Genomic DNA, 67468 nt, shown 5'->3' on the forward strand with positions numbered 1-67468 from the left:
TTTTGAGACATGTATTGAGAAAGATATCGTGTTGTTCCTGTTGAGCTCATCAATGATATCTCAAATCGCCGTGTCGAGACTTTTTTTAAAATGATTTGATATACCGGTGTTGTGAATTTTTGACTTGGTTACATAATGCTAGACATGCTTGTGATTAAGGGATTTGTCTATTGTGGCGATGGGTTGGCTTAAGAACAACTATCAATGAAGTTTATCAATTACGCATGTTTATGTTCACGTGATGATGCATAGAGTTAAGTGCCCAATCGCAAGTCTTTTTGCATACTTTAGCCTTTTGCTTTTTGCGAGTCGTTTCCTAATTGATTTGATAAAATTGATATCTACTTACCTACTCTTAAGTACCTGTTGATGTAGGAACAAATCAACAATGGGATCCGATGCAATCACATCAATCCGTTTAGCCTAATTTCACCAAAAATTTTCCTTGCACTTATGAAACAATTTTATTAGTGCACCAACAAATTTCAATCCTAATCCAAAAATCCCTCTCTTTTTCTCTAACGCTTCATTGCACCTCTCGGTTGTACATTGCCTTTGCCTCCATCCCTCATCACCATCTCTCTCTCTCTCTCTCTCTATTCAATTTGCACAATACTGACCATTGCACACTTCCGTCACACCTTGGAGATCTTTTATCAAGCTAATCTAAGTTACTTGAGACTTGCATCAATAGTTGCCGGAAGGATATGATTACACCAAATTCAAAACATTCAGGACTTAATCGCATATTTCTAAATATTCAAAACTTAATTAGTGTTTTGGCTGAATGCTTTGTACTTTCGATGTATTCTTTCCTATAAAACCAAATGTTTCCAAGACACCAATTAAGCGAACTAAAAATAGGATGTCCCATGTCTCAAAAGTCCATAAAAATCAATCACTCTGAATGAAAAAATCAAAATCGCATTCAATAAAACCCAACAAGTATCTTGATGACACTCTTTTAACATCATGAGTAACTTCAACATCACTCGTTCGTGAAACAAAAACAAAAGGAAAAGAAAATCACCCTCGAATTTCGACTCTGGAGAAAATGTGACATCCGAGGCATAATAATGCAACACATCTCACCGTCGCGGGACCTCTCATATTTCACGTGAAAACCCTAACCCAAAATTCACATGGCGTCGAGTCATTTTCCCACAAAGATCACCCTCATCATGAGAAAGCAGACAAGCTCCACCCAGGGGCTCCCTTCTCTTTTTGGAGTTGCTGTCTCCCTCTCTCTCTCTCTCTCCCCTCCCCCCCCATTTTTTCTGATCTTGTAGGTGAGGATCGACGTCGCCGTTCAGGGGAAAAACATGGGGATGGATGGGGTGGTCCTGGTTGTGGTCCTGGTCGGTAGCCCGGAATCGATATCGCTTCGTTCCCACTACTCTCTTCGTCCTCCTAACCTCGTCCACATCTTTTTTCGCGTGTTTGGATCTAGCTGGGACGAGATTTTTTCTTCTTGTTGTGGCGATTGGAGTTGATTTTTTCTTTTTTCCTTTTCAGGACAGGACAGGAAGGAAGCCGGATTACCCACACAAAGGTTCGCTAGGCTGTCGCTACTCTGGCTATACAGGGCCACCCAGGGGATGTGGCCCTCTTGGGCTCTTGGGGTCCAGTCGTGCGGTCACGGTCGTCGCAGTTGGGGCTGCGATGTCGCGCCCATGTCACGATCATGCGGCGGTGCGGCATGATGCGTGCCCAATTGTCTGTGTATCCGTCGTGTTATGCATGTGATGATGATTGGAATTGCAACTTGCAAGGGTGTTCGATCCTGTGACTGTCGCGTGATGCTTTGATTTATCTAGAAAGCAGGACGTATGTTATCAATTTGATTGCGTGTTCGGTTGTAAAGATGTTAGGAAGCATGACATGAGTAAGGGATGGATGCTTATATCAGTAGATTTGGAATTTAGAGAAGTTGGGAAACTTACGAAGAATTTTTTGGTTGTACTTGATAATGAGGAGGAGGAGTACCAATGGTTGTGCTAATTGGATAGCATCGATGTTGATGACCATATGTGTCCTATAGATTTGGACATTGTCACACCACGTTAAAACTAGACCCCTTTGAATTAGAGGTCTCACATAGTCACATGTCCTATGTTTTTCGTTGTGACAAATGTATCGATTTTTGGCTAAATAAAATAAAAATAAAATTCAATTTGGCTAAAGAATTATGAAAATTGGGTTATTTCTCTTTATTCGAGAACATATCTTCCTCTAATGAACCATTCATGGAACTTTTTCTTACTGTTCTCACCAGCGAATACTGAGACTCGTTGCTCGGTTCATAATATGATTAAGTAATCTGGCTTTTGATATTTTTAATGTAGTCGAGCTATCAACTTCGCTTGATCCGAGCAATTAAAATTTCTAATCGTGAACTTCGTCATGGTGACTTCACTAGTGACATTAGCAGTCTTTAATGTTCAAAAATGTCGAAACTAATTACTTTGACTAACTGTGATTTAGTTCGGTCAAGTAAAAGGCAAAGGAAAATCCACGAAAAAGAAGAAGAAGGAACAAAAGAGAGAACAAAAATGCAGGGGCGAGAGAGAGAGAGCCCATTACTATTAGGCCGTGAAGAATGGGCTTTTCTCATGTCGATCGGCGTCGCGGAGCATGGAATTTCTCCGAGACTAAGACGGGCCAACGAGGACGCTGAGAGCCCACTGGGCCGTGAGAACCTGCAAATTCCGAGCCCACCCGTCGAAGATCAGTCTGCTCTGAGGGAAGCAGAACTCGTCTTCTTCCCCAAGGTCGTGGGTGTTGTTGTGGGGAAGTCGTGAATGTTGAGCTTGAGGATGATGAGCCATGCAGTGGGCCTTCCTTCTCCTCCTCCTCCTCCTCTGCACCTCAACGGCAATTCCTCTTCAACCGCAAGTGACTGCGTCGACATGGTTTGCTCCCTCTCTCTCTCTCTCTGTATCTCTCTGCGTGTGTTGTCTTGTAGAGTACCGTTTGGGCAAATGGAAGCTGATGTTTGGGTAATTTCGATTGCCAGGCGAAAACGAGTGTGGCGGGTTACAAGTGGCGTTTGGTGATAGCATACGACGGCACCCACTACGCAGGTCCCCGTTTCTTGCCTCCCAAGTGTCTGATGTTATGTCTCAGTGATAACGAGTGTCGAAATCTTGCTTATATTCGTGTTGTTCTCGCTGGCTAGCTGTTGGTTCCTCCTGTGCACCTCTTTTCATTGCGTGAGAAGCAATGATGCAAGGTTTTGGCTTTCTTCTTGCTTTGATCATAGTGAGTAATAATCTGGGGATAATATGGCGACGCACCTTTTTGTGTGTTTGATTTAGCTTTTCCCCTTTCCTTTTTGGCTGTCCCTTGATGTTGTTCAGGTATTGTTTGTTGGGGGAAAGAGTGATTGCGTGTTTTAAGCTGATATATGTTGTTTCACCATCCTGAATATTGGATCTTGTGCTAGCACACCCTGTTGAGCTCATTGTTAACTTTTACAAGACAGAATCAGCAGGAAAAATAGGAAGCTTCTAGGAACTAAAATGAGGATACCATTAGTTTCTTCATTTCTGCAAAACTCAAGCTTTTAAATAGTGTCGTTGATGACTTTTCCATGTTCTTTTCATTAGGTTGAAGGAGTCATCATCATATATTGTACATTTGGTGATAAAAAATCTCCGTGTGGGATATTTCATATTGCTGTGTGGAGTTAGTTTCATGTTTTAGATATTGATGTTAGAATGCATTCATCCCAACATCGTTAAATTCTGCACCCTGAGTACTATGCTTTTGGGGTTATCGAGAATCTAACGCAGGAAATTATGAGATTGTACGGGCTCATCATATTAACACCTAAACCATAAACTTTTAGCAATCTCTGGTATGGCTGTTTGGCTCATTAAGTAGATGTCCTTCAAGAGAACTCAACATTTGAATTCTTGCATTCTGTCTCTCCAACTTAAGAGAAAAACTCTATCTAAGAAAATATAAACATGACATGAAACTTAAATAAAAATGTAGCACAATTAGTTTAACAAATATCTAGAAGCAGATATAAACACAACATGAAACTTAAATAAGAATGTAACACAATTAATTTAACAAATATCTAGAAGCTTGATAGATATTCTACTACAATAACTCCAAGAAAGCTATGGCAAAACAACAAATTCCAAACTCCAGTAATGGAAAACATAGCTTAAAATTGCCAAAGTCCAAAGATATGTTGTCATTTCTTAAAAGGTAGTGAATAAGTGGGGAAAGAGAAAGCACTACCTAGGAAGCACGGACACTCTCTGGGAGCCTCTGTGTTGGTGTTTGACACCCTAACATGTGTTTGACACGCTCGGACACGTTTGGACATGCGATCAATAGGTGTTGGAAAATCTGACATGTGGTCAACTCTCTCGTCAAGCTCCGACATGCAAGTTTGGAATTTTAACATGCGATTTTGACACGCACAGGGTTTGAGGAATTCCTACAGCTTTTGTCACACGCCGCCATAAAAGTGGCGAGGTTGGTGTTCTTGAGGGAGGCGGAGAAGCGGGAGGTGGAGAACTCGTGGGAGTGATGGATGGGGAGCAGTGGTAGTACGGGTAGTTCTGGGAGCCTGCTGGGCTCGAGCAATAGGACATCTTCTTGGCCTTGTGGTTGGAGGGGCTTTAGATGTAGTAGAGGGGACCACGGTGGCGACGAGACAGCATCAATGCTCGTCACCTCTGAGTTCGACTTGGCGTAAATTGCGGAGAGGGAGGGGGTTTTGGGGCGTGTCTACAAATGAGGGTTGTCGAAGAAGGCAATGGATTGATTTTTCTTTTTTCTTTTTTATTCTTTTGGGAGGGAGGAGGGGGAGGGTGATTTCAAGAAAGGAAGTGACAGGTGGTGCTGGGGAAGAAATGAGAGAGTGAAATAAATGGGTTGGGCTAAAAAATGATATCGGGAAATTAAAGCACTAAATGTTGAATAATGATAATTTTGTCATTCTAGAAGATCATAGATTTATTAAAATAAGTTGACTCTAGTCTCTTGTTAGTCATTAGTTTTATCGATAACTTTTGTTAAAGTCGGAAACATGTCCCCAAACCTGGGGGCACATGTCCTACGAATATATCTTTCCAATTTTTTATGAATAGATTTATTGATGTTATTAGTGTTAATTCATTTTAGGCTATTTTTTATTATTTAATTATTTATGAATTTGAATCAAATTAATTTGATTTAAATAATCATAAAAATGATAATTTATCATGTATCTATAAAAAAATTCATTTAATACATAACTTATCCCAACATGTTGAAATTTTCTATTTTTGAGAAATGACGTGTTGTCATGTCGCACGTCGCGTGTCGGTGTCGTGCTACTTACAACACCATGAAAAACGATGCTGCTAATTGTGTTGAGCAGGCAAAGAGGAAGGCCATCGGCTGACGGTCTTTGTTATTTTGATCTCACCAGTCACTAGGAGAATCTGTTATTTTGATTAACATGCCCTAATCTGTCAATGTTGCCCTAAGAATTGGTCTCAAGCATATAAGGGTGTAGATACATGAGAAATTGGGCCTAACTTTAGTCAAATGTTGTTGAGAAAGCCTAATTTGAAGCCAAGCAATTTTGATCATGGTCAGTCCTTCAAGATCCCATAACATGACTCTCAATTTCTTGTCAATCCCAACTAGCATATAATTCTGAAGCTACTAGGGTTGTTTATGGCTAGTTGATTGTAGGATTGGACAGCCTTATGATAAGATCTCTAATTTTGGCCGACATGATAGCCCATGAGAACATGTCAGTCAGTTATATGCATTCTTACTTTACTATATCAATGAATGAACGTGATCTCTCCGCTGGTAATTCTTTCGCTTATAGTACTGTTCACTTTACTATCAGGCTGGCAATATCAGCAATCTCCACCCACCATACAATGTATCATGGAAAAAGCTTTGACTCGAATCACAAAGGTGGAAAGGGAGGATCTCCTTCTGGTTGGTGCAAGCAGAACAGATGCAGGAGTTCATGCCTGGGGTCAGGTCAGGCATTCTTGTGCTAATGAAGTTTAAACACGATCCACCCATCAAATGTCAAGGACAAACTTTCTGGTCATTGACTTTTCAGGTAGCACACTTTGTCACACCTTTTAATTATGACAGCTTGGATCACCTCCATGCTGCTCTTAATGGTCTTCTTCCATCTGATATCCGTGTAAGAGAGATTAGCCCTGCAGTGCCTGAATTTCATGCCAGATTTTCCGTGAGAAGCAAGATTTATCACTACAAAATATACAATGATACTGTCATGGACCCATTTCAGCGGTACTATGCTTATCACAGTGCTTACAAGCTAAACCCAGAAGCAATGAAAGAAGCCACTAAATATTTTATTGGAAGACATGATTTTTCTGCTTTTGCAAATGCATCACGCAATGATCGAGCACCCAATCCTGTCAAAAATATATTCAGTTTTGATGTCATTGAAAAGGTAATCTATAGTTATCTCATTCAGATTTCTGCTGAGCTGGTTGGGTATTAAATATCTGAGAAAGCATTTATATCTCTTTACAACTGCTTGTTGCTCTATTATGATTTCCTTTACCTTTTCATTTTCAGGATAGTTGTTAATCTGTGAATATTTTGTTAGGGACCTCTTTTACAGATAGAGGTTGAAGGTTCTGGATTTATGTATAGACAAGTGCGGAACATGGTAAATGAAAGTACTCCCTATTCTAGATTTAAATATTTTTGTCTAGTACATTCATTGTATAGCTGAATCTCTGAAACAGTTCAATTGCATTGAAGGACAATGATGTCCAACAATTTATAAAAGTAGAGAGTAGCTAAAATTAGTTTTGTTCATGGAGGTTGGGATTTGCAATTCTGACTCTGTTTTAATTGCATGTGAAGGCTGCTCTGCTTATACAAATCGGAAAGGAAGCAATACCTCCTGGTATTGTTCCCATGATTCTAGCATCTCGGGACCGGAAGGAGTTAGCCAAATATTCGTTGTCTGCCCCACCTCATGGGCTCTGTCTTATAGCTGTCAATTACATTGAAAAGCACATGCAGCTTCCGTTAGGTTGCCCTCCTAAGAGTTTGGGAAGGAGTCATACCATCAGCAAGTGCAAGCTTCCGTGCTACTAAAGGAGCCAGATTTTTTGTTCGATTTGCTGGTTGAAGTGGTGACAAGCAGACGGTGATTTTTGCTTCAAAATGAAAATTTGAGGTCTTGTCAGTTTGATGCCAGCTGTTGACAATTGAAAGCTAATCTCCTGTGGATATTTTGATATGTCCTTTGGTATGCTTGATTATGTACAGGTTTGACTCTGGCGGCTGATTTCCGACGTTGTGACCTTTTGCTAGTATTAACTTTGCTTCGCATTCAAGTTCCTTATTCATTGCTACTCGGGATTCTGAAAGCAAACAAGGTCAAGCGATGACTCCTGATTTATTCTACAATGCTGTTCTTGTAATTCAGAGAGGGAGGGAGAGTTTGATATTGTTGTCTGGATAAGAATGCCTTTTGATAATGTATCAGAATAGAGATATTCAGTTCATCAATATCATTGTGCATGGTGGTGGAGGAATGTGGTTCTCTTTTGATTAACTAAGACATGGAATCTCGACAGGCTTCATTGCATTCGTGGGGAATATGGTGGAATTGCCACAGGTGCGATCGCATGGTACTAGGATTTTGTAGTTTGTCTAAATTTAAATAGGTTTTGTGTGAGTGTGAAGAAGGTGGCCAAGGATGTCGAATGACTTAGTTCGTCTTTGGAAATGGGCTTTGGCTGCGAAAATTAAGCTATTTGACAAGAAAATTTCAAAGGCGTTTGAACCAAAGGCAGCTTTTGTAAAAAGCCTTTTAACTTAATGCAAATCCTACTAGCTTTGGCTTTGAGCAAATCTTCAATGGATTTTTGTTTTTCAACTTTCCTTTTGCTAAACTTTCTAAATTTCAATTTTGCTCTCAACATTTTACCGTGTAGTCTTGCGTGACATTGTAGTGACATTGTAGGTGAACCTAGATTGTCCACGAGTAACCAGTACGATTTGTCCTAATGGCCACCCTTCTCATATAGGAAGAGGAAATGGAGGGTTTAAATCCTTACCTTTTTAAGAGGGTTGGGAGGACGATTTTGTTTTGAGTGTGGGTTTGACTTCTGTATCCTACAAGGATGTAAGACAAAAGTCTAAGAATAAAAATTAAAGTAGGAGCAAAGTTGAACCGACCAAAAAAAAAAAAAAAAAAAAAAAACTATCCACAAGCTAGATTTTAAATTAGTGAGCCTCACTTGAGGGTTTTTTTGCAACCTTGGCATGGTGTCGTAGGGCCTTGAAACCTTAGGGTGGCTCATCCAAGGTCGTATGACCTTTGACGGCTCTACGCCTAAGGTAGGTATCTTGAGCCATGTGTCATGGGCCAATTGTTTGGGATCGAGATTGTGTAGCAACTTAGGCTCTTTTGGATCGTTTGGATCGTCGAGGCACCTAAGCCAAGTCTTAGGCAGATCAATTGCTCACTCGCTCACTCACCTGGATTTTAGAGAGAGAGTTTCTAGAGAAAGAAGCTTTGAGAGAATGGAAAAATGGTTGGATGATTACAATGAAGAGGAGGGCACCTCTTCTTATATTTGAGGCTCTTGGATTATAACCATTGATTGAGATTATGTCCGATGGATGAGATCGTACCTTCTAACCTACCAATTACCAACATTTATGTCAGGAGAGTTCTAGTTCCCAATGCAATTACCATCTTACCTGTCCCTAGGAACCTTCCGAAATTTTTAATTCCTCGATCATGCATGGTGCCTTGGTCGCGGCAACCTCGTGACTAGGACATTCTCTCCCACTCATTTGAGCGACATCCTCGGCGCTTTGGGCTTAGGGAGTGGTCTTCTTCTTGGCACGAGCTTGAGCTCTCTTTTTCATATTCCGCTTGGTCCTGCGACTCTTGATCGGTGGACAATACGGCTCCATTTTTGGCTCATTCCGCTTGGTCTTGTGACTCTAGATCGGTGGACAATACGGCTCCATTTTTGGCTCGGGCTTGGCACATGGCAAGTACTCTACTCGGGGAAGAGTGCTTGGATCAGCATGTCACTAGTTGGAGTAGAAGCGGCTTCTCCAAGGGTTGCAGCTTCGGTTGTGACTCGATCGTGCCCTTCTTGGCCTTTAGATCTTTTTCTAGGTGTTGGATTGCAGCAATGGTCTTGGTGTTTATCACCCCTTGATCATTGGGATCATCGTCGGACATTGCGGGTCCATGATGATGATACTTGGTCCTCATGTCGATTATAGACCTCACACTATGGAAGAATTGTATGCCCAAAATAAGAGAGAATTACTAATTTGGACATCCGCGTCAGGATTTGAGTCTACACCTTCAAGGGGAGATACCGATTTGGATGTCCATGTCAGGAGTTGAGCTTACACCTTTGAGGCCATTGGAGTTGACGATCTTGAAGGATTTCCTGGTTGGCTCTATGCGAAGTCCCAAGGTCTTAGCTATCTCAGTGGACATGAACATGTTGGAAGCATCCATGTTAACCAAGGCATATAGAGCTTGGCCATCGATCTCCGTGAAAAACATGTTCGTGTTTGGGTGGCTTCCTTCTTTTTGGGCAGCGAGGCTTGGACAACATTGAGATACTTCGCAGTTCCTAGCTGGATTTGCCTCCTCTTCTTTGGGCTCCTCCTCCTATGGTAATGAGAGCATTGATCTTGCCCTTCTTCGGGCACTTTTGACAATGTGAACCTTTGCAAATGAAGCAAGGAGATGGTGGGGTTGGTTGAACTTACTTGGAGTCCACTTGGGGTCAATCCTTTCAGAAGAACGGCTTGGATGTTCCTTCTCCCATGGCTTGGAGTGTCTCCACCTTCATCTCTGGAAGATCAATTTGACCACCAATCCCTTGCTCGGTTCTTTGATGGATCAACTTTGGTGAAGTTGACAAGAGAATTGGCCACGCTTAGCGCCCTAGTGAGACTCTTCATGTCCCGACGCTTGAGCTCGGTGAATTCCTTCACGTACTCTCTCGGATTGTCTCTCTTTGTTTGAGGCAATGGAGCTGGCTTCTTGTTGAGCAAACTTGGGGAAGAGGTAGTCTTGAAACTCCTTTAGGAATCATCCCATGTGTTCATGGATTAGCGCTGTGCTTGGTCTCGTTGCACCTATTGCGCCACTAAAGTATTGCGGTATCAGTTAGGAACATTGAAGTAGTTCTTACCTTCGTTGTCTAGTCTTGGATGCTGATAGCACCAAAGCAATCAACATGCAAAGTATTGCTCTATGCTCCGAACAGTTGGTGCTCCTTGATCTCTTGAAACGGATCTCCCTTCTTGCTCTAATATCACTTGTCACGGGCTAATCATTTAGGATCGACATTGTGCGGCGACTTAGAGCACCTAAGCCAAGCTTGCGCCTAAGCCAAGTCTTACTTGGATCGATCCTCACTTGCTTACTCGGATTTTAGAGAGAAAATTTCTAAAGAAAGTAGTTATGAGAGAATGGAACTTAGATTATGAAATGGTTGGATGATTACAATGAAGAGGACACCTTCTTATACTTGAGTCCCTCGAATTACATCCATTAATCGAGATTACATCCAGCGGACGATCGTACCTTCTAACCTACCAACTACCGACATTTATGCTAGGAGAGTTCTAGATCCTAGGGCAATTACCATTTCGCTTGTCCTTGGGAACCTTCCGGAATTTCTAGTGGAAACCATTTGACGTCTTCCTAAATCATGCACGGTCCTCGGTTGCGGGAACCTTGTGACCGTGACACCTGGCTATCAGGTGTGGCTAAGCCAGAGTTTCATTTTTCTCTTTAAATCATACCTATACCTAGGGATAAATGCTATCTGTATTTCATAAAAACCCTTAAGTTTTAAATCCTTAGCATTTACCTAATGGCAATTCCCCAAAACTCTCCCAAACTCACCCTAAGTTCTCCAACTTTCGGCATAAGCAATTAAGTTTTCAACTTTTTAAGTTTTTCAAGTGAATACGTTCTTAAGGTTTTTGGAAAGTTTCGATAATTATAGTAGCACCCACAATCCTTAATCCAAAATTCTAAGTATTTTTATGTAAATACTATCATTGTCCAATGAGAATTGCTGGGATAACCTTGGAAGCTGCATTTGCCACTTCTTTGGTATTTCCGGTGTTGCCGAAAGAGTTGACCAGTTGTCCAAATAATAGAGTCATGAGGGGCATGCTGATGCCACACCCAACCGCAGCAATAGAACCAGAGAGCATTAAAACATAGTCCACCGGATCAGCGAACGAGAAAAGCTTGTAAAACGGTACTCTAAAGGAAAAGTTCCTCTTAATCATTGGAATCACTTGAATCTTGTTTCTCTGTCTCCAGTGCCGGGGATCGACTTTTGAGCTCATCTATTAACTCTGTTCGTGAGTGTTCATCTCCATCTTTCTCATTATCCATCGTTGTCTAGGCAGAAAATGAAATCTTCCGCTATAATTCACCAATTAAAAAGCCTGAACAATAGAACTTTAGTAGAGTAACTGGTTATTCATATATGGAGGGAAAGGAAGGAGAACCTAATTCCAAAGCAGGTTCAAATATGGAATGGCAAAATTATGCATCAACTCATCGGCATGATGAACACCATAGCGCTGACACAAACTTTTTGGCCACACTGTGACATGACAACTGCTTCTTCTTTTATGTTTTCTTCTTGGGGTCCGTAATATTAGAGAACGTTTGCATCAGAAGTAACGAAATTCGTAAGCGAAAGTCTGACAGTTGCGTTAAGAAGTAGAATTTGACTGTAATCAATGATATAGTAGGACAAGCAGCAAACCAGAAAACCATTTGAGAGTTAACAGAGGGATGCTAGAAAAGGGGACTCATCAAGCAGAAAATAAGGAGGAAGCTGGTTTCATGACTCTCCCCTCATTTTTGTTGCACAATTTACAAGCAAGAGAAAGACAGAATGAACTTCAAAGGAGTAGTATATAGGCAGGACTTTTACAGAGAAGAGAATGTATACCATTAGCCAAAACTAGAGTTTTTATGGAGATGAAAGCAAGTTGTGAAAATGAAAGAAATTGAGGGGAAACATTACTAGATAAAACTAAGAAAAAAATATTGTCATGTAGGGCCGGTGAACCTTGCTACTTTGCCTTTTCCTGTGACTTTTTCTTAGTGGACTTAACACACGAGAGGGGATTTTGAAAGTTTATTGGAAAATTTTTGCACGCAGCCAGGTAGCCGACTAGGGTTTCAGGACAGTAAACATTTATAGAGTCAAAGAAGAACATTTGAAGACCATTTAAATGTTCTCAGAACTGAGGTTCTTAAAATTTTTTATTTCTCCAAAGTTTTTCTGCAGTTGCGTAGAAGGAGAAGTGCTTAAATTTTGTCAAACTGTTTTGATTAGTCTATTGCAATCCTATGATTGATATGCACGAAAACATATCCTTAATTATACCATGCTGTTAATTACTGACTTCATAGGATCGCCATGACATCGTGTATTCATAATTACTGCAGTTTTATGATTTGGCAATAGCAATTATCCAGGCAGGTCGTGTGAAGAAAGCAGTCATCCCTTTTTCAAGAATTCATTACCTAAGGCACAGTTCGAACCAAGTCAACAATCCAACTTCCATGACTTTGGATATTCAGATCTTGCAATAGATGTATAAGAATGTATTTTCCTTTTACCCTACACAATGAATTTGTGCATAATATAACCCAATAATGTCTCCGGCTCGTTCAAATAGCCAGATCATGCAAGGGAACTTCCAGAAGCACTACCAAAGGTCTGCCAATTCCCGTCGGCATACACACTCCAAAAAAGAGTGACAGCATTAGTATTCAAAGCCTGACGACCTCCACTTTTGGATTGGAGGAACAATACATGCTAACTTGAACGCCTTCCCCAGTCCATAATAAGTTCTGGCCCGTCTTGATCCTGTGTTGCTCTTTGTGGAGATATTGTTTGGTCCTTGCAACGGCATAAGTGGAGACACTCCATTAGGACCTGTGAATGACCAAGACTTAGAATGCAATCACGAACCATAATAATTCCTATGGTTGCCAATATTAGAGATAGTGATGAGACGCTAATAATCTGTAAACTTTATTTGGGAGAGATAGAAACAGTGCCCCTGATAATAATATTGACATTAGAATATATAAAAGCATCGAAAATCTAAAAGCTTTTACTTCTTCCTGTTCATAAAGCACTTTCTCATTAATGTAGAGTATTCAGCTTGGTCAGACAAATGATCATAACATCTACCTTTATCGACAAGGAATCACCGCAATATGACCTAATCCCCCACTGTACTTAGAAGATAAGCTACAATGAGCTGTTAGGTTTTACATAACTTAGTCCAGAGCTTAGAACACAGTCGTCTCAGTTCAATCTAGAGCATCCATGCCTTTCATCCAGAAGTAACTGTCTTGGGTCTTTGAGAACCGACCTAGATGTTAAGACTCAATACTCGGTGGTTTGTCCCCCAAGAGCCGATCGCCATGCTCACCAACCATTTTGACAAACCCCTGAAGAACAATGATGAAAAAATGAAGGTTCAGTCAGATCCATTCTGCATCTAGGGCTAGGGAAATTACAGTTTCATGTACTATATTTACAGAAACCGCACTCCCAATGACAAAAAACAAGAAGAACCACTCAAAACCTGGAGTAATTTCTTGATCAGTTTAGAAGCATTAACAAGCTCAGCAGAAGGGCCCGTATTTGTTCACTTGCTGCAGCATCTATTCCAATCTTGATGCTTCAAGTGAACTACACATACCAAGTAGGCTGATTTCTTTCTCATGATTGGGGGATGATTAAATCGTCTTCAATATTAGGTGACATTCCACTCCAGGGGATCCAATCAGTGAAGTTTACCAGGGGCAAATTCTTCTAATATGCACTGTGGGAAAATTATTACACTCTAGGTCTTTTCCTAATAGTCCACAACATCTTATGCCCACAAAATTCCATGGCTCAAAACTGGTTCTCCATTTAGGTGTTGTCTGGTGACATGAAGCTACACAGGTTAGATAGTTGCTAGGTGTCAACAGCTCCAAAAAGCTTGAGATGCATCTGATAAAGAAATGTAACACGTGATATACTAGCTTTCTTAGGCATAGTGACGCCAAATAGAATGAAAGCTGAATTAGGGATGTGGGGAGACATCTTCAGGCTCCTTATCTTCCGATAAATTTCTAAATATTCTTTAATACCACCCATAAAGTCTACCTAGCACTATCAGAGATGTGCTGAGAATCACTTGCAACTTTTAAACTATAGTCCTTCTTTTTCATTTCCAAGCTCATGGTTTTTAACAACCACACAATCTCCTCAAATTGAGGATGTGAAACATGATCTTTGAAAAATGTTGTTACTTTCCCATACAGCTCAATGAAGCTCCATCCAGGGAGCTTTTTCAAGCCAAGAGACCTCATTTGGGCCCATGACTCACCCACATTATCCCATCTATTCAATGATGCATAGCTATGCACCAGTTGCACGTAACATCCAGCATCAATAGGTTCCAACATGGACATCTCTCCAGCAATAATTTCACTAAGTTCTACATCGCCACTAACTCGAGAAGCATCAGTGAGTATGCCCAGCGCATGAAATGAAGGTCGAGGAAATGTTCTCTTGTAGAAGGCATATGCCTCATGCACCCTGCCAGCTCGAGATAGAAGATCAACTATGCAAGCGTGATGCTCAAGTCTAGGTACAATACCATAATCTTCAGTCATTGATTTAAATAAGCTGAGCCCTTGGTTGACAAGCCCAGTATGACTACAAGCAGAGAGTATGGAGAGGAAAATCACATCATTTGGCTGAAAACCTCTATGAAGAAACTCCGAATAAATTTTCAGTGCAGTTTCACCCTTCCCATGAGATCCATATCCTCCAATGATTGCTCCCCAGGAAACGAGATCATGTTGTGACATTCTATCAAAACATTTCTGAGCATTATCCAGGTCCCCACATTTAGCGTACATGTCCACTAAAGCAGTTTCAACCTCAATACATTGCTCAAAGCAACTTCTTAGGATGAAACTGTGGACCCATTTTCCCTGATGGAGTGCCCCCACTAAAGCACAAGCTTGGAGAAGAGATACAATAGTAATTGGATCAGGTAACTGAAGGGCCTCCCTCATAGCATGGAACATGGTGAATAACTCAGATAGCTGGCCTTTCTGAGCATAACCAACTAGAATCGCATTCCAAGAGACCAAATTCTTCTTCTCCATATTATCGAAAACAGCACGACTTTGCATTACATGATTACATTTTGCATACATTGTAACTAGTGAGTTCTGTGCAGCAAGCTCTACAGGAATTCTTCGCCGCAACACGTAACCGTGAATGGAGGTTCCCAAACTATAGGAACCCATATGTGCACAAGCTGCAAGGGTGCAAGCTATTGTGTCAGTGGAGGGAGTTTCACCGGATTCTAACATGGATTTGAAGACAAGTAGTGCCTTATCAGCATTATTATTCTGTACAAGTCCTGAAATCAATGCAGTCCATAGAACAAAATCCTTATCATGGGCCAGCTCAAATGTTCGAAATGCGCCATCCAGGTTACCACATTTTAAGTACATAATTACAAGAATAGATGCAATGTGAGCATCCACTTCGAGTCCAGCTCTTAAAATCTGCCCATGCACCGCCTTTCCCAAATAAAGATCACCATGTGCTGCCACTGCAGACAATAAAGAACCCAAAGTCTGCTGGCCTGGTTCCACACCTTCATCTTTCATTCTAGTCAAGAGATGCATTACTTCCTCAAAATTACCAATTCGAGCATATGCCGAGACCAAAGTATTCCACGAGACAATGTCCCTTTGATCCATAAGTTCTAACAAAGCCTTTGCATCATCAATGCTTCCGCATTTACCATAAGCATTTAAGAAAGAATTCAATAAGACTACATCCGACCCAAAACCATATACTAGTGCACAACAATGCAAAGATTGCACTCTTATAAGCTCCAAATCACCAGCAAGCACCTCCAACATTGTCACCGAGCTGGGCTCCACTCCTTCGTGACGCATATCATTCAACAGATCAATCGACGCATCTACATCACCTGCCTTGCAGTAACATCCAATTATGGCAGTCCAAGGAACGACGTTCCTCTCAGGCATTAAGTCGAACACCTTGCCAGCACTACGCACTTGCCCAGACTTCGCGTAGAACGTGATCAAAGAAGAGGCAATATAAGCATCCGAAGCAAACCCATGAACGATTAGGCACTGGTGAAACGAGAGGCCAAGTGGGTAGAGGTCCAGATGAGTGCAGGCCTTGAGGACGCTTGGGAATGTGTGAGGATCGGGAGGGACTCTGTTGATGCGCATGGAAGAGAAAGCGAGAAGGACGTCGCGATGAGCCCCTTGTGATGACAGACGATTGATGGTGGCGTTCAGCGAACGCGTCGAAGATGCGGCGGCGGGGGGCGGCGGCGGCGGCCTTGAGGGCGTCAAGCCTTTGCCCAGCAAAGGTCTGAGCTTGTTCATTCCACATAGACGGCTCTTCTTTCATTCAAACTCCTTCTCCGATCACTACTTGGCGACATGCGCGCGGTTTCTGAAGCTTAACGCTAATTAGCAATTGCTCCAACCTCGTACTCCATAGGACAAGTCCCATTCAAAGTCTTCAGCTTTGGACAATGCACCGTCATCTTCTTGGCAACGCGACACCGGGCTATTGCCTCAGCCCCTTTTCACAACGTTGTTAACCACTACAAAAATGATCCACGAGAAAAGGGTAAGAAGAAAGTTGAAATATAATCCTTCTCCAAATATGTAACTTTTGAGTCAGTAAGCAAAATTTAGATATATCTTGACAATAATAATAAATAATAATTACCCAATAAATTCAAAAGTTAAGATTTATCGTGTATTTATCACGAATATAGCAATTTGAAATTTTTTATTTTGAAGAATATTTATCACAAATATATTAATTTAGAATTTTTTGTGATATTAACCCTAAATAATAATTACATGCTAAATTCAAAAGTTAAAATTTATAATACATTTACAGTAGTCCGGTGCCTTGTTACCATAATTACGATCTATCCTCTGTTTGGATAAGTTCTTTCTTCCTCCTTTCCTGTCGTTGTCGTTTGTGATTGGCAACGGCTATTAGCAGCCAAGTTTGATGGTGGCAATGGTACTTGAACGTCAGTGGTGGCAAACCGCAGCAGTGGCAATGTCGACAAGGCAGCTAGTAGAACTCTTTCAACGAAAAAATTGGAAGTCATTGCAAGGAGAAGAAAAAGAAGGTAACATGAGATCATTTGGACCGTCCATTGAACAAGTGAAACACACCACCATCGTTTTTATTTACGAAGGCACTAGACTACGCCGACCTTTGGAAGTTTGAAAACTATATCAAATGAAAAAAAATGTTCAGAGACAATACTAAATTATGAGGTGAAGTTCAACGGACACCCGGGTCATCCCATAATCTTATAACATCCTGACTTTTTCTCACATCAAGAATCAATACTGAAATAATAAAATTCACTACTTTTTTTTTTTTCCAGTTTATATGATGAATGTAGTCTAATATGTCGGTTCTCTTTTGTTAAACATATTTGAGGTGAAAACTAAACCTTGGTTTTAAACTTCTTATGAAAACTAAATTTGAATCACATGATAGAGACAATAGAATGAAGAGTGGAATCCACATCGCTACGAGAACCAGACTGGTGCAGATTTCACTTTCTTAGCTTTCCATATATGGAAGAGAAAGCCGCGCCTAAAAATCATTTCTCTTGAAGCTCTCTCCGCTCAGTTGAACTCCGTCTGCCAGCGGTATTTACAGGAAATTCCACTCAGTGAAAGTGATCTGGACCAAATTTTAGCATAAAGGGGGAAAAATACAAGGGAGAGATTATCGCATGATTCTCACGACATCCTTCAAAGCAGTTCTTGGTCGGTACCCATTTCGATAGCCTATTGATCTTCTGTAGGTAAATCTATTTTTAGAGACCAAGCAGAAGATAATGTGTCTTGGGATGGAGGGACGTACAATCTCCCAAGCAACTCTTGCTCCATGAAGTTTATCAGCCTTAGCGTCCCCAAAAGAAAGTCATAGAGCTTTTGCTCCATAGCTTCGACAACTTGCTTTGGTAAAATAGACTCCTTTCTCATTTGGAAACACATCTTCAACGGGTGACCGAACAACTGCACTAGATATTATAAAGTCCCATCTCCACAGAAGCACGCATGCAATAGGACTAAAGGAGACTCACAGTTGTCCTCGGTTATATTACCAACATATTATACAGTTTGCTAATATTAATTGATAGATTCCTCCAGAATAACGCTTATCACCAATGTAATTGTCTCTTTAATATCAATATATTCACCAATGTACACAATAGGCAAAAAGAAAAATAAAAAAAGAACAAGAGGAGAAAAGGGAAATGCTATTGTTCAATAGGAAGCTAACAGCGTTGATTACCATCACACGTCCAAATCTACAATGATTCAAACCTTTTCCGCAGTTTCAGCCAAAAGAACTCTTATTTTTATTAAATAACCTGTAATGCAGCTTCTGGACCAAGCAATGATGACAGGCCAAATCTGTCAAGCATAAGTTTCTCATGATCCAACAACCTTTGATAATTTGTACGCCTTACCAACTAGGAATCGAGTCATCAGACTCAACTTCCTCCTGAATTTCTTCCCTACTTGCATTGATCAAGAGAGCACATTATTACTCTTGTTTGGAGCCACACCTTCATGAGCTTTAATCGGAGGCAACTTGGCTAGTACCCAAGAGGGCAAGCCATCCAGCCAAAGGCCTTGCCTGGTCTCTTTATGCCTGAAGTCGGGGGACTTTTCCTTAAGCTGTGAAAATGAAGGACCATGACAGAGGCTGGTAAGAAAACAAGCAGGGATCCTGGCTTAAAATAGTTACTTGTCATTTTGATGCCTCAGAAGTCAATGTATTACCTTGTTTGATCTGTTGTCCCACCACTTTTCTGGGTTTTCCAACAAGCTCTTCCAGGCATCATCACCTAAAACCAACAGAAGCTGTACATTATCAAAATTATGACACTCAAGTGTTCCATTTAGTAAGCACCTGTGCAAATACGTAGGTTCTCTAATTTCTTTCTCATCTTTATATTAAAGTTCTTTTGCCCGCTACAAACTAGATTCAAGAGTCTAGAGCTTTGAAAATCGTTCACTCACCATTTTGCTCGGTCATTGGATCACAACTTTAATTGTGATAGGTCTGGCAGGATTTTGATTCTTTTGAGTTCAAATTTAGGTTAGCTGTTTGTTTATTGATAGTCAACAGCACGGTTGCTCAATTACAGAGAAATGATCTTTCCTTTGACTGTCATATATGGTACAGGTAATTGTGGAGAGAGGAAAATTATGAAGGCAACTTAAAGTTGAACCCATCTTCAGGGTTGTCTTAGTAGGGAACTTGAAGAAGCAATTAGAGCCCTCAACTGAGAAGGGACAAAGATTTGATGGGTACGTCGATGTACCCCAGGAAGCTATCAAGCTTTATCAAAGCTCCTAGATTTTGATGTGAATTGCTCAAGTAAAACTTTCAGGAGGAATGAATTGGCTGCAGTATTCAAGTTAACAAATATCAGAAGTAGCTATTGATTGAAACAGTTGGAGCTATGGAGGATAAGAAGGTCCTTCAGGAAATAAGGGGGCAAATCCAGGTCCTGATGGTTTTACTTCTCAATTCTCTGCTGAAATTACATTGGAAACGAGATTTTTATCAATGGTTGAGATTTATCGAGGTTCCAAGAGGAGTATCTTGAGGGGGAGAGGAAGTTCACCCCTCAAAATCAATATTCCACCCCAGAAATTCAACCCTACATTGAATAATCCAAAAAAGAAAAAGAAAAAAACTCCTTTCTTTTTCATTTTGTAAAAAAAGGTCATCATCACACAAGACATGCCCAATTAAAGAAACTAGAGACTTTTCATTGCAAATAGACACGTTGAAAATACTTGAATAATTAAACTTAATCAAATCACACATAATTACACAGAGAGACTTATCAAAATGAAAACACAAAAGAAAAGATATTTTAATTAAGGGAGAAATTGAAAGAGTTGCAATAATCTAAAGAAACTGTAGAATCTTCTGAATTGCTAAAATATAACCTTAGGCATGCGCTGTGTGCCCAAACTAGCCATTAGAAAAACAATTTAGTTTGCACTTTTTTGGAGTACAAGTGATTCCTTACCAGGACAAAAAAGGTATGTCATTCAACAAACAGATCATTGCGATGCCAATGCGCTCCACCATCACATACAAAATGAGATCCATATATTCAAGCTCTGAACTTTAACTTCCACAACTGTCAATTCTCAAAAGTCTCGTCTACTTAATCTACTCCTCACAGAAACTGACATATCCCAGGTTAGGATGATAGAAAGTGTACCATGGGAAAAAGAACATTTTGCTATTATACAGAGCTTTCAACTCTGTTTAGGCCTTGCAGATGTACAGTCATATAGTGTCGGTTGGTTCACAGAAATCAGAACCTTATTTTCAGAGGAAATCACCGACTAAGAAAATTCTCCATGTTGTCCATCAAAGGCACCATTAGTTTCGAACAAGCATGCAACAATTAAGTAAGTTCACATAGATAACATCTGGGAATCATCATGTTATGTGAATGAAAAGCATACATACCACTGAAATAAACCATGACTAACCATTTTGCTCCTTTGCAATTTTAGCTCCACAAAATTGAGCGTCAATTTGAAGGCCTTCAATCTTTGGCAAAACCCACTTGGGTGCTTTACCAAGCCAGAGAGCAACAGCACCATCCTTCCGTTTAAAATCTGGGTACTTAGGACTCACCTGGAAAATGTTAGAAATCTGAATTAGATAGGTTGGAATAATCAAATGAAAGAAACAAGTCTCAGTGAACGGTCATCACCAATCCACGGTGCTTATTGTCACGGTTATCCCACCAGTCTGTCGGATTATCGATGAGGTCTTTCCATGGGCCTTCCTCATACTTTTGTGTAACTGAATGACAGTGACAATGACCATAGAAATTGAAAAGAATGAAACCCATAGTAGCCATGTAATAACTTGTATAAGAGGGAACGATGAGATTTGCTAATAGATCATGTCCTTTCTTTTCTGATTCTGGACATTTTTCATTCAGGTTAGTATCCATTTCATGGCTGACTTATTATGCAGAACAACTCTTGTTGACATTGTGGACCCTGCTAATTGTCTTGTTAGCTAAAACATTAACAACAGTTAAGCCTTTTCCCACTATGTAGGGTAGTAAACATGGGTCTTTTCAGATCATTTTGCTCATTTTTTGTTTGAAGTCTTCAATTAGATCTCAAATCAAAACATTAGGTAAAAGAAATCTTTCCTTTTCAGACAAAAAGGTTACTGACCATCACAATGATATCCACCTTTTGGAATCTTAATTTCACCATTCACAAGTGCTACCTAGAAGATCCTCCAACACATGAGGGTTTTCACCATCTAAAAGATTGTTCCTGAAGTTTAGGGACCTCAGCATATTCATATACCTTACATATTATAAATATCATAAGAGAGGGTGTATGGGCTCATCCCCCCCCCTCCCCTTCCCTTTCCTCCTCCTTCTCCTCTCCCCCTCTTTTTCTCTCCCTGCAAATAATAGGAGAATTGTATGTCTGTCTTAAGAGACGTAGTTGATGTACATTATAGGTATATTTCCTACAAAAGCTTTTTGGAAGGTCGTCTACATGGGTATAAGAGCCACGCACTAGTCCTTCCTACCCCAGCCTGACCAGGAGTGAACTTGGACTCAAAGGCATACACAATACCCAAATAAAGTAGGTAAAGGAACAGCAAAGAAGAAATGCAGCTCCACCAGATTTTCCACACAAAAATGCAAGTTATTTGCCTAAATCGGTCAATTGTCTGCGTCTATGCATGTGACTCATCATGTAATCACCAATTAGGCATCATTCCCCCAAAATTTGTCAGGGCACGTGTCTGAAGCTTAGTTTCACTAGAAGAATTAAGATAATGGGATGTTAATTGATGCAGATAGGTCTCCATAAATTAAACAAACATAGAACACCGAGAATTCAAGCAGAAATTACTGCTTAAGGGTCTCAGAATGGACTAGTGTGTTCCATGGGGTAAGCAAGAATAGTTGAAGACCACAGATCTAGGGCCATACCAGCACAACTACCAGTAGACTTTTCATTTCTATGCGAGACAGAGCTCTTTTTCAATTGAGAAGATCCTTCAACAAAGTTAATGCTGTGTACCATCACCTGGTAAAGCCAAAATATCAAAATCAGCTTCAATTAGTTAATTGTTGATTGAAAGTACAATTGTGGACACACTGAAGCCACAAGGAAAGAAACAGAAGTGAACCCATTTTCTCTTCATAACTTTCAGAGAAGTAAGAATAAAATTATCATCATCATTAGATATCAAAAGCAAGAGATACCCATATTGCCCCAAGCTACAATCAAGCTATATACAAGATATCTGCAAGTGTAACAGGTGTACATCAGGTTTAGGCTGTGCAGTGAACTAAATACCCAACGTATGAAACCTTGATTCCTCCACAGAAACGTGGGTGACTAAATCCTTAATAAGCATTATAATTTCCTTTACTTCACAAAAACAAAACAAAAAAATCACAAAAGAGATTTGCCGTATTCTTCTCCTTCAAACATTTGAAATCATATAAAGCTATGATTTAACCAGTAACTAGAAAAATCAAAACTGTATCTAAAGTTCCAAACTGCTCGATCTTGATTCTCAATTGTATTTGATTCATTCCTCACAATCGAAAATCAAATTCGAGCATATGATTCTGGCTCCTTCCCCACATGTTCATGTCAAATCATTTTGAAGATGGATCCAACAGAACCATATGGTTTGATACCTGAATTGTATGATTTCAACAGGTGGCAAAGCAATTCTATCAAGCACTATATCTCAAAACATTTATGCCTATAGAGAAGCAAAGCAATTCAAATACTTCAACACAGATTGAAAAGAAAATCTGCTGATGGAAAGACTTTTAAATGTACTAAAAAGATAAATAATTTGTTTCAACTCAAACCCCAAAAAGGGTAACACAACCAGAACACCTTACTCAAAGAGTTAAAGAGGAATCCACAATCCAAAGATGTCGTGCCTTCAAAATTACAGTTCAGAAAATTACCTGGACCTTGGTCTGACCCTGGTTAACATCCAATGGGGGTGGATTTGTGCTCAGTTGTCCAGCAATACAGACATGATCATTTTCTCTCAGATGTGAAGCCGCAACATGAGCCAAATCACCTTCAAATGTGATGGGAATCCTGTTAAGAAGACAGTTCGAAAGGATTTACAAAATGCTCCTGGTGGAACACTCGCAGCTGGCAACCCAACAACAGCATGTCTGCTCAGCATGAATCAAACCCAATACATCTTTGCACATAATTTATGAGTGGCCACGCATACTATCAAGATAAATTTAATCGTGGTTTACTACAAAAATGGATAAACTTCTAAATAAGAATACCGGAATAATTGCTACTTAATCCCGCAACCATTGAAATTCATGTCCAGAAACGACGAGAATGATCACACATTTTCGCTTTCTCTACATAAATTGAACTGCTTTCACTTCTGCACGCGCACATTCTTAGCTAGTATCTGAGAAGGGAGAAACCCAAAAACGAAGAACGGCCAAACGAACCAGAGCGACGGAGAGTCCGGAGACTCGTCGCGGGTGACGACGGTGCCCGCCCAGAGCTTGCCGTCGGGACCGTTCCGGGATTGAACCGGCAGGCGGATGCGACCGATCAGGGTCACGGAGTTGGCGACCTTGGCCTGAAACGGTATCTCGCTCGGCCTCGGCCAATCGACGGCGGCGGCGGAGGAGGAACCGGAACCACCACCATCTCTGGACGCTTTATCGGCGGACCTGGCCCCGGGGGTGGCAGCGGGCTTCCACGCCACGGCGGGCGAAGCGGCCGAGTGGCGCTCGAAAGAAGACGAGGAGCAGAGACGCAGCAGCGCCGGTACGGCGGCGCTGGACGGCGGCGACGAAGCAGCTCGCCGGAGCGATCGAGCGAGTGAACTCATTGCAGCTTCCACTCGAATTTGCCCGGAGGGAAAGACGATACCTTTATTTTACATAAAGAAAAATCAGGAAAATTGTTTTCACTTTCAAAACTACAAATCACTAATTAAAAAAAAAAATTGTTTTCAAGATTACTAATTTGCTAATCAGAAACCAATTTATCAAACAAGAATATGCTTATTAACATAGGATACAATACAATACAACTTGAAATGCATTTCAGAATTTATCTCGTTAAAAATATTAATTTTCATAAACTAAACTTGTCATAAGGGGAAATATTAACGTGAAACAAAAATTCATTTTCATTAACTCTAAAAATGAAAGCCAAGGATATTTTAAATTAGTGATAAAGTTTTTAGTCTATGCAATTAAATTCTATGAATTTCATCGAAAAATAGTAATTCAATCCTAAAAGTTTTAATTCGCATAATCAAATCGACCCTTTTTACGGATAAGTGTAATAAGACTTTCACATCTGTAATTTTCTCACGATTCAAGCGTTAATTCCCAACCTCATGACACTCCGACAAGAAATTTTGAATTTGAAAACACTAATTTACGGTCAAATCATCAACACGAACTATTAACATATCCTTAATCGATATGTTTCTCATACAATCAACCGAATTATTCAACGAAAAACCAACTTCCAACTCTCGATGAACCAATGAAACCATTCAACTACAAAAGAACAGATCTCAATCCTTCATCGGAAAATTCTTTTATCGTCCATTATTGTCCACTTTAGGCATCTGGATCAAGAAAGAGGTGACCTTATTAAGTACGTATACAATCGTACCAAAACCATATATATTGAGGAACAGCAGCCCAAAAGAAACAGTCCCTTTGACCAAATTTTACACAAATTTCACCCAGATGATGATGTAGCGGAATGCATGGCCACCAAGGAAGCATAGATACCACCCTCAATCTTGATCAAGGTCGCATGCTTCCCTTTCTCCGCAATCACCCCGTTCTTCACCACCGCTATCAAGTCCGCGCCTTTGATCGTGGACAACCGGTGCGCCACCACCACCGTGGTCCTGTCCACTGCGACCCTGTCCAGCGCGTCTTGCACCACGCGCTCGGACTCGGCATCGAGGGCGCTGGTGGCTTCGTCGAGGAGCAGAATCTTCGGAGCCTTCACCATGGCCCTCGCAATTGCCACCCGTTGCTTCTGTCCGCCTGAGAGCTGCACGCCTCGCTCGCCGACTGTCGTATCATAACCCTGCAGTATTTTTTCCATGGAGTTTGGGCAATGAGCTTTTTTCAGTGATACTTCATAATTCATTTGGACTAATAGTTCTGCTCCTACACTATCAGAAGCAATTTTGTCGATGTTCCATTTGGGAAAATTGTTCTACGAATCGAATCACAGAACGGCTTAACAACGTGGCGGACCTAAGATCGGCTAGTTTTCATCACCAGATGCTCAAGACAGGAATCGCAATAGGAGTCTCACATTTTGTAGGCTGCTGATGAAATTGTGAGCATTTGCAGTTTCAGCTGCGGTGACAATCTCTGCTTCAGTCGCGTTTCCTTCTTTTCCATAGGCGATGTTCGCTCGGATCGTGTCGTTGAACAGCGCAGGCTCCTGGCTCACTAGACCCATTTGCCGTCTCAGCCACTTCAGCTGCAGTAGCCTTATGTCTGTCCCGTCCAATGTGATCTGTCCTGAATCTGGATTGTAGAATCTCTGCAACAGCGAGATCACTGTTGACTTCCCGCTGCCGCTTTCCCCGACCAGTGCAACTGTCTGACGTTAGCATGTTCGGTGTATTCCTCATTAGAAGCTACACTATAGAGCTGTTAACAAAATTATGTAGGAGCACTTCGAATCCTAAAATGTGTCATACCTTTCCCGATTTGATCGCTAAGCAGAGATCTCGGAATATTTCCACGTCGGGTCTAGCGGGATATCTGAAGCTGACGTGTTCGAACTGGATATCTCCCTTGACATTTTCAAGTGTTGTTCCGGAATCGCTGCTTGCATCAATTTTTGATGTCTGGTCGAGGATGGCAAATACAGAAGCTGCAGAACTCTTTGCTTTACTAGAATCCGGGACAAGAGCAGTGGATTGAGACACTGACCATGCCGACATAAGAAGAGCGAAGAAAACCTGGTACAAGAATATTGACATTAGCATAAATCTGGCCTTAATTATCAAATCATGTGGTTAATCAAGTGATCATAGGATGAAGACGAAGTACACGAAAAACAGCAGCTGGTGTCGTCTTTCCATCATCAATTAGTCGTGCTCCGGCATAGAAACTGACGGCATATACGGAATACATCAAGAAGAACGATGTCCCGAACCCAATCCCACTTATCAGGCCCTGCTTTATTCCTGTTTTAATCGGGCCACGACATTTCTGCATGTACAGCTCCATGACCCTATCTTCTGCACAGAATGAAGCCACTGTCCTTATGCTTCCCACCGCGTCAGTCACGACTTTGCTCGCTTCCTCGTACAGTTTCTGTAACCAATTTTGAAATTGTTATTTACTATGAGGGACTGACTAAAATGTTTTGTCGGTTGTTGCAAAATGTGTATCTCCCATTATGTACAAACATTATGAAGTACGAGTGGTTGATCGAACCTTTGCATCAGTGCTAAATCCTTGCAGGAACTTCGCTTGGACATAGCCATTTGCCCCCATCACGGGCAGCAACGCAAGGATTATAAGAGCCAGTTGCCAGTTCGCTGCAAAAGCAATGGCTAAGCCAGCAACTGCCGTGGCAATGTCCTGAACGAGCAAACTTAGAGCATCTCCAACTAGACCACGGAAAGAAGCAGCATCCGAAGATAGTCTTGTGCCTATCACGCCGCTAGAGTGATCCCCTCTGTCAAACCAACTTATTTCCATGAAAACCACTTTCTCAAAGCACATGGACCGGACCCGCTGAATCAATTTACAGCCGGCGACCGCGAAGAAGTAGGACTTTAATGGGTGCACCAGCAGAGAGACAAGTGCAAGAACAACAAACATCAATGCCCAAAACTGCGAATCTTTGTGGAGTTTATGAGGCGGCTCATAGAAGGTTTTGATTATGTACGACAGCAGAATGCCAAAAATTGGCATTATCACCCCAGCGGCTATAGCGGCTATAGTGCCGAGAAGTAAGACAGGAATCTCCGGCTTGTTCAGCTGAGCCAGGCGATACAATGGAACATCTGGAAGTGATTCTGAAGGAGGAGAGCTGGAATCAGGTGGGACTGTCTCCAAAGCGCCTATCCCGCTTGGCACACCAAACAACGAAAATGAGTGGCGGGAACTGTTTCCAATGGAAGATGACCCCTGACTCATGGTTCGGAGGAAGGATATGCGCTGACTCGAATGTCTTCCTGAGTTCACTATTAGTTCTGGCCTGTCTTGATTGGGCGGTGCGCACTGTTCATTGTTGACTTCTTGTAACCGTATAAGCTGTGAATATGCTCCATCAGGGTCCTTGAGAAGCTCGGAATGCGGACCTGGCCATTGGGGAATAATTACAATGCAGTCATGAATAGCTGGTTGATACTTCGATTGCAGTATATGAAGGCATCAATGATATAAATGGTTATTCTAGAAGTAAAGTTTTCAGAAGTCTCTGGTAAAATGTAATTGCCAAGACTTAAAAATTATCAGAAATTCTAACCCTTCTCAACAATCCTTCCACGATGAATCACAGCAATCGCATCGGCATTCCTCACTGTACTTAAGCGATGAGCTACAATGATAGTTGTTCTGTTCACCATGATACTGTCCAGGGCCTCTTGCACGATCCTCTCGGATTCTGCATCGAGGGCACTTGTGGCTTCATCGAGGAGTAAAATTCTTGGGTCCTTGAGAATTGCTCTGGCAATTGCAATTCTCTGCTTTTGACCCCCTGACAGTTGAGCTCCATGCTCACCGACCATTGAATCTAGCCCCTGAACAGCAAGAGCTTGAAATGTCAAGGTTTAACAGGCTTGTTCCATCTTGTGAGAAGAAGTAGGAGAAGGAAATCATTATTTTTTAAGAAAATGGCAGTGAACCTGGGGTAGTTTCTCGATGAATTTAGCCGCATTGGCAAGTTTGGCAGAAGCCCATATTTCTTCGTCAGTTGCGCCGTCCTTTCCATAAGAGATGTTGTCTCGAATGCTTGAAGTGAACAATACAGGCTCTTGGCTCACAAGGCCAATCTTCTGCCTTATCCATTTCAGCTGGAACTCTTTCAGATTGATCCCATCAATAAGCACTTCACCAGCTTGGGGGTCATAAAACCTCTCGATCAAACTTATGACCGTCGATTTTCCACTCCCGCTTTCCCCGACAAATGCTGCATTAGTGCCATGCGGTATTGAGATAGAAAACCCGTTAAACACTTGTTCCTCAAGCCTCGCAGGGTAACTAAAGTACACATCCCTCAACTCGATGTCCCCCCGGATATCTTTCAAAATACGTCTGTCGGTGTCATATAAATCTATCAGCGGCTTTCTCTCAATCGCTTCAAACATCCGGAATGCAGCAGCTTGTCCTGCGGCAAATGCACTGAGGTATGGAGATGCCTGACCTAAAGACCTGAGAAGCAAAGCATAAGAAAATCAATCCATCTGGGATGAACAATTTGCCGCATCACATTCAAGATTCCAGGGCAAATAAGCAGTTGCATACATGGACCCCGTCAGCACTGCAAAAACGATGTTCAAGACATCTCCTCCCGAGTAACCTTTCTCGAGTACCATTTTTGCCCCGAACCATAGAGCCAGGGCATATGTGCAAAGAATGATGAACATAACCACCCCAAAGCCGAACCCCGTGGCTAAACCCTCTTGCACACCCGACTTATAAGCCTTAGTCAGTGATTTGTTATATTTAGCTACAGCCAGCTTCTCTCCAGTAAATGATGCAACCTGCAATGGTATTGCCATATTGGGACATAACTAATTATAGTCGTAGCAAGCTAATCGAAAAGAAGGAAAGTCCTACCCTACACATTTTGACTTACAGTTCTTATCGACCCGATTGTTTGTTCTACCACGGTTGCTGCAACTGAATAAGCTGTTTGTCCCCTTACAGCCAGTTTAGATATAATGATGGTCATAATCGCACCAGAGATGACGAGGGGCGGGATTGAAGACAACATGACTAGGGTGAGTAGCCATCCCTTGGCAAAAGCTATGACAAAACCTGCTATGAATGTTGCGATCAGCTGTATAAACTTTCCAACCTGAAGCAAAGTGTATCAGAATTAAGGGGACACTGTCAATTCCAAAGCCAACTGTTTAAGGCATTTAAAAATGCATTTGCCAAGGGAAAAGGAGAACAAGAACGAGCCGATGTTCGACTTGTTCTGCTACATCATTACCTTCTCACCCATGGCATCTTGAATCAGAATGGTGTCTCCGGACATCCTTCCAATTATTTCGCCGGTGTTAATTTCTTTATCGAAGAAGCCAATGTCTTGCCTCAAAATGGTTTTGAGATATAAGCTTCGTATCCGTGCAGCCTGTCTCTCTCCAGTTACCATCCAGCAGGCAACCTCTAATGATGACAAGTAAAAGTAAAGGCCCGTTAATTTAAGCATCATACAATCCTTAAAAAGCGCATGTTAAGGTTCACTGATGCAGGTAGGCCAATGCACTTACGCAAGAAAGACGCCACCCCTGACCCCAGAGCCAAGTAAATGAACTTCATACACACCTGTATAATTAGTCCTTGAGTTAGTCTCATCAAGATCGCTGACTTATAGCAAAACGTTAGCACGAGAGAGCACTGAGAGCTTTTCTTGGTAAAGAAGTAAAGAGCATAATAACAGTTTCTTCAAAATGAACTTCCAACAAAATTTTACGGAGATAAACTAGATGCCAAGGTAAAATTGCTATTTATCGTGACATTGAGCTTCACAGTCCAGACGCTGAGGGAAAGAATTTGTACAAAAGTACAAAGGCTAGGAAAGTACAAAGGCTAGGATAGAGTACCTCGGAAACACCATGCACTATGAGTTTGTTGCTTGCACTTGCTCCAAAAGAATCAACGAGTGATCCAAAGAGTAGTGTCATGAGAGGCATAGTGACCCCATTTCCAACAGAGCCGATCGTCCCTACTAACATTAATAGGTAATCGATGGAATCCGCGAACGAGAAAAGCTTGTGGTATGGCACTGTAAAGGGGCGCTCTTGTTTCCTGGAGCTCCTTTCGGCATCTTCCTGACCGCCATTTTCCTGAGCTGGCCCTCCCTCTGAAATCACCTCTAGTGAATAGCTTGTTGTCACAACAGCCTGTGTGATCTTTGCTTCGGCATCCACACTGCTTTCCTCAGCCATGTTGGCCACAACTGATGAACAAGAAGGTGTCGATCTCTTTCAGTGACAAGAACATCAGCTGTTTGCATGAGAATCTGTATGAAAACATACAAGGGTGTTCTCACCTGAATACAAAACTGGGTTTACCTTGAGATCTGCTGAAGTGAACTCTTCTCAGAAGCAAGATGGTACCAAATCAAGAACCAAGGAAGAGGGTCAAAACTTTAGAAGGATTGAGGTATAATTGGTCACCACTCGAGAATTGCTTTCTAGACAAAATGCAGTTTGATACAAGAAAACAGAGTATATCATGCACTTAGATCAGGACTGACACTGAGACAGTTAGTCGTGCCTGACTGAAAGTTCGGAGTGTATATGTCAGAGAATGAAGAGACTCAGAAATTCAAGAACAATTGAACTCAGAGGAAAAGGATCTCTAGAAGTTCAACAAGGATGTCAATAGTGTGCATTTCTGCTGCAGGAGAGTATCGCAGTACTCAACTCTTGCTTCTCTGGAACTTAGAGCGACTGAGAGAGAGAAACTACTTTAGCAATGCAACAAAACTAGACTCACCAGAGCATCTTGTGATGCTATCAGAAGTGTGATGTGAACTTTTGTAGCCGACGGTTGACATAGAGACATTGTGAAGCTATCACGGTGACAATGCATTTTGCTTTCTTAATTAATCTTTCACTTTCTTGGTGATCCCAGAAGCTGGTCCAAGCTTATGATATGATGGAGATGATGATGCTCGGAAAGCAAAGTATCTCAACGACAAAGATCTCAAAATCACATATATAATTCTTGAGTAAGTTCTAGATGAATTTTTGGGGAAACTGTTTGAGCTAAAGAGACAGCTTTCCTCTGTTCTCTGCTGAAGTTCAACCTTGTGAAGTGATGCGACGACGACTTGCCAACGAACGCATCATTTTCATTTACGTCTCGCTGGGTCATACGATAATAGCTATCTCTACCATCATGAACATTATTATACTTGAAATGATCTGCGACCAGGCGATGTTTATTGGCTGATGCCGGTTATATGCTACCGACTCCATCATTCAGAGAGACTCTTGTACTGTTGAAAACTACATACATTTGGACCTATGTTGGAACAAATATTATCTTCTTAAATTGGAATAAAAAAAGTGATTATGGCCATCATCAGCAACCCACAGAGATGGTCACGTCCTCTTTTAAAATCAAGATTCTCCTTCCCTCAGTCGAAGGAAGAAGAACAGGTGCTAACCATTTCTCCTTCCACTGGATCAAACCAAGAGCCAAGAAAACTATTCTGACTTCATTTTTTGCACGAAACTTATCTCATTTGTCACAAAGTATACCCTGTGCAGCTGCAACATCATCTGTTGTCCTTCGAAATCTTGCCTTGTAGACGGACGATATCATGAGTTAGATACACCGGCGATCTTTCTTAAGATTGTTTTGCCCTCTAGCCCAATTTGATATCTGTCGAAACAGCGTGTGGTACATGCTAACAGCAATCATCCTTCAGGAGTCAAGACAAGAGTGGACAGCTTGGAATTTCCTTTGCTTGTGATGATTTTATTCAGATTCGATGTTCTAGATTAAACTTCAAATCACAATCTGTATGCCGTCTTATGTGAAATATAAAATCGGTTAGGTGCAGAAGGAATCTGATATAAGCAAAAGGCCAAAGGACCACCTCTCTTCTGCATTTGTCCGTTGTATCGCGTATCCTTGTAGCTCCCATGCCCTATGCCTACTCCCAGCCAGCCTTCTAGAAACTGCACCGGAAGTCATTAACCTTGTATAAAAATGAATCCTCAATCTTTTCAATTGGTGCAATCAAACTATGGACTTTCAAAAGTTCATGTGGCTACCTAAGATGGTGCCACCTAGGTAAGATGGAGAGAGTTTGATCAAAACGACTTAGATTGTTTTTTTTTTTACGAAAAGAAATAGGGCCTTATTTGAAAAATTCATGATCTAACATACACAGACTTTAGGATTTCCATGCGATTTTCCGTTTTGCATAGATTGTGCTCCGTAGTTCAAATTAAAACCATTAGTTCATTGAGTTCTATATTCTTATATTTTATTAATCGAGTCACAAACCTTTTTAAAATAGGTGTAATCAAATCCTAATCTCACTGCCGATGACGTTTGAGCGTAATCACAAAATTAAGCATGATTTAGCCAAAATAAATGGGGGGTTTTCTAAATAGTCCAAGAGTTGCAAATATGAATTGAACGGATGAGCCGAAATTGAAGATTACTAGAATCTTGATTTGCGAAGACTCATGTGAGTAAAATATTGATTCTCATTTGTAATTCACCTCCACTTACACTCAAGTCATTGGCCCATTGAAAATTCCTTCCATCAATACCGTGCGGTTTGCCCATCTTTTGCATGAACGGACTATTCTTGAAAGTCGAGCAAGTCTCTCCACTCGCACTTCCATATATAGTGCCCACTCGGCGAGCTCGTCGACTCACCGGGATCAAACGCAACTCCGGGCGTTGCTCCCCAGTATCTCGAAGCCCGATGCGGGTTGCGACTGCATATGTACCTGCGTAGCTAGACGGAAGCATCGTAGGCACGAAATCATCGTTAATCTAAGCTGCGGAGAAAACTTAGTATAGCGCGAAGAACTGAAATTACATGAAGGAGCTCGAGAAGTCCTCTTGTTTGCTTTTATTTCGTTTGCTTTTTAAGTGTCGGCGGGAGGAAGTGGAGCCCCTCCTCTCGTACTAAGCAAGCACTGATTCCAAAGCCATGTGGCCAAAGCCGGCAGCAACGCATTTACATCAAAGCCCCTAGCAAAACATGTGGGTAAAAAAGGGGTACAGACAATGACACGAGTTACAACGGTAGAAAGGGTTCAAGAGGTCCGTAGTAGGCGCGGAACACCTCGACGGAATCCAAGTAAAATCCTATCGTCCAACCTCGTCTGTCCTAAGAAAATTCACCTACAAAAGTTTGCGCCCATGTCAAGTTCAAGGAAGATGTTACACGAGCTTCCAACACATTGATCGGCCGCCTCTAGACTTTGCAATCATGTTTAACATATGTCATTGATAAAGAGAAATTCGTAACATTTCTTATAGCGAATCATAAATATAACGTTTTTATTAGTCATGTCGAAATTTTGATGTCCAAATAGGACTAAAAGATCACACGAGGTGATATTATTCAACAAATTTGATATTTAAATATGTAATTCGTTGTTCTAATGAATAAGATGAAGAGCATCATGTGATGATGTCAAAAATGGGTTTTGAAAATGTCGGATGTGCGCGATACATGTTTGTCACGGACACATAATAGTGCCAACGTACGGTGAACAAAAAATTTACCGACTTTAATAAAGTTGCCTGGGAGAAGGAGAAGCCACTCTTCTTCACCGGCCCTCCTCGAGCGCCGGAAGAAGACGAAGACCCACCAGCCACCACCACCACCACCCATCGCGGCGATGACGACGATGAAGAAGCTCCGGTGGGCCATGGACGACGCCTTCTGGGACCTCGACGTCTCCACGCCCGTCACTCTGGACGGGCTGGCCCGACCCGTGCCCGGGAACCCGCTCCCCCTGGGCCTCTCCAGGGGGACCCGCCTCTCCCGGCCCAAGCAGATCGACTTCATGCAGCGCTTCATGACCGCTCCCTTCGTCCCCTCCTTCGCCGGCGACCCGGCTCGCGGCGGGTCCGGGCTTGCTCTCCAGAGGGTTCTCACCATCCCCTCTGGGGAGAACTGGTAATGTCTTTGTGTGTGTTGTCTTGTTTCAATTGCTGATGAACTGGAGCAAGGCTGGGTTCGTTTGTTGTCTCCTCGTTTTGTGGGGGCATATTTGGGTAGTGTTTGTGGTGAAAGTGAGCTTCTTTTAAGGAATTGCTAACTGGGAATCCTTGGTTGCTTTTGTAGCTCCATGTCTGACTTGATTATGTAATGAGTTGAGCTGCATTTCTGATGGGATCATAGGTTGCTTTTGGAAACAGATGTTAGTTTCCATGTGGTTCTTTTCTATGCCAGATACGAATTTCAAGTAGATTTTGTTCCTTTAGGTGATTTTATTTGGGGTCCTTCAAATATTGTGCTACACGCCTGAACCATGCATGAATCACTTTCTTTGTGCACCTAAGTTGATCCACTGATGTTTTGGATGCTGTAGTAAGAGTATGGTCATATTCTGTTTTGCACAAATTAGATGAGGAAAAAGATTCTAGCATCCGAACAGGTCAATAAGTAATCTAATTGCATGCCACCAATTTCGTAATTTTCTGGCAAGGTATCACCTGTGCTTCTTGTGTCGATCTCAATGGTGACTTGTTGCTTGGTGATGATTTTGGCAGTTAGATGTTTGTGTTGACTGATCTTTTGGAACTTAAAGCTCTGCAGGTTTGCTACTTTATTAGGTCAGTTCAATCTTCAGAAGTTTGTATCTTCTGTTAAAGAAAAGGGGCTATTGCAAGGGCAGGACTCGACTTGGTGGCGAGGCATCAGGGGGCATCTACGGGATAAATCTTTATACGCATTGAATTTTTGCTCAGAGATGCTGTTAACACCGGAAGATACACTGCTTGTTAGCTTAGATGAGTATGGTGACGGGAGGACTCCTCGCAGGAAGGCAGTTTTTCATCACAAGGCAAGTTTAATGAGCGACCTAGTCTTCTGTTTAGAGATTTCAGTTGTCAAATAGAACTCTCAATTATAAATGGAAATCATAATTTCATGGCTTGTGAGTGGTAGATCCATTCAAATTTTAAGGTAATGGGAAAGTGCCAAAATTATTGTCGAATGCATCAAATACAGTATGGGCAGAAAACAAGGCGATCTGAGTTTGTGCTACATTTTGTTTGCAGTTTCCACATCACAATTTGTTGGTAGAGGCATTCTCCCCGGGACTTTTTGTGAGTAAGGATGGGACTTTCTGGGACGTCCCGCTTTCAATTGCTTTTGATCTCGCGTCTATTGCTTCTGACTCTGGTACCAGTTATCATCTATCAATGCACCATAACTCGGGCTCATTGAGGCAGTATGAAGGTAATGAAACGATACCTACTCACGGAGTACCTGCCACACTTCTTCCTGGAACAGCCCTTAAAGGTGCCTTTTCATTCAAGAAGGACATTGATTTATGGAAAAGTAAAGCCCCAAAGTTGAAGCTAGTGCAACCATATGATGTGTTCCTCTCAAATCCCCACATTTCTGCATCAGGAATTGTTGGTGAGATACTGTCTTTAGCATGTTAAATCAGACTTATCTACTAATCTGTCCTTTCTTTATGTTCTGTTGGTTTGATCTTTTTCATATGCAAAAGAGGAGTGAGATTGATTACCTGCAATATCAAGTTGGTGTGGAGTGCACTTGTTTTCTCTAAAGAATTGTATCAGTTAGTGATGTTATGTTCTTTGGAAAAAAATGTTGGCATTCACCATATTATTCAAATCATTTGCTAGGTGACTGTGTACAAGCATTTTTCTTTTGGTTATTAGAAAGGTGACCCCTCCTTAAGTCTTCTTTTTACCTAAGTGGAGTCCCCATACTTCACATGCAGTTTAAAAACCATTTCAATCCAACTTCTGTCAGGCCTCAGGAGAGATGTTTCTAGCATGTTAAGTTGAGGTAGTTCTGTTTATCTTATGTCCATTCTCCATATTTTCATCCAATTATGGCAAGTTATGTGTGGAGCATAATCATGTCATATGTTAGATTTGGGACCAAATTAGTGTTTTGGGGCTATATCTTCTATCTGTTTATGATCAAGTTATCTTCTTTTTTTAGGTGATTTGAAGTAGTATTTTATTTCTTAAGACTTGGTTTTGTCCATTTCTGAACAGGTGCTGCTGTGACAGCCTCCTTCGGGGATAATGCAGTAAAGTCAGATGCAGCAGATATATCACAGGATCATAGTGGAATCTGCTTCAATGCTCCTGCAATAAAATCCGCCCTAAAAGGCGATGCTTTTGCTACTGTTGCATTTAGTGCTCAGCACGGCAACTTCCAGAGGCTTTTCCTAGATCTTACCCGTTTCCACGCCTGCCTAGATTTTCCTTCTGGTTCCAAGTTTCTAACTGGTGGTGTGCAATTAGCTCAAGATCTTCTAAATTCTCAAAGGCCAAACCTAGAGACACTCCAGGCGATTTGTCCTAATGCGACCCTTTCTCTTCAGCAGCAGGTACATGCATTCCTTATATGAACTATTTATCCATTAGTATGCAAAATAGCTGAAATTGGCCATGAAGAATTTTTGTTCTTCCAATTCTTCTGTCATCTTCTTTCCCATACCTTTTTCTCGTCATCCGTCGTCTTCTGCTTGGGAAAACCAGCACACTCGGTGTTTGGACACTTTGTCAGCAGCATAGAGGAGGAGCTTATTTTAACCAGATTCTTAATTTGTTCATTTAGTTAGGAGTGAATTTATTTTTAGATGTGCTGTATGAAGTCTTAAATGTGTATTGAAGGGGGCATAAGTCTGTACAAGAGGTAATTACTCTTACATTAGAGTGAATACTTGGGCAGAGGGGTTCCTTAGATCTGGTCCTGTTTCTGGAAAAATGAGGTATATAATTGTTCTTGGTCACAAGTAAAGTTCTTTCCAATGAGTTAGCTCAAGATAGTTCAAACAGAATGTTTGGAGGAACCTTGGTATAACAATCTTGAAGTATATAACCTAAGCACAGTCTCAACTCTTAATGAGAGAATTGTCGTCTATTGAAGCCACACTTTGCAACTTTACATTGTTTTGACGCCTTCTATTTGTAAATGTTTGTGGGAAGCTTTTATTACTGCCTTGAAGAAATCACCTAATAACAATCTCGACCACATAATGAGAGAGTTGTCGCTTTTTCTTGAAACCATGCTCGGTAACTTTATATTGTTTTTGACATCCTCTACTTGCTTTTCCTAGATTGGTGGACCTTTCAGTGTCAGAGTTGATTCAAGGGTCTCAGTGGACTTGAAGGACCGGGACCGACCTGTACACATCGATGATTCAGTGTTTGCTGTTGAATACGCTCTACAGGTTCTTGGTTCTGCCAAGGCTGTTGCTTGGTACGCTCCGAAGCGGCAAGAGTTCATGGTGGAACTTAGGTTCTTTGAGACCTAACCATAATGGCTGGTTTTCGTCTTGCATTTGAAGGTTGTAGCATTCATGGGATAGTTCCAGTTTCATTCGAGGTGATTTTCTGCAACATGAATCGAACATGATCATGGTGAGTCCAACCTGGAAGCATTTGCTCAGAGGATGTTCATTTTGAACTCGAGATCGATAGTCTAGCCAGCAATTCGAGTTTCAAGGGGAAGATGTCGAAAGCAAAAGCTGAACATAAGAACGATTCATTAATCGACCACCAGTTAAGAAAACTTAGTTAGTGCTATTGATCTTATCTCATTGCCACAAAGAAAAGCTTTAATGTTATGATAATTCGACACGTGTTATTTCGTTGCAGTGGTTGGAAAAAAAACCTAAAACAACTCTGTTTCCTTATTAATGTTCTAGAGTTCGTCACTTCGTGTGAAAAGATTTACCGGTGCCACGAACGACCCGACAGGCTTCGCTTTGTCGAGGAAAATGTCATTTGTATATTTTGATATGATTGACCTAATGAATACGCGAATTAAGCCACATATCGAAATAAAAGATCTCACCCAAATTCGCCCAAAAGAAAGAAGTGTCTAGTTTTTGTCATTGGATATTTAATTTGTGTGATCAATATTTTTAAACTTACCTGACTTTTTCAGTCAAACATTTTCGAATCAACTTAACTAAATACGGCATGAGAAGCTTGAGTGCCGAGTTCACAGTGAGAATTTTCATCGCTCTACATTTGGTCTTGCGCATTAGCTCATAGTCCACGATGGCAAAAAAAAAAATTTCGCCTACGTCATAATTTTTGCGAATTATGGCTAACACGTCAACTCTATTTAGTCGACAATTAAGTCTGAGGAATTTAAATGGAAAGATTATGTAAATTCAATGACTCACTAGTACATATTAAAAAAAGAAAAAGAAAAAAAAAAAGAGGTCATTGGACATCATTCATAGCTTAAGTGAGAGATAGATGAAGATGTAAACTAGATGAGAAAAAGGGTATTTGACATACATGTCCGGAAAATGAGTAATTTATTTATATCCACCGTATGTTTATATTATGCACAAATTCATTCTGTAGGGAAGAAAGAAAACGCATTCAAATGCATCCATTGCAAGATCTGTACATCTAAAGTCATGGAAATTGTTGACTCGGTTGGAACTGCGCCTGGGGTGATGAACTATTGAGTAAGGAGCCTGCTTTTTTCACACGACCCGCCTGGGTAATTGCTATTGCCAAATCATGAAATTGCAATAATTGTGAATACGCGATGTTATGGCGATCCTACGAAGTGGGTGATTGATAGCATGGTATAATTAAGGATAGTATTTTCACGAGTATCAATAATTCTATGAATTAAAAGTTTAGGATTGAACTGATCACCGAATAATAAATTTTTAAGATTTTTTTTTGACAAATTTCCCAATGATTTAGAGTAGAATAGATTGCCCCTTGCTCGCAAATTGAGAGTCATAAAATTACAATAAGATCCCACGTTGGAGATTAGATTAATTTTGTTTTCATGTATAAAAGCACATTTTATAAAAAGGAATTTATTTAGGTTGTTTCTTTTATAGCTCGTCACGCGCGTGCCCATAAATATTTGCTTTAATACATTAGTATATTTCAAAATATTTGCATTTGCTTTCTACTTACCTTAAAACAGGAGATCGTTTAATTGTTGATTGAGACGGCTGGAATTATTATTTTCTTCTCTTTAACTATTCAATTATTTAATGCTTAACGTACATTTTATGAATTTTTAACTTTTTAAATGTTTGATTTATTACCATAAATGCATGGACATTTAGATGCGTGTTTAGGAAAAAAGATCTTTCTAGATTGTATGAAAAGTTATCCTTATAAGAGAAAAAAGTACCGATACGATTTAATATTCCACAAAAGTCATTGATAGCATGTTGTAAGTGTTAAGCATTAATAATGTTTAATAAAATCACATGTATCAATTAAGTTTTCTGCGTTTAAGGAATTGCATTTTGAATATTTACTTATCCAGAAAAGTTCATATTTTCAAATTTAAGTGTGTTCTCGTTTGCACATACTGGCATAACTAAGAATTTGCATATTTTTTTGCAAAATAGAGTAGGACGTCGTCTTGTATTTGCATCGTCATAAATGCCATGTCACAAAAGGTAAAAACTTTCGTCAAATACTATTTTGTTGTCACCGGTAGATCGTTTAGATTGCATTTTGGTTTACATGCCTCATTTCCATGTCATGAAAATACAAAATAAAAATATATAATCTCTTCCAAATTAGTAGTTCTAAATTACATCTTCATAGAAAATCACATAAAAAAAATAACTTTAAGATTGCACTTGCATTAAAGGTAAAGTTGTGTATCTACATCATAAGATACTTTTAGGCTGCTTTTAGCAGTCGTGATAGGATAAATTCATGATAGGATATGATTTATTCTAGGGGTGTGTATGGTCCAGGCGGACGGTTCTTGATCTAGAACCGGGAATCGTCCGCTAAGGACCGGTTCCGAAAAATTGGAACCGAGATTCACCTGTTTATTGCATGGATCCACCCGGAAACCGGACCGTCGATCCGGTCCGGTTCCCGGGTGGATCCATGGAACCGATCTTGACGCGAAACAATTTTGGTTTTCAACATAGAACGATTACGTGACATCAAATCAAGCCAAAAAAAGAAAAACCAAATTTAAGTACATGGAGATGCGGACGGCGGGAGAAGTAAACACAGCGAAATGGCGATAGGATTAGGAGCCGAAGACGAAGGAAGTGAAATGAGATCTACGGTTTATTTTAGTAATTTTTTTTTAATATTAAAAAGGTTCTGTCCAGTCCGGATGGGCGGGCGAGCGGATCCGCCCATGGAACCGAGAACAGATCACTGTTACCCACCGGTTCCCATAAATTGGAAAGGGAACCGGACAGTTCTCTCAAGAACCGCTGGTTCCGAGCGGTTCCAGTCCAGTTCCGGGCGGTCCGGGCGATTCCCGGGTATTTTGCACACTCCTAATTTATTCTATCTTGTGTTTGGTGCCTATTCAAAACATGATAAAGTTGGATATAAAATGAATATAGGCCGGATAAAATTATCCTATCGAAAAGATATGATAAAGATGGATAGGATTTCTAATGTCCATAATAAGAAAGTTATTTTTTCGAATAACAACTTATTAAATTAACAAAATTGAAATTATATTTCAATCGCACATAAAAATATATATTTCAATATAATTAATATTTGAATTCGATATAATATCTTATTTTTATTTATATATTCAACTTTAATTCTATCTTATAATATACATTCAATCTATAAATATAAATATATATTTATATGTATTAAATATTTTAGGTATATTAGTATAGTTTACTATTTAATAAAATTTTATTAGAAAATGATGGAATGGGGAAAAAGAAATAATAAAGAAAATAATTTAAAAAGTGAGGAAAACAAAATAAAAATAAATGAGGGAATAGTGTTGCAAGAAATTTTCATCATCTCCATTTGTGAACTTTTAGGTTCATCTACACTAATATGTCGTTATACAAAAAAATATACATGATATAATGTCAATATATTTTTACTGCAATTCACCAAACTGTGGATAATATAACAAAATTATAAGATTTCATATCTTATCTTTTCTAATTCTATCTTGTTTAGAAATCCGGACGACTAAACATAACTTTACTTTCCTCTTGTGCACAATTTAAGAGTCATGAAAATGAAAAAAAAAAAAAAAAAGACTTATGTTTTATTGCATTACTGGTAGGATTTTGGTCAAATTTTATTTTTAGCACGTTAAAATCTGCAGATTTATATTTTCCATTGATACATTAGTCTATTTTAGTAAATTTGCGTGGACGGTGGCCGGTCCTCGAGGGTTACAACAGGTCTTATTCAATTCGTACATGGAAATGCATATGCATAGGGAAATGATTTATTTAGGGTAAGTCTTTGTATAGCTTGTTAAAATTTGGATAATTATATTTCCATTGATACATTAGTCCATTTAGTAAATTATCATGGACGGTGCCCCGTCCTCGAAGCTACAGCTGGTCTTATTTGACTATTGTATGGAAATGCATATGCACGTTAGGAAATAAAAATCACTATGGATCGTTTTCCTCAAAAGAGAAAAATTAAATTGCTTGGACCGACGCCATGTCTTCATTTCACTTCTACTATATACATTTATGCGCTCCAAGTTCTGGTATCAACAAAGCAAAAAGCATTTCTCGGTTTCTTCTGCAAGTTTGAGATGGAGGACCAGAAATGCAGATTGTCTGCTACCACCTCGACGATTTTCGTTCTTGGTCTCGTTTGGATTCTAAGCAATTCCCATGCTAATGCTGCTATTGCAGTAGCTGATGCAAGTAGTTCGTTGTCAACTTATATCGTCCATGTACGACAGCCGATGGACAAACATTTCGCTACGATGGGGGATCTCCATACTTTGTACCGGTCATTTTTACCTGCCACAGCAGCCGGCTCTAACCAGGAGCAAAGAATGGTTCACTCGTACCAGCATGTGCTATCCGGGTTTACGGCCAAATTGACCGCCGAGGAAGCTGAAGCCATTCAGGAGAAGGACGGTGTTTTGTACGTGCGTCCGGAGAAGGCGCTCTCTCTACACACAACTCACACCCCTGACTTCTTGGGATTGCACCGAGGAGTTGGGCTGTGGAAGGATTCGAACTTCGGTAAGGGCGTGATCATCGGAGTATTGGACACGGGGATTTTCCCTGGCCACTCTTCCTTCAGCGACGAGGGGATGCCTCCGCCCCCGGCCAAATGGAAGGGCAGGTGCGACTTCAACAGCACGGCCTGCAACAAGAAGCTCATCGGTGCGAGGTCTTTCGTTTCCGTTGGAAACACTGCCACGCCGTATGATGGTGTGGGCCACGGCTCACACACTTCCGGCACAGCTGCCGGTGCTTTTGTGAGGAATGCCAGTGCACTCGGTAATGCCAGAGGCACGGCCGTAGGCATGGCGCCTCTTGCGCATTTGGCAATGTACCAGGTTTGCAATCCCTCCGGGTGCCTGGAGGGCGACGTTTTAGCTGGGATGGACGCGGCCATCGAGGACGGGGTCGATGTGCTTTCTCTCTCTTTGGGAGGACAATCCCAGCGATTCTCCGACGACTCGATTGCATTGAGTTCATTCTCCGCCACCCAAAAGGGCATCTTCGTCAGCTGCTCCGCGGGGAATCTGGGGCCATCCAACTTCACATTGTCAAACGAGGCACCGTGGATTCTCACCGTGGGAGCAAGCAGCATCGACCGCAGCATAAAGACCACCGTGAGGCTTGGGAACGGGCAAGAGTTCGATGGGGAGACCTTGTACCAACCGCACGACTTCCATCCGGTGCTACTCCCCCTTGTTTATCCGGGAGTAAACGGAGATGGATCCGCAGCTCTCTGCCTTCCTGGATCACTAGAGAGCCGCTCGGACCTCCGAGGGAAAGTGGTTGTGTGCGACGCGGGCGATGGAACTGGGGGAGTCGCGAAAGGTCAAGAGGTCAAGAATGCGGGTGGTGCGGCCATGATCCTCGTGAACAACCCCACTGCGGGATACACCACATCGCCCGAGTTGCATGTCCTACCCGCCGTCCATGTGAGATACATCGCAGGGAGAGAGATCAAGGGCTACCTGAGCACGGCGTCAGCGCCAATGGCCACGATCCTATTCAAAGGCACTCACATCGGGATATCGGTCGCGCCGACTGTATCATTCTTCTCTTCCCGCGGCCCCAATTACCAAAGCCCAGGCATCCTCAAACCGGACATCATCGGCCCGGGCGTGAACATTCTCGCCGCTTGGGCATTTCCTTTGGACTATTCTATAGACAGGAGGCACACATTCAACATCATCTCCGGGACCTCCATGTCCTGTCCCCACCTCAGTGGTGTGGCGGCGCTGCTCAAGAGCGCGCACCCCGACTGGTCACCAGCGGCCATCAAGTCCGCCATCATCACCACTGCCGCTACCTTGAACATGGAGGGCCGACCCATTGTGGACCAGACGCTCCATCCAGCTAACATTTTCACCACCGGCGCAGGATACATCAACCCATCAAAGGCTGTCGACCCGGGTCTCATTTACGACATCGCACCCCAAGATTACATTCCTTACCTTTGTGGGCTCAACTACACTGACTACGAAGTCGAGCTCATAGTTAAAAAAGTAGTCAAATGCTCTAGCATAAGGAGCATACCCGATTACCAACTCAACTACCCATCGATCAGCCTAAAGTTCACGGGTTCGGTATCGAAGGTGAGTGTGACGAGGACAGTGAGGAACGTTGGACCCGCGAAGTCGCGTTACAGGTCGGTCATTGACCCTATCTTGGGTCTAGACTCAATTAGCGTGTACCCGAGTGATCTGGAGTTCGCAAATGTTAACCAGACAGCGAGTTTTAGGGTTGACTTCACGAGGAGAGTCGGCAGGAACGCGACGGCTACCCTGCCCCTTGCTCAAGGGGCGATCACATGGATATCTGCTCAGCATTCGGTTCGCACCCCGGTCGCTGTCGTGTTTGAGTGATCACAGGGAGTGTCTCTGATTTCTATAGTCAGGAAAATAAAGCAGACAAAGGGGGCGCTTGGGGAGTAGCGTCGCAGGTGATTAATTTGTCTTTGCTCACTAGGATAAGAAAGCTTGTTTAACAAGTGTTATACGGTCCTTTACAAGATGCATCTTAAAACTTTCGAAGCTGGTGACAACTAGCAACTATTCAAACTACGTAGCTTCATGTCAACAGACAACACCTAATTGGAAAGAATTTATAGGAAAGTGTAGTACTCTTCCTGCAGTGCCGATTAGGAGAATTTGGTCTCGGTAAAACTTTACTCGTCGCATTCCCTGGAGTGGTGTGTCACCTTATATTAAAGACGATTTAATCAGCCCCCAAACACGGTGATCATATCACCCTACTTGGCATGTATTTGTTCACTCAAAGCTTCAAGATGGATTCCTTACGGAACAGATGCTGCGGCAAGTGAACAAACATGGGCCCTGCTGCTGAGCTTGCTAATGCTTCTAAACTGAACGATAAATTACCGCAGGTTCCAAGTGATTCCTCGTATTTTTTGTCTGCGGTTTCTGTAAATATAGTACACGAAAACTGTAATTTCCCTGGCACTAGGTGCACAATGGATCTGACAGAACCTTCATTTTGTAATCCTTGTTCTTCAGGGGTTTGTCAAAGTGGTTGGTGATAATGCCAAACAGCTCTTGCCGTGACAAAACCAGTGAGTATGGAGTCTGTTGGGTCTTTAAGACACAAGACAGTTACTTCTGGATGAAGGCACGGATACTCTAGATTGAACTGAGACGATTGTGTTCTAAGCTCTGGACAAAGTTATGTAAAGCCTAACAACACATTGCAGCTTATCTCCTAATTAGAGCGAGGGAACAGTGAGGGATGAGCTGATCTCCTAATAAATGTTGATGTTATGATCTTTTGTCCTACCGATCGATGTCAACCAAAAAGCTGAATACTCTACATTAATGAGAAAGTGCCTTACGAACAGAAAGGCCAGTCTACCATGATCGCAAGTAAAATAAATTCCAAGCAAGGATTTCCCCTACATCCGTTCTATGGCATGCACTTCGACCAAATCATTGGCAAGATTTTCTCTCTTCACGACCTTCCACTCTCACCACATGAGGACCACGACCCACTCGATTACCAAAAACAAAGTCAAATGCACAAACAGTTAATCATAAGCTGCCAAAACAACATAACACCCGATCATTGGGCAAGCTGGTTTCTTCACCACAAGAGTCGATAATTTCAATCAAAGTGCTAAAAGGCCTGCACCAAAAACCCGTACAGGGATTTCGCCAAACACCTGGTGGGCATTGTCTAGACAGCTCAGACAGCCTCCTTGGAACTCTCCTTCTCCCCCTTGCTCGTGCGGCTGCGAGTGACCCTCACGACCCGATAAATGCGACCCTGCGGCCGTGCCCGATCCTGTGAACCCGGTACCCAGTCTCACTGGCAAGGCGCGGCACCACGTCGCTGTTGCCCAGGTCCCTCAGCTTCCTCATGGCCGAGTTCCACAAATACATGCTTTGGATGGTCCAGAGCTCAAACCGCTTGTGGAGCTGCAACACACAGGCGAGCTCGTCGACCGAGCTGACGTCCTCCGAGGAGAAGGCGTGCTTGTCGAAGGGGATGGCGAACTTTGCGCGGAGGGTTGAAGAAGCCGGAGACGGGGTCGGAGCGTTGGATGGAGCAGAAGTCGGCGTCGTGGGTGGGAACGGGCCCAATCGGGGGGGTCGCAAGGCAAATGGAGGAGAAGGAAGTTCGGGTGAGGTTCGGAGCGACAGAGGCGGAGACGGAGGTGTTGGTGGCGAATGACAGGGCGAGGATGAGAGAGCTCCCCGACTTACAGACGTGGCGGCAAAGGGGGAAGCATGATCACGCGTCTTCTTGACCGTCGAGCGAGTGCTCGTGCGTTCACGCAGTGCGGTGCCGCTTTAAAAGGGGAAGCCCCACCATGAGCAATGAGCATCGCATGTGATAGGACGTTGTAATATTTTCCATCACTTGACATGTCAGATCGATTCTCCTGATATTTCATCTTACCTAATTAACTTACATAACAAAGGGTAATATATTTTCGTGATAAATGCCAAGCGAATTCGAATTGTCTCCCTTCAGTTCTCAAGTACTAGGTGCGCCTAATAATAGCATTAAAATCACGCAATTATTTGCATACCCACACGTGGGTATTGTGAAGTCTAACCCAAACTTAACATTTTCTTTAAACATACTAAAGATGCCTCACATTTATTAATTGATCAATCTCTTCTCAATTTTCCTATGTAGGATAAGGAAAAGCACACTTTGTTTGTTTTACAAACAAACTTCCAACAACCACGCGCCGCACTACTAGCTCTGCATTGAGATCATTCGAATGGACTCGTGGGGCTTGGTCGCCGATCCCAAGGGACTAGCCATCATCAAAGACTTAAATTGTGCTAGTGATCTTACCTCATTGCATAAAGACATACTTTAGTGTTACGGGATCTCAACATGTGTCATTTCATTGTGTTGGTCTTTAAAAAAAAACATACAAACAAAGAAAGCCGTGAGGTGTTCGAGCCTCTGTGTATCCTTATTAACGGGCTGGAGTTCTTGTCATTTCGTGGGAGTTGATTCGCCGGTGCCACGGACGATCTGACAGGCTTCACTTTGTCGAGGAAAATGTCATTTATATGCTGGATATAATAGACCTTAAAAATGCGCGAATTGAGCGATATATTGATATTAAAAGGGTTAAAAGATCTAGTTTTTTATCATTGACGATCATCGAGCTCAAGTGCGATATAGATGATTATAAACTAAATGAGGAAAAGGGTATTTGAGATACGTGTCTGGAATATGTGTAATTTATTTTTATATTCACCGTATCAATCATTGAGAAGAGAGTTAGAAGCCCTTCTGCAAAATCTTGACGATCGCCAGGGCCACGTCCACCAGATTCCGCACCAGCTTATTCCCCTGCGTCACCGGCGACCCCCCGCCCTGCCCCGAGAAATTCTTTTCGCACTCCTCTGCCTCCGTGCCCGCATCGGACAGCCCGTACACCGCGAACCCGAGCTGGCCCTTGTTGAGCGCGTCGAGCGCCTGCGGCAAGGTGTACTTCACCACCGGGATGTACAGCTCCGCGCAGTAAGCCAGGGGCTTCTCCGTCTCTGGGTCAGGCGCCTGGCCCAGCAGCTCCTGGATCTGGTCCAGCGTATGGCTGGCGCTCGCCAGGACGGAGCCCGCCATTATGCGGGCAAGACCCCGGATGTCGGCGGCGCTGCTGGTGGGGTCGGACTTGAGGGAGGAGAGGCACAGGTCGTAGAAGGGCGTGAGCCTGCACGTCTGTTCGATGAGGCCATCGATCTTCCAGGCCGCTGGGAACCCGAGGGACCGTGCCGCCACCGGCGAGGCGGCGAGGAGAGCGAGGAGGAGGAGGAGGAGGAGGAGAGAGCGGACGAGAGCTTTCATGTTGTGGTGGTGGTGGTGGTTGGGCGTTGCTGGAGGGGGAGAGAGCGCGTTGAAATATGCGGTGGTCGAGTTTTGGAGTTTAGCCCGTGGAATGGAAAGGATGGCCACTCAGGGAGTGTTAAGATTCACGGGTCGTTATTCCTTCCCCGCCTTTTGTTCGTTTCCCAGCTCCCGTGGTCCACGTGTCACGCTCTCCTGCCGCGTCTTTCAAGGAGAATGCATTGGACCAAAACCCATGTGCGATCGCAAATCCTATGATTTTATTCATAAGCCAAAACGCGTGGAGTATCTTCTTGTTAAGAAGTCTCCTGAGAGCTTATCAAAGCCGTCATGGACTCATGGGTGGAGGAGGAGGAGGAGGAGGCTCGATGAGAAGTCGTTTCATTCTCGGATCGCCTAACTTAGACCAAGACCACCTAATTCATCGAGCATATGACGACTCGGGCTTTTGTTTCTCCTAGTTTCCTCTTTACTTCTTTGCATCTTTCTTTTCTATGTTCCTAAATTCTTCTAAACTCCTTTTACCTTTCTTTCACATGATACACACATGCGTTCTGTATCCCACGGCATCTCCCTTTCATATTAACTCGAAAAGCAATGCTCGCTCTCTCTTTAATAATGTCTTATTCGATACACATGAATTGAAATTCTTACTTGTCCACGTGAAAATAGATAGGACAAAGGGTGGGGCGATTAAAGTATTATTTCGTTAATTAATTTCCTTTTTCTTATTAGCTATAAAAAGACGAGTCGAGTTCTTTAAATTCATAGAAGGCGAAGGCCAAATCGGCAAAATGTGCATGGCAGCTGGTGCCCCCACCGAAGCTTCAAGAAGCCGTCCTTTTCATCGATGGCGATCCCCGACCGGGTGTAGCGACAAAGAAGGTGAACTTTCACGGGCCAAATTCACGATCTCCAAAGCTCGTACGGACAGCAAAACCGAGACTATCTCGTTTCAGACATTTGAAAATTCAAAGGAACACAAAAACTCATCTACAGAAAACAGTAATTACTGCAAAAATCCTCTTTTGCTTTTTAGCCCTTCATCAGCTGGTTAACGATGTCCATGGACACCGCGCAGAGGTCGTGCGCGAGCACGTTCCTGTCCGTCAACGGCGACTCGACCGCGCCCCCGAACCTCCCCTCGCACGTCGGCGGCTGCATCGCCGCCTCCGCGAGCCTGTAGTCGGCGAACCTGTATCGACCCTGGATCAGAGCCTTGGCCGCGAGCGGGAGGGTCAGCCTCGCCATCGGGGAGTACAGCCCGGCGCAGTACTCCAGCGGTTTCGCCTCTGCAGGGTCCACCTTCCGTTTCACGAGCGCCTTTATGTAGCTCAGCGTGTCGGCCGCTTCTGCCGTCGTCACGTTGAGCATTATAACGGCGAGGCCCTTGAGGTCTGCCGACGCGCTTCGCGGGTCCGACCGGAGGGACTTCGCGCAGAGGCCGTAGTACAGAGTCTGCCCGCACGTCCCGTCTATCAGATCGCCCGCGCCCTCCGGGCCAAAGCATCCCGCGAGCGGCGGGATCACGAGGGGAAGGAGGAGGACGAGAAGGCACTGTCCAGAGGATCTATACATTGCTCCGAGATAGATTTCGATAGCCAGATCTCTACGCTTGTGTTTTCTCAATACATTGGCCGCTTTGTAAGGCTAGGCTTCCCTGTTTTTTAAATGATGACTCATCATTAACTGCAGAATCAAGTGCTTAAAGACACAAAATCCATGTGCAAAGATGGAGAAGTGTTACTGAATTTAGATTAAGTGGGATCTGATTCGATCTACGCATAAAAAGAAATTTAATTGATTGTCTGATTTTTCTTAAATGCAGCTGTTTTTTTTTTTTTTAAAGGTAATACTATTTGACCCCAAATTAATTTTCGTATCATAAGCTCTCTCAAACTGATATGTTAGTGTCGCATTTATCCAAATCGATATACTCATGTCTTGTATATCCTTGACTAATTTTTACACCATGAAATTTCTCAAATCTATACACCATTACCACTTTTAAGACATAAATGTGATAAAAGTATATCGGTTTGGTATTTATTAGTTTGGGATTTTTTGCAACATAATAATTTATTAATTTATGATTTTTTTTGTAACATAAAAATTAATATGGAGTAAACATGGCACAAATATAATAATTGAGATTTTTTGTGGAATTAGCCTCTTTTTATTACCATTATGGTTAAGACGCGACTTAGGGAACTTCAATAATGCACCTAAATTTCGTAGGTTAAAAAACTGATAAATCATTAAATCATTATTAAATTTGAGAGAGAGAGAGAGTAATCATTGTCCCACCTCTCGCATGCTTAATCCTCCCGTGAAACTGCCCATCACATCATTATGGCTGTTAATAGTTTTGTCGAACTGACCGATGTCGGACACGTGGAGAACGGTCGCTCGTCCGTCTTCTTCCGTCGTGTCATGCAATGGCCCCCTTAGATCTCGTGAATCTTTTGAATTTTTGAGCTTTGGACACCCGAGCCACCTTTCAAATATTGATCCCAAACGCATCTTCAGTCCTTAACGAAAGTGCAATCGGCCAAATGAGCTTACTGAAGACAAGGGTATAAACATGCTTTTTTTCATTAGTGTTTCCCCTGGATTTTGTGAATGAGCTTGAGTTCTTGGGGAACTTGGCCCAGAAGAGGTTAAATGGCTGGATGGGCTGTATTCGAAGCATAGATTGTCGACCCGTCATCGATGAACTTAACCAACTAAACGGGTAATTATGTGTTGCGTCGATGTTGACCATCAAGAAAATATTTGATAATTCCACATCACCATGATGACCGCATCCAGTACCATTTATTTCCTCAAATCCAATTACAAATTGCCACGTGTACGTATAAAGCATAATTCTTTTTCTTTCTCCTTCGTCCCCTCTATATTCCGACTCCATCTACAGCTACTTTGAGCCCAACCTTTCCGCATCCCCACCGTCGCCACCGGCGGAGAAGCCCACACCATGTCCAGGTCGGCCATTGCTACGGCATCCAAGTGAAGCCACCTCTTTGTCATATTTATGATCGGCTCCATCTTTCTGAGCATGACATCTATTCTCAAGTAGAAACAGCGCCAATGAGAACGTGACCTCGTCCATCACTACCATGACCAAATTTGAAGGTATGGCTTCAGATCCGGGGGCACGACGACATTCTGCCAAGTCAAATCTGGACCAGTGGTGTCGGATAGCCAACATAGATTTTAATGCCGCACCGAGCTTTGTCATCGGCGAGGAATCAACAACGGCGTTGGTTGGCACAAAATATAGCAAGCTTTGAAAAAGAAAGCGAGGGTACATAGAGGTTTTGGCAACGAAGGTAGAGGGAGGGAACTCGCCAGTTGGTGCGGCGGCCAAGGCGAGGTGATGGGCTCCAGGATGGAGGTTGCGGCAGCTTGGGCGATGAAGTTGCCAAATTGGATTTGGCCGGCTAGAGCAATGACTCTGGATGGAAGAGGAAGAGAGAGGCATATGAGATTTTTAGTTTTTTTTAATTGATTCCAAATCAATGTCCATAAATCAAGTTACAATTGAATATAAAATAAATAAATAAATAAATACTCACAACGTCAGCTCGCAATATTAGTCGCCACGCTGATGTGGTAATGTGCGGCGACAACCCCACTAATGGCAACTAAGCAACCCCTAACCAAATCTAGATAGAGCCGACGACCCTCGCTTGTGGTCAATCGAGTCACCGACCACTAGCTGGGCTCGACAACCATAGTCGACCCTTGGCCCACCATTGCTAGCCCTCTCCACTAATGGTGAGGCAATAATGGTGAGGGCCTACAAGGCCTTGCCTAATTTTGCCTTCATTCCTTCTTCTTTTTTTAATAATTTAGTTTATTTTTTAATTTAATTTGAATAATATGTTGATGGAAAATTCAAATTTGAATGAAAACGGTGCCATTTTAACCTTATTTTGTTGTTTTAGCCACATTAATGCCAATGTGAGAGTTAAAATAATAAAAAGTCACGCCAGTATTTTATCTTAATCAAAGTGAACATAGTTAATGAAATGACTTGATTGCACCAATTTAACAAATTTGAAGACTTGATTGCATTTGAAAATTTTATGACTCAATTATATTTTCTTGACAAAATTTAAGAATTTCAGTATATTTATCCCTTGAAAAATTTTTGGTTGAGATATAGGATGTTGAAAGACTCAAAACTAATATTATGATATTCTTTTTACTTTTTTTTTTCTATTTTTTATTAGAAAACTATGGGATTAATATCATGAAAAACCCTAAACCGATACATATATCACCAACTAATTTTTGGGTCAACAAAAACTATAAATTGGTACAATTATAACAAAATATCCCAAACTAAGTTTTCGTTCATAAAATACTTCAAACTAATACATTTGTCAAAAATTTATTATAAACTCAAATAGATATACATAGACTTACTATATCAATTGAGTTATTGTCATATGTCGTCCGGCTCAATAATTTAAGGATAAAATTTAATAAAAACTAACGGAAAGTAAATTATCATGAATGTATCAATTTAAGATTTTTAGTAATCTTTTCATAAATATATCAATTTTGAGTTTTTTTATTTAATAATAATCCAAACTATCGAGAGGTTATAAGTAAATACCAGAAAATGAATAGAGCTTTGTCCAGGGCCAAACTTAGGTGTTTCCGCACGATGCTTTTCATTTTCATAATCTTGACCGATCGATCGTACATCCCAGGGAAGACGGTCCATTCGAATCGAGGACGATTACCTTAGGTGAGGAAATGGAAACTTTCTGGACCAAATGCAGCATCTTCGAGGGCGATGATTTGATCAATGCTTGTGTGAACACCTTGTTGCATGAGCCATTTGATCCTCTCGGATGGATCTCAAATTCATGTTGTTTAAGCTTCATTTGTTTTGTGAAATACACATGATTTGGAAATCATCTTCCTAAAATTGATCGCTTGTATCGCCTAACACAATTACTCTATAAAATACATTTTTCATAAACGATACAAGTGATCATTTTAATAAAAAAAAAATCACGAGACAAACAAAACCTAAATTTTGAAAGTAGATTCATTAGGTCACATTATGCTCGCACGCAGATGATCATTCTTTTATCTTTTACTTGAAGATTATCCTCGTGTGCAAACGCTACTTTGCACTTATTCGATCTCAAAGACGATAAGCTTTTTCAGTCTCTTAAGCAGTGATCATCTATTGGTTTGATCAAAATATAATTTATTTAAAATTAATCGAATGAACAAAATGCATAAAATAAAAATCTTTATGTGGTATGTAGACACTCTACAATTTCTTATCAGGTCAATTTCCAATTAGTAATCATTGAGATTCATGGAAATGCGGATTAATACATAAGGATAGATATTATCTTTCCTTTTTCCCTTTTAAATGTATGCATAAGACCATCATAAAGAATATGATATAATAATTAAAAAAAAAGATTATGTAAGCCTGATTTTAATCGATTTAAATGAATCCCCCGTTGCTGCTCATAGATAGGAATGACGGGATTTGAATTCGTGACATTTTGCACCCGAAATAATGATCAAGTCTTGGTCAAGTCCTCCTCATCCTCAATAGTATAAATGGACACCACCAGAACAAAAATTGTATCAGCAGAAACGGACCATTTCTGGATTTTGCAATTTGTGTTCTTGTTTACATACGATCTGCAAGACAGCCAAACTTTCCGCTTCCGCCACCAACGACGGAACCCGATTTTGATGTTGCAAACAAGCGAGTATCGCGTAAGAACATGCCGTCGGAAAACGGGTCGATGATGTTGAGATTCAGCAATTAACCCCCAACCGAAGAAGGGCAAGAAAGAACAGAGAACAAGCAACTGAAGCTCAATGATAATCCGGATCGTGCAAGAGAGTAAATTTAAGCTGCAATCGACGAACTACAATATGTAAAATTATTAACTAGAATCGTTGCACGATTGAGAATTTACAGGGCGGCGCAGCCTAGCAGGCCGGCGTGGTCGTCCTCAGATGGTGCAGCCGCAGAAAGAGACGAAGAAACAGAGCATGGCTACCAGCGCCAGTGACTCCAGCACCGTGACGAGCGTCCACAGCACGTCGTCCACCACCAGGTCGAGCTGCCTGAAGCTCCACCACGCCGTCAGGTGCGACAGCCCCTGCCCCGGCCACCGCAGGATCGATGGTGGAAGCGGGATCTGAATCCCTGGCCACCGGAAAGCCGTCAGCGATGCGGACCGTCCCGGTTGCATCTCTCCTTCCTTCCTTTCCCTCTCTCCCCTGTTTCGAGCGCGAGTTCGTTGGGCGGTTCCGTAGACCCGGATTTTATAAGGACTTAGGAAACAATTTCTATTTTTTATTTTTTAAAGAATAACTGTGACTTGTCGTATGTAACAATTAAGCTCCGAGATTGCTATCAAAATATCTAATTATAGTCTCACATATTATTTACTTGAATTATCTAACATCACTATTGTTTCTGGATTTAAATACTGAAAAATACTAAATCGGAACATTAAAGGTAGAGTAAGTAAGTACTAAATGAAAGCAGCGGGAGATCGCAACTGTCCAGAGATTTCAAATTTTTCATTGGTGGTATTTTGAATTTTCTAAATCAATAACGTGCTAATTTGTTTTTTTCTTTTTGAGGCAAAATAAAGTCCTTAGTATAATTTCTTAAGCAAACGAATCTGATCGGGATTAGCGGAAGATGACACGATCCAGCTGTGGGTCGTTCGGATGAAGTGCTTCTACGTTACCAACCGGAGCTGTCATCGTGCGGGCTCATCGTGGCTTTTGACTCGAAATTTCGTGATGCATGTTACTCATTCGTGTATTTGCCGCACCCTTGACAGCCGATTGATTAGAGGTCTAGTGGGGTAAAATACTACCCAAAAAAAAAAAAAAAAAAAAAAATGCGTAAGTTTTTTTTTTGGAGAAACAATATTTTTATGTGACGGTTGCACCACATAATAACGATGCGTGACTTAGCAAACAAATCGAAAGGTGGGCAATTGCTAAGTTTTAGTGAATCATGTAAAATGACAAGCATGTTAGGTGGGGCACTGTGATTAGCTAGTCACGTCACGTCACGTCAATTGTGCTACCCGAATCGATCATTCTAATTCACACGTGATCAATAAAAAAGAGCGGTCTAGTATTTAAATCGAGCTGCCCCTCAAAGATGAAGCTGTTCTTTACTTCGATGCAATTCGGCACTCAAATGGATTGTTTTGTGACTCAACTTAAAGTAACCAGGTGGCTCCACATGACTCAAAATCATAGAGAAAAAACACAATTAACATGCTAGAGTATCATTGGCTTACACATTATAGCATGGAGAATCAAACACGTGCGGTGAGTTTAATCCAAGCACTCAATGTTGTTTTCTACCATAAAATAAAAAAGCAATAATTTTTCTTTATTGCTATGGTCTTTTGGAACTAAGACCAAATATATATTTATACACGACGTTTCTTTTTTGGGAAAATATCGAAAATTTTCTAAAACTAAATTTTTTTGTTGATTAAGCTAGTTACGTACTCAACAATAAATCGCACCCACCAGTGCAAGTTCGGAACTAATCTCCGCAAGTTGGGAACTAATCTCGATTATAATAATTTGACGGTTTGTATACGGCTCGCTAATTCCCCACTTTTGCCCAATGGGCCATTCAACCAAAGCCCAAACCGTCCGACCCAAAGAAAAAGCCCAAAACTGGAAAATATCTCTGCACGTGAGAAGCACGTGCCTGCCTAGGAAAGGACCAAGGGAGCGCGCCGCAAAGCCAATATCAACCCTAATCACAGGCCCTCAAACGTAGACCGTCCGATCGATTGACACGTCATCGATCCGCGCCTGGATTCTTTTCGACGGCTGAGATTGGGCTTCGGGGCCACTGCTAGAAGAAACGCACAGAGGCTCCTCCGTTCTCTCTCTCTCTCTGTCCCTCTCTCTCTCTATCTCTCTCTCTCCCCTGTTTTTTCTAATTTTTCGCGAATATTTGTTTTTTCCCTGAAAATTCTGTTCGAAAATTTTCCCGAGAAAGTTTCCCGGCGACTTCTTTTTTCTCTTTCCGGAGATGAAGCTTGCGGAGGAAGAGATAGAGTACGTCGAGAAGGAGGAGGAGGAGGAGATTGAGATTTCCAGCGGCGACGAGGAGAACGACGGCGTAGAAGGCGGAGGCGGGGAGGACGGCGGCGGGGAAGAGGACGACGACGGCGACGACGACGAGGACGACGACGAGGACGACGGCGACGGCGATGGCGATGGGGAGGACGACGACGACGACGACGTGCAGGAGGTTTTCCCCGCTTCCGGTGGGCCCGTGGCGGTGGGCGGCGACAGCGACGACGATGAGGACGACGACGACGACGACGACGACGACGCCGAGGGCGACGGCGGCGACGACGACGACGACGACGACGACGAGGAAGCTGAGGATGAGGTAACGGCCTGAAATCTTTGGCAGTCCTGCTATAAGCTTGGCTATCTTGTCGGTTCGATTCCTAGCTGTGCTTGAGAATTGCTTATGCGTCTCTTCCTATATGATTCTTGAAAATTCTCTCTTTACCAGTAGTCGCATCAGTTCGAGTTCCGAAAAATTTCATCTTTCTCGTGTCAGAACTCTCTCTCTCTCTCTCTCTCTCTCAATACAGTGACAATATACACGACGCAACCTACTCGATCTAGAACAGCAGAGCAGGGAGAGAGAGATTCGTGTTAGCGAATCAGCATATCATCGATCGATTCGCCTATCTAGGGTTTATCTTCGAGGTTAGGAATTTGAGCGTGCCGGTACATGGAATTGGGGAATGATTCTTTTCGGGGCTTGTTATCTTGAGTATTGAGATCGCGTATCTAGGGTTTATCTTTCTTGCTTTGGGATCTTGTGAATCTGAGATCCTGGGTTTTCAATTTCCACCGTTCTACGGATTTCTTTTTTTGTGGATTTTTCACCGTAGAGTTCCAATTTTCACCATCTGTTCTGAGCTTTGTTCCTTAGCGAAACCCTAAGTCCTAGCACTCCGGTAGCTGGTCTTCATATATTCCTAATTTTTTGAACCTTTGACTGCTTTGATTTCGCGAATTTCTTGGGTCCTTCAAGGTATCCGGGGATCTCTGCTGGGAATTTGTGACTTTTTTGATCTTATGAATTCAGTTCGCATCATATACGGATTACTTGGATCTTTTCCAGGTATTTGACCTTTTGGAAACAGATTCTTGAATGCTTCAACTGGAAAAAAAAATAAAAATGGCTTTTAAGTGAAGAGGCAGTCAAAGATTGAACTGGGTGTTTCTTGTTTGCTTCTCGGGGAAGTGACAATCACGAGGACGGTCAAATTTCGTGCTTTCAAGCTTGATGGATCTCTAAATCTAGGATTCTAAATCTAAGACCTTGCACTTAAGCCTTGCTTATTTAAATGAATTTTGCAGGGATTGGGAACTGAGTACCTAGTCAGGCCTGTGGGTCGTCCTGAGGATGAGGAGGATGCAAGTGACTTCGAGCCTGAGGAGAATGGCGAGGAGGAAGACGCTGACGAAGAGGACGAGGATGAAGACGAGGACGATGCTGGTGGTAAGGTCGAGCCTCCGCCAAAGAGGAAGCGATTGGACAAGGACAACTCTGACGACGACGATGATGATGGGGGCGAGGATGATGAGAGACCTGCCAAGCGATAGGCCCAAGGGCCCTTCGTGGTCTGAGCAATGACTTTGACATATTGACTCTATTTTCTCTCTCAAAACCCGATCCTCTTTGCAGCAGGGAAAAAAGATAGCTGGTTTTCAATTGGAGTAAGCTTTTTCTTTTGGGTCGTTTGTGTATCCTGAAAGTGCATTAGGATTACGAGCATAACTCTTTGTACTGTCGATGCATAGTCCGCACGGGTTTCGACAAACTGTGTTGCAACAGCTGATTTAGACATGTGGCCCCGTGGGAGTTAGGAGATTCGGCAAACATTTCATTGGACACAGTCATGTTTTGTAGGTTTCTATAATTAAGAGTTCTCTGGTTAGGGTCTTTAATCCTCATTTTTATGCGGTCTTTGAATCTTTCGGCATGTCTCTATCTCAATACCCATCCTCCCAGTTCCTTTCTTTCTCGTCTTTTTGGCCATTTTCTCAGTTCATTAGATGCATGTGATTTGGCAAAAGCTCAACTTGGATGGTCGGGGTCTCCTTTTCGTTTTCAATTGAGGCGGATGTGCCATCCCTTTGAGGTGATTCGTTTAAGACGATCACAAGTGATGAGTGTTCCTAAGTTTCTCATCTCATGCTTTCATTACAATGAGTTCTCCCCGGGAAGGAGTAAGGGCATTGGGCCATGCGAAGAGCTTCCTCTTTTCAAACGAAGGTGAACCTCCAAAGAGCTTTTGCGAGCGGAAACTGGTGGAAGTTATATTTTCGTAAGTAATGAACAACGGATGAATTCGACATGCGAACAATGATTGACCAAGTAAGGTCGACTTCGGGTTGGTTTTTAGGATGGTTGTCCGGTACTGAACCCGGTTACTTCCTTGCACGTATATCCCTAACCAATTTGCGAATCTCCTTACGGATGCAAAACCATTTCTAACTCCGTACCTACTTACCAAAGGTTCGACTTTCAACCTTCACAATGGTTTAAGTTTTCCTCCTCCATCATTCGATAGTTTGAATGAAGGAGTCCCAACCACATGAACCTTTCAAGTACAAAACATGTTATCGAGTCTAGTGACTACAGATTTGCACTGGCCGCGATTCCTTCAGGACATAGCCTATATGATGGACTACGAAAGTAGAGCATCGCCATTGATTCTCAGAGCAAATGGGAGGGGAGGGGGGAGGGGGGTACAACTTAAAACAAGTTAATTTACATCTCGCATATGCATATGAAAGGGCAACCCTCTCCACACGAAAGAGAGAGAACTGCGGAGAACATCTCCCTCTAACTGAAATTCCCATATTTTACGTTTCCAAACGCGTATACCAAAGTGTTTCCACAGCAACACTAGTACACAGAGGAACCGATACGCATAGTATTTTCCCCGTTACAAACACGTGTAATTCATGTATAACGCTGTCCGTAAGTAACATCGAATATGTCATGCTAGATAATGGATGTCAACCAAATAGTTAAAATCATCGGCCAACAGAAACTAGTCCTCAAAAAACATCCGATAAGCATCTTAACCAAAGAAAATAGCAGGCAAGAAGCCATGCGTCATGTCATCTGGTTCTCAAAGATCTCAATGCTCTAGTCATCTGACAATGCTCTAGAAGGATTGATTTCTCTTGATGGAGGAAGGTTAGTATCAGGATGGCCATCCATGACTAGCTGGTAAAGCGTTGAAAGGTTTGCTTGTTACCACGGATGGTGTTATACAGACTACATGCTTCGAGGAGTATTCGCCTCGCCCACAATTTATATGTTCCCCCTGGTATTCCTCCTAGATGTGATGTTGCACCAAACCTACCGCCCCGTTTGGTTCAGCTTTTCCAAGGGGCTTTGGGCATCCCTTGGAAAAAATATTTTGCGTTTGGTTCGCACTTTTGAGTCTCCATTTGCCAAATGCCAGCATTTGAAATTCCGAAAGCCCAAAAAGCTTTCAGCAATTTCGAAATGTTAGTCTAAGGTTTAATGAATTAATATTGCTCTAATTGATAATCATGTTTTCCTCTTTTGCTCTCAAAAAATACTGTTCATTGTCTTCTTCCTTCTTTCTCACGAAGCTCCCGCCTTCCTTGCGAAGCTCAATCGGCGAGCGGTGCTCAGCTGTGAGCAGCCAGATCTGGTTGCTAGGAAGCCTTGCCTGAGGTCACGCGACCTGAGGCGAGGTGGCCTAAGGTCAAGCGACCTCGGGTGTCACTTGGGTCGCTTAACCTCAAGCGTCGCCTGAGTCGCGCGACCCAGGGCGTTGCCAACCTCAGGCAACACTGCCTCCCCCCACCGCCACTGCCGCTAGCCGCCTCCCACCACCACCACCACCATCACTACCGAGCAACTACATCTCCTCCTCCCTTTTCTTTTCTTTTCTTTTCTTTTTTTCCTTTTTCTTTTCATCTTAAAGCTGCTTTGCAAAATATACACAAAAATGAGTTTCCAAACACACTTGCATTCACAAAATGTCCATTCATTCAAAATTACTTGGGGAAATGCAAAGCCATTTCCCCAAAATTGAACCAAACGGGCCTCAAGGGAAAAAAATGAGTAAACACAAGTGAGACATGCCAGCATAGAAGTAGCATATGATACTAATGTGCTGCCACATTTATCCTCTGCAATAGCTAGAAACAGCGAACAACAGATCGGCATGGCATCACCTTGCGACTAGATGCATCTCGTGCGTCTCTTCATGGCCAAACAACAAAAATCTTTTCACAACGGAAGTGCCGATCAGGAGAGACTGAGTCTTCCGATATCTAATTTAATGTCATCCAGAATCAAGCTAGGTAATTCTTCTTCTTCTTCTTCTTCATTTCCCTTCTTGTTCCAATACTTTTTCAAAATCTCCGAGGCTTGTTTGTTAACCTCACTGTTCATGTGAGTCTGGAGGTCCGTGATTTTGTTGAACCCCTTACATCCATTAATCATGCGCAAATATTCTTTGTTCCCTTCACCGCTCTCCAGAATGCTTTCCACACTATCTAGGCACAGTGTTATGATCTGAGGGTTGGAGCAAGTAAGGAGATCGCAGAGCGGCTTGATACAACCCTGGCTCACCAAGTATCTGCAAAAACATAAACAATCTTTCATTGCAATGAACTGCCGATTATATTTTTTCCAGTGAGACTTTCCTTTTCTTCATTATTCTGCAAGTGCAGTCAACATGAAATGGAACTGCATTCCCTGCTTCATCAAATCAATGTAGGTAACAGGACAGAATAAACCTAGACAAACCATATGACAAGCAGAAGACAACAAGAACGACAATCTCAAAGTAATTAACCAGTTAGTTTATACATGGACATGAGCTATGGGCGTTTAATTCTCTTGAGCTATTAAAAATGAATCACAAAGGGAACAACATGGGCATGATTTCCATCTTTTGGGTGATAACCAGCACAATGTTCCTCATTTTGTGTTGGAGCAGAGCAAATATAGATAGAGACATACTGAATTTGTTCATGGGACCCGCCAGAGACAGCATACGAAATAGCCCATGCAGCCTCTTTCTTAATTTTGAATTCATCATGTTGAAGAAGGCTCACGAGAGGAGGAATAATGTTTGCTTCAATTACAGCCTGAAAAGGACAATAGAACCATTTTTAAAAGATTGTATAGCACAGTGACCTATGGAAACATCTCTTAAGAGGGTCAATTTCATAATTAAAATGCTATGTCTCATAGCAAAATCCATACAGGATCATTAGGGATTCAGATCCTGACTTGTCTGGTAATGTTATAGATCTATCAGATAAGAAAAGCTCCTTCTAAAAAATTAGAAAACAAGCAAAAGGAGTAAGAGTGAACGTAATTCTGGTATTCAATCTTGAAAGTGTACTTTGGAAATAGGCCAGAAGTTCCTTATCAAGAAAATCAAAAGTGAAAACAATTACTGTGTTGAAGGAGAGGCTGCTCTGACCAGAGAGAAGAGACAAGGTACCATCAATTATAGAAAGATTCACCTGGGAATTCAGTATAATGACGGGGCAGCATTTTATAACAGCACGATTGAGCAAAAGCATCTACGATAAGGCCTTAATAGACACTTCTTTCATATTCAATGCTCAATACAATATACTGTGCTATCATCGAATAGAGGTTTTACCTGAATTTGATTTATGTTACCCGCTGTAATATTTGCAATTACCCAACAAGCTTCTTCCTTGATACTCTTATCCCAATTTCCAGTCAGAATTTGACATAAAGGAGGCAGTCCTTGATTGTCAATTACAAACTGCAATCAAAAACCAAGTCTTCAGGTAAGGATAAAAGAAGCTCGGTTTAATCTTGGAAAGTACCTACGAATCCCAAGACAAAATAAACAAGTCAGAAACATCAGTTACATGAATGCAGTTACTTCAAGTACAGAGATAATGGGAGATGCACATTTTGCTGCTCGGAATCCAAAAGACCTAATGATTTCAAAAGACTGAACTACGTTTATTATTTTCAGTCGTATAAGGGGGACAGAAAGACCTGAGTCTGAGCCTCGGTGCCCGCCACAATGTTCCCCACAGTCTTAAGAGTTGGCACCTGGACTTCAGGTGATGGATGCCTGCAAAAGGAACCACATAGGAAAAGAAACTGAATCAATGCCAAAAAATAAAATGGTATCCTTAAAACGAAGTTTGACAGCACAATCAGTGAAATATCCACCCTAGTGTCACTTTGTCTATACCAAGATCCAATCAGTATTCATGAAGCTTAAGTAAAACCAATTAACAAAATCTTTTCAGCCAGTGAAGTATGCTTAAACTAAGAGCACAAATGGTTCGACTGTTTTACTATGCTCCGTTCACAAATTGGTCTTCTGTATTTGTATGCCCAGACTAGAAATATATGCAGCAGACTCGACATTCTTTCGCCATGCAAGAAAACCCATGTATATCATCTTACATGAGAAGTTCTAGAAGCCGAGGACAAAATCCTGCGTCAAGCACAGACTGGATAGTAGGAATTGAGCCATCACAAATCAAAGACAGAGCCCTGCACGTGTCAATCAATACTGCTTCGTAGGCCGGCTTAACCTAAAGGCAGCAAAGAGAAATCATAATCCTCCAAAAATACTAATAAAGTATTTTAGAATTCTGAAAGACAGGAGCGGAAATTTTAATCATTAAATTATATGACTCAAGTTCACATTCAATTCAGAAGTATAAGGTGATGCAACTGGAAGGTGTGTTGGAGCAGAATCCTTCATCTCAGTCACGATTCTTTCACAACTCAGTTCAGTTTACAATTGAGGCACATGAACTCAATGATATGGTGCATTTCACTGAAGAGCCTCACCAAACCTTTGTGGTTTGGCTCATTCTAACAACTTAAAGATGTACTAACTAAGTTTCACATCACATGTGATTCTAACTTGAAATTCAATAATTAAATCAGCTAAACCACTCGATTGGGAAAGTATATACGAATCCCAAGACCAATTAAAAAAGTCAAAAACATCATTCACATGAATGCAGTTATTTCAAGTTCAGAGATAATGGAAGATGCACATTTTGCTGCTCTAATGCTTTCAAAAGACTGGACTACATTTATTATTTTCAGTCTTATAAGGGGGACGGAAAGACCTGAGTCTGAGCCATGTCGCCTGACAAAATGTTCCCTAAAGTCTGGAGAGTCGGTACCAGGACTGCAGGTGATGGATGCCTGCAAAAGGAACCACATATGAGAAAAGAAACTGAATTGACACCAAAAAATAAAATGGTACCCTTAAGACAAAGTTTGACAGCACAATCAGTGAAATATCCACCCTAGTGTCACTTTGTCTATACCAAGATCCAATCAGTATTCATGAAGCTTAAGTAAAACCAATTAACGAAATCTTTTCAGCCAGTGAAGTATGCTTAAACTAAGAGCACAAATGGTTCGACTGTTTTACTATGCTCCGTTCACAAATTGGTCTTCTGTATTTGCATGCCCAGACTAGAAATATATGCAGCAGACTCGACATTCTTTCGCCATGCAAGAAAAGCCATATATATCATCTTACATGAGAAGTTCTAGAAGCCGAGGACAAAATCCTGCGTCCAGCACAGACTGGATAGTAGGAATTGAGCCATCACAAATCAAAGACAGAGCCCTGCACGTGTCAATCAATACTGCTTCCTCTTTTGAATTAATGAGGTGCCTGAGGGCAGGCAAGGCCGGCTTAACCTAAAGGCAGCAAAGAGAAATCATAATCCTCCAAAAATACTAATAAAGTATTTTAGAATTCTGAAAGACAGGAGCGGAAATTTTAATCATTAAATGATATGACTCAAGTTCACATTCAACTCAAAAGTATAAGATGATGCAACTCAAAGGTGTGTCGGAGCAGAATCCTTCGTCTCTGTCATGATTCTTTCACGACTCAGTTCACTTTACAATTGAAGCACATGAACTCAGTGATATGGTGCATTTCACTGAAGAGCCTCACCAAACCTTTGTGATTTGGCTCATTCTGACAACTTTAAAATGTACTAACTAAGATTTACATCACATGCGATTCTAACTAGAAATTCAACAATTAAATCAGCTAAACCACTCGATTGGGACTTAAAACCTCATAATAGACATACTAATACATTAGGTGTGAAATCCACATTTTGATAACCCTACCTTGTGATCCATGAACTGCGAAGCAACATTTCTTTTCCTTCCCTCAATCCTCTTATAGTCTATTAGAACAGAGGGCAATGTAACTTCTCCAATCATTTCTTGAACAATCGAAAGTCATGACAGGGTCAACATCAGTACTCTTCTCAGTCAAGGGAGACGCCACTTGAATCTACTTTGTGTTTGCGTCTGTGCATGTATGTGTGTGCAAGGGAGTGCTTAAGGGTAACAAAAGAATTGCATTTTTTGACAACTTCCTGTTTTACCTTTAAACCACAATTGATTCTCACAAAGTTTCATTGAACATATTACATTTAATTTATTTTTGTAAATCCCAAAATGTGCAGTTTTGAGGCGCTAAGCTTCCTTATTCATCTATTCTAGATCTAATCAGTGAATCTTATGGTCCACAACTCAGTTTTACGAAAGACGTGACTTGCCATTGATGTTTCAGACCTCATTTTGACGACTACAGAAATTAACAACGATTCCTTTCCTGTTTAAATGGAGGAGGATGCTTGCCATCACATAAGTTGAGTAAAGTCCGAGCAATGCTCCTCATCATGGTCGATCCTGGATGTTTATCCAATTGAGCCAATAGTAGATCTAGAGCGCCTGCACTTAATACAAGATCCCTGCAATCTTGCGAGTCAGCGGCAATATTTGCCAGAGCCCAGATAGCCTGCTTGATTCATGGGAATCCAGATTAGATCATCTTATCCATCATATTTACCAAAAAGTTTTAAGAAATCAACTCAAAGAATTGTCATGAGAAAAAACAAAAGACCCAACCTGTTCTCGAGCATAAGCAAATGTAGAGTGAAGAAGTTGCACGAATTTAGGGATAGATCCGAGTTGGATGATGAGTTGTACGTGATCTGATGTCCCAGAAGCTATATTGGCCAATGCCCATGCAGCCTCAGACTGAAGATGAAGAAATATTATGACATGATGGCAAATGATTTCCTTTTGGCTGCAAAAACTAAGATCTCAGTGAAAGAACATTGATAGAAACTAAAAGGGACCATACTTGTAGTAGAGGAAAAGCGCCCTCATCAAGGAACTTCACGAGTCGAGGGATGACTCCTGCTCTGACAACCGCATTGATCACAGGGCTCTCACCTTCGCATATATATGATTTGTCATTGATCATGCAAACATTCCAATAACAATCAGGCTAAAGGAAAACAATTAAAGGAGGAGGGACAGAGGGCTTTGAAATTACCAGTCGATAAGAACTTCCTGATCACCGTGGTTGCTGCTAAATACCGGGAAGAATCATCCGATAACAGATGTTCCAACTGTCATGAAAACTGGTCAGAAACTATTTGACCCGACATTAGCATAGCCACAGATGACTCGTTTCAAATGGATAGCACTAAGTTCCGCAGCGATGGCTGATGAATGCAAAAGCCCCATTCCTTGTTGGTCATCAAAATAGAACTACATTTTGATTTTTGAAGGTTGACTGAGGTGATATAGCAGTATAGCAGTTGCCCTGTCACTTGCAATAGGTTCTGATCGATGGGGTAGGAATAGTTGAGGTGGTTGTTATCGCTCGCATTTGAGGATGTCTGTGGATCAAGAATCCCACTGAATCTATAGTGGCATGTGTGGTCGGCAGCAGGATAATGAAATCAGTTAAAGAACCCAACTTTGTTCTCAAACTTTTTCTTCTTTTCTGGACTCCTTTAATTAACGTGAAGACTCTTTTCCCAATTCAGTTCCTTTTGTCTTGACCATTTATTGCAGAAGACGGCACCAGCACACACATAATTGGTCGACCGTTCTCCAAGTTATTACTGTACTGTGAAAAGCGAGGACTCTCTTCATGGAAACAAACCCTCTAAGGACCAACCCAAAAATCTATTTCAAGGGATGAAAATCGCATCTTGCTGTCCCACCTTTTCTTTTCCTGCAAAAAGCAAGTGTCCAAGATTTCTTAATTGCCTCGCTTGATCAACCCCATTTCTCTCCTTTTTTGTGGGGGAGCATTTTAGTTTCTATAAATAACAAGTCTTCCCCATCAACAAGAACGACGAGTCGCCCAGAAAACTAAGCTACGCAGTGACCCAAACGCACTCCAGAAAATAAAAAGGAACTGAGCGAAGTAGGGTTAACAGCAATTGAACACAATCAAACACTAGGCAACAGCGGAAGGACGAATTAAAACATAAGAGAAAAAAAGAGAAATGGAGAATAAAATGAAAAAGAAAAAGAAATGTGAAAAAAGAAGACCTCGGGTAGAAGACGTTTCTTCTTGAGAATTTCTGATTTCTTTTCCTCCCTGATTCGCACCAGCTCCTCCTCTGTCTTGCTCCTGGCTTTCTCGGGGCTCAAGCCTTTCTTGTGCTGGTTCTTGCGTGTCGCACTGGATGGACTCGGAGACATTATTACTCGCGCCTCTCTCTACTCTCTCCCTCTCACTCTCTCCAAGGTCCTCAGTAGTGGGGGTTTGTCCCTCGCAAGAAGCTCCAAGAAGGTGTTCAATGGAGAACGGGGAGTAGAGAGCAGAAAAACAGCAAAACGACGACCAAAACCGACTCGGGCTTCGTGCAGAGTGGAGACTGGTAGTTAAAGACTGGTAGTTGCCAAGTCTAGTCAGCTTGACTCTTCGTACCTCCGGATCATAAAATTCGTTGGCGGGCCGGTCCTCGCCTCTCCACCATTGCGAGAGAGAGAGAGAGAGAGATAGAGAGAGCAGCAATACATAAACAACGGTCGAGCCAACACATGCTGGGACTACAGTTACTTCGAGACAGACCAGATCATGGCACCGGGTCCGGCTCGATCAAATCCGGTGGCGATAGATAGACCCTTCACGGTTGTCGAGCTCGAAGAGGTTGAAGCGGCCACGGTTGGTGGTGTTCAAGGAGAAAATATTGGGTGATCCGGGAGCTCCACGTCAGCGTGGTCCCGGCCACTCACGAGATGCCATGTGAAGGGGTGGGCCCATTTGGTGTCTTCTGCCTTTTTCCCATTCTCTCTCCTCTTCTTAGCCTGCCAACGCCCTCTCCGGAGGAAAGAGAACCCGTTCCTTCCTCTGTCACTCTCCATTTCTTTCCTTTCGAAATTCAAGTTGTGCAGAGCGGACGTCAGCGTCGCGTTTCGCTGGAAGAGAGGTGCGACTTCGAGGACGAAAGAGAGAGAGCGGACTAGAGGTCGTGAGAGGGAGGCAGAGGGGCGTCGGCGTCAGAGTCGGGTTCAGGGGAGGAGGTGGCGTCGGCGTCGACGTCGGAATCGAGGGCGATGGAGTCAACCGGCGGAGGCGGAGGGCCATCGCGTCGCGTTTCGCGTACAGCACCAGCTTCTCCAGCAACCTCGCCTCCGAGCCTTCCGTGTGGGGGGTCTCGCTCGGCGGGCGACGCTCGCCGACGTTGAGGGGAGCTCGAAGAGGCCTGCTTCTCCTCCGCGTGCTGCATCTGTGATTTCGGGAACGCCGAAACGAACGACGAGCAGCAACGAGCCGAAGAGAGAAGCGAGCGAGCACCGGAGTAGGGGCGGCCGCAATGTGGTTCGTTGGCGACGGCAGGGGAACGGCTGCTTGATGCACGCCGGAGCAGCAACGAGAGCGCGGAGGGAGAAAATTTCAGATTCAAAATTTCGAAAGGAAAGAAATGGAGAGGGACAGAGGAACGAACGGGTTCCTTGGCAAGCGGAGGAAAGAGAAAAGTTTAAGCCGCAATAAATGCGCTGCACAGGAGACAGAGCGTGCAGGCTAAGAGAAGAGAGGGCGTCGACAGGCATCTCGTGAGTGACTGGGGACCACGCTGACGTGGAGTTC

At 42.2% G+C, this 67468-nt stretch overlaps 11 protein-coding genes across 24 annotated transcripts in view; 5 read left to right on the forward strand and 6 right to left on the reverse strand.

Annotated features, from left to right (window-relative positions):
• Positions 1-1110: 1110 nt before the first annotated feature.
• LOC104434080 (tRNA pseudouridine synthase A) lies at positions 1111-7556 on the forward strand. Of its 5 annotated transcripts, none has more exons than XM_039304826.1 (7): positions 1111-1358; positions 1516-2912; positions 3017-3083; positions 5867-6006; positions 6092-6454; positions 6629-6676; positions 6877-7556. In XM_039304826.1, the coding sequence occupies exons 2-7, from the start codon at positions 2802-2804 to the stop codon at positions 7111-7113; spliced, it is 966 nt and encodes a 321-aa protein (XP_039160760.1). In that variant the 5' UTR covers positions 1111-1358; positions 1516-2801; the 3' UTR covers positions 7114-7556. The 5 variants fall into 5 exon arrangements, with proteins under 5 accessions (XP_039160760.1, XP_039160744.1, XP_039160757.1 ...); XM_039304810.1 differs by having other exon boundaries at positions 1114-1358; positions 6614-6676; XM_039304823.1 differs by having other exon boundaries at positions 1114-1358; positions 1521-2912; positions 6614-6676.
• Positions 7557-12593: 5037 nt separating this feature from the next.
• On the reverse strand, positions 12594-16726 carry LOC104434081 (pentatricopeptide repeat-containing protein At4g04370). Of its 3 annotated transcripts, none has more exons than XM_010047038.3 (3): positions 13648-16726; positions 13432-13510; positions 12594-12986 (listed from the first exon to the last, which is right to left on the reverse strand). In XM_010047038.3, exon 1 carries the CDS (start codon positions 16496-16498, stop codon positions 14213-14215), a length of 2286 nt encoding a protein of 761 aa, XP_010045340.2. In that variant the 5' UTR covers positions 16499-16726; the 3' UTR covers positions 12594-12986; positions 13432-13510; positions 13648-14212. The 3 variants fall into 3 exon arrangements, with proteins under 3 accessions (XP_010045340.2, XP_039160390.1, XP_010045339.2); XM_039304456.1 differs by having other exon boundaries at positions 12594-12950; positions 13248-13510; XM_010047037.3 differs by having other exon boundaries at positions 13248-13510.
• Positions 16727-18301: 1575 nt separating this feature from the next.
• On the reverse strand, positions 18302-24118 carry LOC104434082 (protein OSB2, chloroplastic). Its single transcript, XM_010047039.2, has 7 exons — positions 23695-24118; positions 23176-23314; positions 22174-22270; positions 20917-21008; positions 20690-20837; positions 18950-19014; positions 18302-18844 (listed from the first exon to the last, which is right to left on the reverse strand). Exons 1-7 carry the CDS (start codon positions 24081-24083, stop codon positions 18695-18697), a joined length of 1080 nt encoding a protein of 359 aa, XP_010045341.2. The 5' UTR covers positions 24084-24118; the 3' UTR covers positions 18302-18694.
• Positions 24119-24769: 651 nt separating this feature from the next.
• LOC104434083 (ABC transporter B family member 11-like) lies at positions 24770-31100 on the reverse strand. 4 transcript variants are annotated; one of them, XM_039307678.1, is made up of 14 exons: positions 30928-31100; positions 30479-30523; positions 30030-30385; positions 29697-29751; positions 29417-29592; positions 29057-29278; positions 28723-28961; positions 28104-28629; positions 27725-27998; positions 26686-27557; positions 26296-26562; positions 25941-26204; positions 25547-25840; positions 24770-25312 (listed from the first exon to the last, which is right to left on the reverse strand). In XM_039307678.1, the coding sequence occupies exons 1-14, from the start codon at positions 30986-30988 to the stop codon at positions 24953-24955; spliced, it is 4011 nt and encodes a 1336-aa protein (XP_039163612.1). In that variant the 5' UTR covers positions 30989-31100; the 3' UTR covers positions 24770-24952. The 4 variants fall into 4 exon arrangements, with proteins under 4 accessions (XP_039163612.1, XP_039163613.1, XP_039163615.1 ...); XM_039307679.1 differs by having other exon boundaries at positions 30479-30508; positions 30928-31099; XM_039307681.1 differs by having other exon boundaries at positions 30501-30508; positions 30928-30939.
• A 2598-nt stretch (positions 31101-33698) lies between these two features.
• LOC104434084 (protein TRIGALACTOSYLDIACYLGLYCEROL 4, chloroplastic) lies at positions 33699-37767 on the forward strand. The gene is made up of 5 exons (XM_010047040.3): positions 33699-34090; positions 34733-34979; positions 35197-35560; positions 36175-36512; positions 37245-37767. The coding sequence occupies exons 1-5, from the start codon at positions 33810-33812 to the stop codon at positions 37440-37442; spliced, it is 1428 nt and encodes a 475-aa protein (XP_010045342.2). The 5' UTR covers positions 33699-33809; the 3' UTR covers positions 37443-37767.
• A 3922-nt stretch (positions 37768-41689) lies between these two features.
• On the forward strand, positions 41690-43975 carry LOC104435741 (subtilisin-like protease 1). The gene has a single exon (XM_010048439.1). It carries the CDS (start codon positions 41690-41692, stop codon positions 43973-43975), a length of 2286 nt encoding a protein of 761 aa, XP_010046741.1.
• Positions 43976-46703: 2728 nt separating this feature from the next.
• On the reverse strand, positions 46704-47545 carry LOC104434085 (cell wall / vacuolar inhibitor of fructosidase 1). The gene has a single exon (XM_018869286.2). It carries the CDS (start codon positions 47436-47438, stop codon positions 46872-46874), a length of 567 nt encoding a protein of 188 aa, XP_018724831.1. The 5' UTR covers positions 47439-47545; the 3' UTR covers positions 46704-46871.
• Positions 47546-48473: 928 nt separating this feature from the next.
• Positions 48474-49016, reverse strand: LOC104434087 (putative invertase inhibitor). Its single transcript, XM_010047042.2, has one exon. The coding sequence runs from the start codon at positions 49014-49016 to the stop codon at positions 48474-48476; it is 543 nt and encodes a 180-aa protein (XP_010045344.1).
• A 6343-nt stretch (positions 49017-55359) lies between these two features.
• On the forward strand, positions 55360-57496 carry LOC104434090 (prostatic spermine-binding protein). The gene is made up of 2 exons (XM_010047047.3): positions 55360-55881; positions 56871-57496. Exons 1-2 carry the CDS (start codon positions 55516-55518, stop codon positions 57114-57116), a joined length of 612 nt encoding a protein of 203 aa, XP_010045349.2. The 5' UTR covers positions 55360-55515; the 3' UTR covers positions 57117-57496.
• A 2014-nt stretch (positions 57497-59510) lies between these two features.
• On the reverse strand, positions 59511-66941 carry LOC104434089 (importin subunit alpha-4). 3 transcript variants are annotated; one of them, XM_039306425.1, is made up of 12 exons: positions 65923-66941; positions 64910-64985; positions 64715-64806; positions 64477-64608; positions 64181-64366; positions 63080-63243; positions 62658-62736; positions 61978-62108; positions 61558-61636; positions 61187-61315; positions 60532-60659; positions 59511-60145 (listed from the first exon to the last, which is right to left on the reverse strand). In XM_039306425.1, exons 1-12 carry the CDS (start codon positions 66073-66075, stop codon positions 59812-59814), a joined length of 1683 nt encoding a protein of 560 aa, XP_039162359.1. In that variant the 5' UTR covers positions 66076-66941; the 3' UTR covers positions 59511-59811. The 3 variants fall into 3 exon arrangements, with proteins under 3 accessions (XP_039162359.1, XP_039162360.1, XP_039162361.1); XM_039306426.1 differs by lacking the exon at positions 62658-62736 and having other exon boundaries at positions 61978-62067; positions 63170-63243; XM_039306427.1 differs by lacking the exons at positions 61978-62108; positions 62658-62736.
• A 419-nt stretch (positions 66942-67360) lies between these two features.
• LOC104435745 overlaps positions 67361-67468 on the forward strand; it is a 6106-nt gene continuing 5998 nt past the window's right edge. For all 3 annotated transcript variants that reach the window (XM_039306429.1, XM_039306430.1, XM_039306434.1), the window contains exon 1: positions 67361-67468. This exon is cut by the window's right edge. The gene's annotated coding sequence lies outside the window, so the exon portion shown is untranslated.

The sequence above is a fragment of the Eucalyptus grandis genome, chromosome 2 (assembly GCF_016545825.1).
Source record: "Eucalyptus grandis isolate ANBG69807.140 chromosome 2, ASM1654582v1, whole genome shotgun sequence".
NCBI lineage: Eukaryota > Viridiplantae > Streptophyta > Magnoliopsida > Myrtales > Myrtaceae > Eucalyptus > Eucalyptus grandis.

Excerpts from the sequence above, each read along its gene's own strand:
- LOC104434080 (XM_039304810.1), top strand. The coding sequence starts at position 2,802 with ATGTTGAGCTTGAGGATGATGAGCCATGCAGTGGGCCTTCCTTCTCCT. Across the intron at positions 6,007-6,091 it reads GAGTTCATGCCTGGGGTCAG|GTAGCACACTTTGTCACACC; the intron begins GTCAGGCATTCT and ends TTGACTTTTCAG. Across the intron at positions 6,455-6,613 it reads GTTTTGATGTCATTGAAAAG|GGACCTCTTTTACAGATAGA; the intron begins GTAATCTATAGT and ends ATATTTTGTTAG.
- LOC104434081 (XM_010047038.3), bottom strand. The coding sequence starts at position 16,498 with ATGAACAAGCTCAGACCTTTGCTGGGCAAAGGCTTGACGCCCTCAAGG.
- LOC104434082 (XM_010047039.2), bottom strand. The coding sequence starts at position 24,083 with ATGAGTTCACTCGCTCGATCGCTCCGGCGAGCTGCTTCGTCGCCGCCG. Across the intron at positions 23,315-23,694 it reads CCGGACTCTCCGTCGCTCTG|GATTCCCATCACATTTGAAG; the intron begins GTTCGTTTGGCC and ends TCTTCTTAACAG. Across the intron at positions 21,009-22,173 it reads GTCTACTGGTAGTTGTGCTG|TTACACAAAAGTATGAGGAA; the intron begins GTATGGCCCTAG and ends ACTGTCATTCAG.
- LOC104434083 (XM_039307678.1), bottom strand. The coding sequence starts at position 30,988 with ATGTCAACCGTCGGCTACAAAAGTTCACATCACACTTCTGATAGCATC. Across the intron at positions 30,524-30,927 it reads TAGCATCACAAGATGCTCTG|AGTTCACTTCAGCAGATCTC; the intron begins GTGAGTCTAGTT and ends GCTTCTGAGAAG. Across the intron at positions 26,563-26,685 it reads GATTTAGCACTGATGCAAAG|AAACTGTACGAGGAAGCGAG; the intron begins GTTCGATCAACC and ends AATTGGTTACAG.
- LOC104434084 (XM_010047040.3), top strand. The coding sequence starts at position 33,810 with ATGACGACGATGAAGAAGCTCCGGTGGGCCATGGACGACGCCTTCTGG. Across the intron at positions 34,980-35,196 it reads AGGCAGTTTTTCATCACAAG|TTTCCACATCACAATTTGTT; the intron begins GCAAGTTTAATG and ends TTTTGTTTGCAG. Across the intron at positions 35,561-36,174 it reads TTCTGCATCAGGAATTGTTG|GTGCTGCTGTGACAGCCTCC; the intron begins GTGAGATACTGT and ends ATTTCTGAACAG.
- LOC104435741 (XM_010048439.1), top strand. The coding sequence starts at position 41,690 with ATGGAGGACCAGAAATGCAGATTGTCTGCTACCACCTCGACGATTTTC.
- LOC104434085 (XM_018869286.2), bottom strand. The coding sequence starts at position 47,438 with ATGAAAGCTCTCGTCCGCTCTCTCCTCCTCCTCCTCCTCCTCCTCGCT.
- LOC104434087 (XM_010047042.2), bottom strand. The coding sequence starts at position 49,016 with ATGTATAGATCCTCTGGACAGTGCCTTCTCGTCCTCCTCCTTCCCCTC.
- LOC104434090 (XM_010047047.3), top strand. The coding sequence starts at position 55,516 with ATGAAGCTTGCGGAGGAAGAGATAGAGTACGTCGAGAAGGAGGAGGAG. Across the intron at positions 55,882-56,870 it reads ACGAGGAAGCTGAGGATGAG|GGATTGGGAACTGAGTACCT; the intron begins GTAACGGCCTGA and ends TGAATTTTGCAG.
- LOC104434089 (XM_039306425.1), bottom strand. The coding sequence starts at position 66,075 with ATGTCTCCGAGTCCATCCAGTGCGACACGCAAGAACCAGCACAAGAAA. Across the intron at positions 64,986-65,922 it reads AGAAACGTCTTCTACCCGAG|TTGGAACATCTGTTATCGGA; the intron begins GTCTTCTTTTTT and ends TTTTCATGACAG. Across the intron at positions 64,367-64,476 it reads TTGCTTATGCTCGAGAACAG|GCTATCTGGGCTCTGGCAAA; the intron begins GTTGGGTCTTTT and ends TGAATCAAGCAG.